At 37.3% G+C, this 72,089-nt stretch overlaps 3 protein-coding genes and 1 long non-coding RNA gene across 6 annotated transcripts; 1 reads left to right on the forward strand and 3 right to left on the reverse strand.

Moving 5' to 3' along the window:
* Positions 1 to 4,488: 4,488 nt before the first annotated feature.
* LOC130429395 (uncharacterized) lies at positions 4,489 to 12,351 on the reverse strand. Of its 2 annotated transcripts, none has more exons than XM_056757932.1 (5): positions 11,884 to 12,351; positions 11,038 to 11,064; positions 10,204 to 10,518; positions 8,673 to 8,999; positions 4,489 to 5,020 (listed from the first exon to the last, which is right to left on the reverse strand). In XM_056757932.1, exons 3-5 carry the CDS (start codon positions 10,427 to 10,429, stop codon positions 4,686 to 4,688), a joined length of 888 nt encoding a protein of 295 aa, XP_056613910.1. In that variant the 5' UTR covers positions 10,430 to 10,518; positions 11,038 to 11,064; positions 11,884 to 12,351; the 3' UTR covers positions 4,489 to 4,685. The 2 variants fall into 2 exon arrangements, with proteins under 2 accessions (XP_056613910.1, XP_056613909.1); XM_056757931.1 differs by having other exon boundaries at positions 10,204 to 10,521; positions 11,884 to 12,350.
* Positions 12,352 to 13,882: 1,531 nt separating this feature from the next.
* LOC130430461 (uncharacterized) lies at positions 13,883 to 26,165 on the reverse strand. 2 transcript variants are annotated; one of them, XR_008907805.1, is made up of 6 exons: positions 25,960 to 26,165; positions 25,315 to 25,341; positions 23,263 to 23,589; positions 21,747 to 22,073; positions 21,013 to 21,340; positions 13,883 to 14,303 (listed from the first exon to the last, which is right to left on the reverse strand). XR_008907805.1 is itself a non-coding variant. In XM_056759576.1 (5 exons), the coding sequence occupies exons 1-5, from the start codon at positions 25,994 to 25,996 to the stop codon at positions 21,231 to 21,233; spliced, it is 828 nt and encodes a 275-aa protein (XP_056615554.1). In that variant the 5' UTR covers positions 25,997 to 26,165; the 3' UTR covers positions 20,824 to 21,230. The 2 variants fall into 2 exon arrangements, 1 of the variants encoding a protein (XP_056615554.1); XM_056759576.1 differs by lacking the exon at positions 13,883 to 14,303 and having other exon boundaries at positions 20,824 to 21,340.
* Positions 26,166 to 28,664: 2,499 nt separating this feature from the next.
* On the reverse strand, positions 28,665 to 33,432 carry LOC130429394 (uncharacterized). Its single transcript, XR_008907593.1, has 5 exons — positions 33,192 to 33,432; positions 32,543 to 32,569; positions 31,156 to 31,473; positions 29,981 to 30,851; positions 28,665 to 29,081 (listed from the first exon to the last, which is right to left on the reverse strand). It is a non-coding gene; the product is annotated as an uncharacterized LOC130429394 (long non-coding RNA).
* Positions 33,433 to 62,040: 28,608 nt separating this feature from the next.
* LOC130430807 (uncharacterized) lies at positions 62,041 to 70,653 on the forward strand. The gene is made up of 8 exons (XM_056759978.1): positions 62,041 to 62,404; positions 63,025 to 63,051; positions 64,086 to 64,112; positions 64,628 to 64,954; positions 67,722 to 68,039; positions 68,342 to 68,668; positions 69,064 to 69,393; positions 70,230 to 70,653. Exons 1-8 carry the CDS (start codon positions 62,368 to 62,370, stop codon positions 70,304 to 70,306), a joined length of 1,470 nt encoding a protein of 489 aa, XP_056615956.1. The 5' UTR covers positions 62,041 to 62,367; the 3' UTR covers positions 70,307 to 70,653.
* The last annotated feature ends 1,436 nt before the right edge of the window (positions 70,654 to 72,089 follow it).

Here is a 72,089-nt window from a genome sequence, read left to right on the forward strand (position 1 = left end):
TGCTGTGTGTGATGATGAGATCTCCCGTCTTATCGTTCAGCTTCAGTCTGTCTCTGAATCTCTCATAAGCATTTCCAGGTATTGACGTCTCATTTGTTTCTCTGTTGATCTTTGCTACGATTGTAATTTTTTTTATTAAACATCCACAGTATCTCCTGATCTGTCTGTAGTTCATTGAGACCAGTATTTAGAGTAACAGATCGTCCCTCCTTCACCACGAGAAACTCCTCTGGAACATCAATCTCTGTTAAACAATACAAACAGAAAACTATTGTATACAGTAAAAAGACTTTTCCAGTCTTTTCCACATAATTACACAAAACAAACATAAACTGTGTTAAAGTTGAGGCCACAATAAAAATTTAAACATGATCATCAGATCATCCTGCAGGTGAAGGGTTTTAAAGTCATGTTTTTTATTACAATGTTCATTTGAGTATAATCTATGTTTTTATACATTTTATTTCTTTTTATGGCTTATATATAATCAATAGTAGAATGTGTATTAGTATAAACAATTATGAATAAAGTGTGTGCTTAAAGGTTTGAAAGATTAAGGGTGAATATTAGAGTGCAGATGGAATTTTCGACAGGATATGGGGGTTGGGATTCAGCAGCTTGAGGGTTTGCACGAGAACTCAGCAGTTTGACCTGAGGTCATCCTGCACATGCAACACGCATACCCATAGAGCACGGGTTTTAAGAAACAAGGTTATGTGGAGACCAGGGGGGAGGAAATATGCTGTTTTGCAGATAGTAAAAGAAGAAGAGTGCGGCCGGAATGAGCACGAGGGGGGTCATCACTCCATGGGACACAAAGAAAGCAGCAAATGTGGAGGCGCTCGGGGGAGGCACAGCTTGAAGAAAGAAGTTACACCCTCTCACATACACACTTTAACTATGTTGTACACTGTTTGAGCGAGGCTGATGCTCTGTGAAGACTCTTTTTTGTCTGAGACAGTCCAGCGCTGAGTTCAACTTAATAAACTTCAACTTTTGTTCATCCGAAGTCCATAAGTCCAATTTTTGAACGCGCAGGACAGCAGATGTCCATCACAGGTCAAGTGCTATATGAAAATAAAACAGTCAGTGAGATTTTTAGATGTTCACTTGAGTGGACTAGTGTGTATTGTTTGTTTTGATCTGAAGAGACAGATAATCATAAGTCTCTGTCATGTCTCTCTGGGCTTACAGCTGAACTCACTGAAGCGTCATGTGTGTCTCTATTGTTTCCTTCTAAATGAAATACATCACCCTCGGTGTGAAAGCAATCATGGTCGCCGTATGGTCGATCCCACCTGAAGTGCTCAAAACTGGTCACTTTAAAGGGCCCTTCAGAATGAAGGATGTGGAAGCGTACAACTGATGAACACTTGGCACCTCATGATTCCTTGCGTGGCGACGGCGCCTCCTTATGGGCACGGGATGATGACGCAGAAGGGCACTTCAAGTTGTTTGATCCCCTACACCCTTTAACCTTAGGGCTTAGGGTTTAGGGATGAGCCCTTCAGAATGGAACGAAGGGTATATGTCCCGTATGAGAAAGGTGTACGGTCCCAGTCACTGGGTTTGGGTTCGTATACCCTGAGGGTTCTTGAGCTCAGCCCTTACACAAAAGCCAGATGAACATCACACATGCATAAAAACATGTGAGCGCAGCTGATCAAAATGAAATTCATGTGTTTTTTTTTCAGTAAGGCTGGAGACTTCAATACAACCAGTGATGATGGTAGTGACCTCTAGGCATGAAAGGGTTAAAGAGTTCAACTCTCACTTCATCTCCTTTACTGTGATCACTGAAGAATTTACACAACAGTGTGACAGAACTTTTAAAAGACTATAAGTGACTGAACACAAAGAGGTTTTGTTTCTCCAGTGTGTTTAATAGTTTTTAATAACTGGATGTAATGTCATTGTTGTACAGCAGGTGATGTTGTGAGCAAAAGAATCAAATTAACATTGAAAACAATTGTTCATGACAAGAAATCTTGTGATGATATCAGAATACATAATTGTTTACGGACATTAAATTCAGATAATGATGACATTAAAAGACTTGAGTTACTCACCTTTAACATGAACTCTGAATCTCTTGTGTCTTGTCTCTGTGTTGTCTCTGATCTTCATCTTATAATCTCCAGAGTCTGAGGTCTTGATGTGTGTGATGATGAGATCTCCCGTCTTATCGTTCAGCTTCAGTCTGTCTCTGAATCTCTCATCAGCATTTCCAGGTATTGACGTCTCATTTGTTTCTCTGTTGATCTTTGCTAAGATTTTACTTTCACCATTAAACATCCACAGTATCACATGATCTGTCTGTAGTTCATTGAGACCAGTTTTTAGAGTAACAGATCCATCCATCGGCACCAGCAAAAGCACCTCTATTAAATAAGTCTCTGTTGAACAACACAAACATAAAAACTATTGTAAACAGTTTAAAAACAAAGTCTTTTCCACATAATTACACAAAATAAACATAAACTGTGTTAAAGTTGAGGCCACAGTAAAAATGTTTAATAGTTTTTAACAACTGGATGAAATGTCATTGTTGTGCAGCAGGTGATGTTGTGAGCAAAACAACAAATAAACATTGAAAACAATTTTTCATAACAATAAATCTTGTGATTATATCAGAACATATAATTGTTTACAGACATTAAATTCAGATAATGATGACATTAAAAGACTTGAGTTACTCACTGTTAACATGAACTCTGAATGTCTTGTATCTTGTCTCTGTCTTGTCTCTGATCTCCATCTTATATTCTCCAGAGTCTGAGGTCTTGCTGTGTGTGATGATGAGATCTCCCGTCTTATCGTTCAGCTTCAGTCTGTCTCTGAAACTCTCATCAGCATTTCCAGGTATTGACGTCTCATTTGTTTCTCTGTTGATCTTTGCTAAGATTGTTCTTTCATCATCAAACATCCACAGTATAGCATGATCTGTCTGTAGTTCATTGAGACCAGTTTTTAGAGTAACAGATCGTCCCTCTAACTGATTTAGATTCTCTACATCTTCTACCCAACAGACAAGAACACAAACAGTGTTTTAAGAACAGATAAACTTATATAACACAGTATTGTTAAATGTGTGCTGTCTATGAATGACTGTAGTTTCTTCAGGATAGAGACATTTGTTATTCATCATTATGTTGATAAATGAGTGTTTGATAAGTAAATATATTCAGTTAGTCTCTCTGTATTTATGAATGACAGTTAATGGCCACAATGTTGTCGGCAACTGTGACAACTATCGATTCGAGTTAGTGTGTCCCAGCACATGCATATTATTTTGCTAAACACTAAAATGTAAATGCATGTCTATAACAAAATCACTACATACTTTAAGTGTGTAGTATACAGTAAGTAATAAAATTGGGACGCAGCAACTGTATAAACCTGGAGGCAGATGTGTTGAGACAAGATGGGACTAATCTCTGCAGGACAGTGGCCCTCCAGGACCAAGTCTGGGTAACCCTGGTTTAAAGTTTCAAACTACACTGAAGATGACGTCACACACAGAAATATCCTTTGAAATAAAGTCAGATGTCTATAAACTTATAACTCATGATGTAAACATGATCAGATATCAAACAGTAATAATACTTTGATTTCATAATCAGGCATTTATTATACAAATATTCCTGGTTGAGCTTGAAGCTGTTTTGTGTAGAATATTGGTCCTCATGAACTCTTGATCACAGATGCTTTGACACTAATCACACAAACACTTACTTTGTAGGACAGTTTAGGGCTTAAAGCAGATATTTGTAATGTTAGTGTGATGTGGTGATGTGTGAATGTTAATGAAGGGGATTATAAGTGTCTGTAACCTTTAAAGAGCCACGAAACACTAAACAACATTTATTTAGATGTAGACAAAGTTGGTTGTGTTGCACACGAGCGGCTGCCTTCTGGTCTCTCTCGTGAAGCCAACACTGACGTGACTTTAATTCCAATTTATCGACTTGCCGCTAGAGACTGACTCCAAAAGAGAGCACAATCTCATTGAGCTTAATGTTAAAATGGGAACTTTACAGCAGGAAAAAACACGTTCTTGTACAAAAAAAGATTTTGGTCTAGATAGCTCACTTTAACCTTCATGAGAACTGTTAGGATGGTGATAATTTTTACAACTCATCCATTTAACTTATATTAAGCTTTAAAATTCTGCAAATTAGATGCGTGGCCACTAGAGTCACAAACCAGGCCCCTCGGCTCTAACCATGTTCCGCCTTTTTGCCCATTCTCCATCATCCAGAAGTGACGCGCTATGGCGACGAGCACCTTCGCCTACTTTAGGCTTCATTTTTACTCTTCACAAACCAACGGTTTAAATACAGCCAGTGATGATGGTAGTGACCTCTAGGCATGAAAGGGTCAAAGAGTTCAACTCTCACTTCATCTCCTTTACTGTGATCACTGAAGAATTTACACAACAGTGTGACAGAACTTTTAAAAGACTATTAGTGACTGAACACAAAGAGGTTTTGTTTCTCCAGTGTGTTTAATAGTTTTTAATAACTGGATGTATTGTCGTTGTTGTACAGCAGGTGATGTTGTGAGCAAAACAACAAATAAGCATGAAAACAATTGTTCATAACAATAAATCTTGTGATTATATCAGAACATATAATTCTCAACAGACATTAAATTCAGATAATGATGACATTAAAAGACTTGAGTTACTCAATATAAACAAGAACACTGAATCTCCTGTGTCTTGTATCTGTGCTGTCTCTGATCTCCATCTTATATACTCCAGCGTCTGAGATCTTGCTGTGTGTGATGATGAGATCTCCTGTCTTATCGTTCAGCTTCAGTCTGTCTCTGAATCTCTCATCAGCATTTCCAGGTATTGACGTCTCATTTGTTTCTCTGTTGATCTTTGCAAAGATTTTACTTTCATCATTAAACATCCAAAGTATCACATGATCTGTCTGTAGTTCATAGAGACCAGTTTGAAAAGTAACAGATCGTCCCTCCTTCACCACCAGAAACTCCTCTGGAACATCAATCTCTGTTGAACAACACAAACACAAAACTATTGTAATGAGCTAAAAAACAAAGACTTTTCCAGTCTTTTCCACATAATTACACAAAACAAACATAAACTGTGTTAAAGTTGAGGACACAATAAAAATATAAATCTTCATACAAAATACAAGATTGTAAAATATGAAAAACAAATGTAACATGATCATCAGATCATCCTGCAGGTCAAGTGCTGTGTGAAAATAAAACAGTCAGTGAGATTTTTAGATGTTCACATGAGTGGACTAGTATGTATTGTTTGTTTTGATCTGAAGAGACAGATAATCATAAGTCCCTGTCATGTCTCTCTGGCCTTACAGCTGAACTCACTGAAGCGTCATGTGTGTCTCTATTGTTTCCTTCTAAATGAAATATATCACCCTCGGTGTGATAACAATCATGGCCGCCATATGGTCGATCCAACCTGAAGTGCTCAAAACTGGTCACTTTAAAGGGCCCTTCAGAATGAAGGATTTGGAAGCGTACAACTGATGAACACTTGGCACCTCATGATTCCTTGCGTGGCGACGGCGCCTCCTTATGGGCACGGGATGATGATGCAGAAGGGCACTTCAAGTTGTTTGGTCCCCTACACCCATACACCCTACCGGCAATGCGAACCAAGCTCCTACTCCGGTCGTACAGGGACCGGATAGCACTTAGCAAAGGGTACCGAATCCCATACCCTCAGAGCACCCGCCACAAGATCACGCGAGGGACACAGTCGAATGCCTTCTCCAAATCAACAAAACACATGTGGATTGGTTGGGCAAACTCCCATGTACCCCCCAGCACCCTGGAGAGGGTATAGAGCTGGTCCAGTGTTCCACGACCGGGACGAAAACCACACTGTTCCTCCTGAATCCGATGTTCTTGTCATGATTCCATCTCTTCTTGTTAGGTAATTCTTGGTCTTGAGGTGGAATCATACAAAATCCTTTGTTTCTCTAGTCTGCGTCATCGTTCCAACCCTCCTGTTTCCTAGTTTGCGTTAATTAGTTTATCCCTTGCACCTGTTCCCTCTTAATTTGCTCCCCTTTGAAACATCCTCGTGTTTTTTGTCCCTTGCTGGTTCATTGTACGTGGTTCGTTGTATGTAGCTCTGCGTATCATACCTTGCTCTGTGTTTACCTTACGTTTTTCGTGTATCCTGTGGCTACGTGTTGTGTACCTTGTCTCCCAAGTTTCTGTGTCAACGTGTCTCGTAAGTCTAGTGTAGTGTTTGCATAAAGTGTTTTATTTCTTAGTCTAGTCAGTCCATGTTCTTGTTTTTGTCATTTAGTTTTCCAGTCTTGTTTTCCCCCTTGTGGGTTTTGTTTTGCCTTTTTTGTTCCTTTTTGTTATATATAATAAATACATTTGTTTACCCCAACGTTTGTGCCCGCCTGCATTTGGGTTCTCCCGCCTTCTCTTTCGTGCCATTACTGTGGCTCAGTGGTGGAGTCGGGAATTCGCCACACCCGAGTTCGATTCCCACTCCAGACTGTACCTGACAGTTCTACCATTTGAGCCTGAGAAGTGTGAACCCGGAGAGTTGGAGCACACCCTCCGGTCCCCCTTCTTAAAAAGAGGGACCACCATCCCCGGTCTGCCAGTCCAAAAGCACTGTCCCTGACCGCCACGCGGTGCTGCAGAGGCGTGTCAGCCAAGACAGCCCCACAACATCCAGAGACTTGAGGTACTCAGGACGGATCTCATCCACCTCCGGTGCCCTGCCACCGAGGAGTTTTTTGACTACCTCAGTGACTTCAGCCCGGGTGATGGACGAGTCCGCCTCCGAGCCCTCAGCCTCTGCTTCCTCAATGGAAGACGTGACAACGGGATTGAGGAGATCCTCAAAGTTTTCCTTCCACAGCCCCATGATATCCCCGGTCGAGGTCAACAGCTGCCCCCCTCCACTGTAAACAGCGTTGGTAGGGCACTGCTACCCCCTCCTGAGGCCCCCTCCTGAGGCGGACGGTTTGGCAGAATCTCTTCGAGGCTGACTGATAGTCCTTCTCCATGGCCTCGCCGAACTCCTCCCAGGCCCGAGTTTTTGCCTCCCCAACCACCCTGAATGCAGTCCGCTTGGCCTTTCGGTACCCGTCAGCTGCCTCGGGAGTCCCACATGCCAGCCAGGCCCAATAGGACTCCTTCTTCAGCTTGACGGCATCCCTTACTTCCGGTGTCCACCACCGGGTTCGGGAATTTCCGCCTCGTCAGGCACCGGAGACCTTACGGCCACAGCTCAGAGTGGCCGCGTTGACAATGGAGGTGGATAACATGGTCCAATCGGACTCAATATCTCCAGACTCCCTTGGGATCTGGTCGAAGCTCTGCCGGAGGTGGAAGTTGAAGATCTCTCTGACAGGGGACTCGGCCAAACGTTCCCAGCAGACCCTCACAGTATGTTTGGGTCTGCCGAGTCTGTCCAGCTTCCTCACCCGCCATCGGATCCAACTCCCCACCAGGTGTTGATCAGTTGACAGCTCTGCCCCTCTCTTCACCCGAGTGTCCAAGACATACGGCCGGAGGACAGATGAAACAACCACAAAGTCAATCATGGACCTCCGGCCAAGGGTGTCCTGGTGCCATGTGCACTGATGGACACCCTTATGCTTGAACATGGTGTTCGTTATGGAAAAGCTGTAACTAGCACAGAAGTCCAATAACAGAACACCACTCTGGTTCAGATCAGGGGGGCCGTTCTCCCAATCACGCCCCTCCAGGTGTTACTGTCGTTGCCCACGTGGGCGCTGAAGTCCACCAGCAGAATGACGGAGTCCCCAGTCGGAACGCTTTCCAGCACCCCTCCCAGAGTCTCCAAGAAGGCCGGGTACTCTACAATGCCGTTTGGCCCATAGGCGCACACGACAGTGAGAGACCTATCCCCGACACGAAGGCGCAGGGAAGCAACCCTCCCGTTCACCGGAGTAAACTCCAACACATGGTGGCTGAGCTGGGGGCTACAAGCAAACCCACACCAGCCGCCGCCTCTCACCATGGGCAACTCCAGAGTGGTGAAGAGTCCTCTCTCTAGAAGTGTGGTTCCAGAGCCTGAGCTGTGCGTAGAGGGGATTCCGACTTCCTCTAGTCGGAATCTCTGAACCTCACGCACAATCTCAGGCTCCTTCCCCGCCAGGGAGGTGACGTTCCATGTCCCTAGAGCTAGATTCCGCAGGGTTTTTGAACCGCTCTTAGTTTGACCCATCTCCAAGGACCTGTTTCCTTGGGAAACCCAACCAGGGGCATGTAGCCCCAGACAACATAGCTCCTAGGGTCTTTCGGGTACTCAAACCCCTCCACCACGGTAAGCTGGTAGTTCAAGGAGGGAACCCTTTCACCTCTAGGAATGAAATGGTTAAAGAGTTCAACTCTCACTTCATCTCCTTTACTGTGATCACTGAAGAATTTACACAACAGTGTGACAGAACTTTTAAGAGAACACAAAGAGGTTTCGTTTCTCCAGTGTGTTTAATAGTTTTCAATAACTGGATGTAATGTCATTGTTGTACAGTAGGTGATGTTGTGAGCAAAACAACAAATAAACATAAAATAATTGTTAATGAAAATAAATCTTATTATTATATCAGAACATATAATTCTTAACAGACATTTAATTGTGATTATGATGAAATAAAAAAACTTGAGTTACTCACCACTGACAATAACACTGAATCTCCTGTATCTTGTCTCTGTGTTGTCTCTGATCTCCATCTTAAAATCTCCAGAGTCTGAGGTCTTGCTGTGTGTGATGATGAGATCTCCCGTCGTATCGTTCAGCTTCAGTCTGTCTCTGAATCTCTCATCAGCATTTCCAGGTATTGACGTCTCATTTGTTTCTCTGTTGATCTTTGCTAAGATTTTACTTTCATTATTAAACATCCACAGTATCTCATGATCTGTCTGTAGTTCATTGAGACCAGTTTTTAGAGTAACAGATCGTCCCTCCGTCACCACCAGAAACTCCTCTGGAACATTAATCTCTGTTAAACAACACAAACAGAAAACTATTGTAATGAGCTAAAAAACAAAGACTTTTCCAGTCTTCTCACATAATTACACAAAACAAACATAAACTTTGTTAAATTTGAGGCCACAATAAAAATGTAAATCTTCATACAAAACACAAGATTGTAAAATATGAAAAACAAATTTAACATGATCATCAGATCATCCTGCAGGTCAAGTGCTATATGAAAATAAAACAGTCAGTGAGATTTTTAGATGTTCACTTGAGTGGACTAGTGTGTATTGTTTGTTTTGATCTGAAGAGACAGATAATCATAAGTCCCTGTCATGTCTCTCTGGGCTTACAGCTGAACTCACTGAAGCGTCTTGTGTGTCTCTATTGTTTCCTTCTAAATGAAATATATCACCCTCGGTGTGAAAACAATCATGGCCGCCATATGGTCGATCCAAACTGAAGTGCTCAAAACTGGTCACTTTAAAGGGCCCTTCAGAATGAAGGATTTGGAAGCGTACAACTGATGAACACTTGGCACCTCATGATTCCTTGCGTGACGACGGCGACTCCTTATGGGCACGGGATGATGACGCAGAAGGGCACTTCAAGTTGTTTGGTCCCCTACACCCTTTAACCTTAGGGCTTAGGGTTTAGGGATGAGCCTTCAGAATGGAACGAAGGGTATATGTCCCGTATGAGAAAGGTGTTCGGTCCCAGTCACTGGGTTTGGGTTCATATACCCTTAGGGTTCTTGAGCTCAGCCCTTACACAAAAACCAGATGAACATCACAGGTGCATAAAAACATGTGAGTGCAGGTGATCAAGATGAATTTCATGTGTTTTATTCAGTAAGGCTGGAGACTTAAATACAACCAGTGATGATGGTAGTGACCTCTAGGCACGAAAGGGTTAAAGAGTTCAACTCTCACTTCATCTCCTTTACTGTGATCACTGAAGAATTTACACAACAGTGTGACAGAACTTTTAAAAGACTATAAGTGACTGAACACAAAGAGGTTTTGTTTCTCCAGTGTGTTTAATAGTTTTCAATAACTGGATGTAATGTCATTGTTGTGCAGCAGGTGATGTTGTGAGCAAAACAACAAATAAACATTGAAAACAATTGTTCATGATAATAAATCTTGTGATTATATCAGAACATATAATAGTTTACAGCCATTAAATTCAGATAATGATGACATTAAAAGACTTGAGTTACTCACCGTAAACATGAACTCTGAATGTCTTGTGTCTTGTCTCTGTGTTGTCTCTGATCTTCATCTTATAATCTCCAGAGTCTGAGATCTTGCTGTGTGTGATGATGAGATCTCCCGTCGTATCGTTCAGCTTCAGTCTGTCTCTGAATCTCTCATCAGCATTTCCAGGTATTGACGTCTCATTTGTTTCTCTGTTGATCTTTGCTAAGATTGGACTTTCATCATTAAACATCCACAGTATCTCCTGATCTGTCTGTAGTTCATTGAGACCAGTTTTTAGAGTAACAGATCGTCACTCAAACCGTTTTAGATTCTCTATATCTTCTACCAAACACACAAGAACATAAACAGTGTTTTAAGAACAGATAGACTTATATAACACAGTATTGTTAAATGTGTGCTGTCTATGAATGACTGCAGTTTCTTCAGTATAGAGACATTTGTTCTTCATCATTATGTTGATAAATGAGTAGTCTCATATAGCCTAACACAGTATACAGAATCATTCATTCATACTTTTTTTTTGGTAGAGAAGAAAATAATAATACTTTGATTTCATAATCTGGCAGTTAAACAGAGTTAAACAAGTTATGACAGAACTTTAAAAGACTATTAGTGACTGAACACAAAGAGGTTTTGTTTCTTCAGTGTGTTTAATAGTTTTTAATAACTGGATGTAATGTCATTGTTGTGCAGCAGGTAATGTTGTGAGCAAAATAACAAATATACATCGAAAACAATTGTTCCTGACAAGACATCTTTTGATTATATCAGAACATATAATTGTTAACAGACATTAAATTCAGATAATGATGACATTAAAAGACTTGAGTTACTCACCACTGACTAAAAAACACGCTCTCCCACCTTAAGAACACAAACAGTGTTTTAATAACAGATAAACTTATATAACACAGTATTGTTAAATGTGTGCTGTCTATGAATGACTGCAGTTTCTTCAGTATAGAGACATTTGTTATTCATCATTATGTTGATAAATGAGTGTTTGATAGTAAATATATTCAGTTAGTCTCTCTGTATTTATGAAACATGGATGAGTGCTGGTGAGTCAAGATCCGAGATCAACTGGGTTATTAGGAGGAGATGCAACTTAAAAAAAAAAAATTAACTGCTGGCTTTTGCCATGTTATAGTTGTCCAGCTTTGAGCTTAATGTTTTTGAGCTGGACCGGTTGCATCCCGTGCTGTGTTCTGTGATTTATCGTCCACCCAAATACAGTAAGGACTTTATAAATGACTTTTCAGATTTTTTGGCTGGGGTTATGCCAAAGGGTTTTAACAGTTCGAGATTTTAATATCCACATTTGTTGTGCCTCAAAGCCATAAGATTTCTTTGGCCTTATTGACTGGATAGAGTTTGTGAATAGCCCTACACATGAGCATGGGCTTACATTAGATCTGATTTTGACCTGTCTCTATGTAAAATAATAATCAAGAGACAGATAACCTACATACACCAGTAAATAGCCTAATCCTGGATTCTATTGTGTTCACAAAATGTATTGTATGTATTTTTTAAATGATTACTTAACAATATTTACAATTGTAAAGAAAAATATGTTCAACATTTTTGGTACAATTTACAAAAGCGATTCACAATATAATAAAAGTGTCGTCATGAATTAAACGTAACAAATGTTAAAATTGCATATAACGGCACACTTACCAACCAGAAGACACATCAGAATGAACGTGCGAACCATTTTCAGTTAGACTACAAATCAATCCAATGCGAATAAAGAGTGCAGTCTGAGGAAAAGCGCTTTTAAACACTGTATTTGTTTATTTTTTGCTGTGACTGACAAAAGAAAGATGTTCAGAAATTAAATGAGCCAATGAGATGTGAGCAGGAATAGACTCCCTTCGCACACACTACACACAGACAGCCACAAACATTGATGACCTTGACTAAAGTTCACACATTGTCAGTAGCAAATTTTACGAAAATAGCAAAACGATATGAAAGAAACATGAAAAGAAGAAGATTGCACCTTTTACTTTCTTATTCTGTAGCTAAAAGACACCATTTCATCCCAAAACAAAGAAGGTTTATACAAACTGTAGAGAATATTGTGCTGTTATGCGGTTCACCGTAACATAAATCCAGTTTATATTTGTATACATCATATTAATTCCATGTTCTCAATACTGCTGTGCAATTCAAATAAAAATGTTAGGCAATGTGTGGTGGCCTCATGTCTCGACTTTGCTTAGGGCCCCCAGAATGGTAAACACGCCCCTGCACATTGTGTGTGTTTTTCATATATTAAACTTTTCCTAAAGCTGTTTGAGTGTGTTTACATCGATGAGATTCATTCGACAATGAACAGATGAGAATAACAGCAGCAAATTGTGATTTGAACATAACACAACGCAAGAACAGTGTTGTGGTGGATTTCAGATGTTAAATCTTGTCTTCATTTAGATCAGTTGCATGCATTCGTGAATCTCTTTGTGGTTTTCTGTATGTTAGATGTGATGTGAGGTCAGTGACTCACTCTTGTTCTGTATATATGAGGATAGATTGATTCTCAGCTGCTGTATGATAATAATGATTTTAGTGTTGAACAGAAACTTCACAGCTCTCTAGTGGACAAACACTGACATGAAAGACAGGAACTTTATAATTTTATTTTAAGTTAAATCCACATTATATATGATTGAGTCATGTTAAATTAAAAAAGCATTGTGTTGTAACTTGATATTGAGATTATTAACACCTCTGTCCTGCTTATCATCGCATCTACAGATATGAAGAAACTGTGTGAATCTCTTGAGATTTCTTATTATAATAGAGTTTAAAAACAGGAGCGTTTTCTCAGTTCAGCTTTAACATGAACACAAATATTTTAAATGTGCACAAAGAGTTTTGTTACACATCCTGGAAGACGCTGCTCTTGATTTTGTTTTTAAATCAGTCTGTGCGTCAGCGAGAGATCAGATGTGGTCTGATGTCTTGAGAACGAAGAAGAAATGTGGTTTTGTCTGAAAGATGGACAAACAGGTTGTGTATGTGTGTGTGTGGGTATGTGGGGGGTGATGGGTTCTTCCTGTCCTGTTTACATATGAACTACACACACTACTACACAACAAACCTAAAGATTAGATTATTTTACCAGTTATTAAAAAGTGAATTAAAAATCACAGCATGTGAACTTCACTTTAATTCAACACTTTATGAGCATTAATAAATCATTATGTATTATTAGTCACCTAGATCCTTCAGAACTCTCTTTCAATGAGTCTGTACTCATTTACACAATCTGCCTATACAGAAGAAGTGTTTCTGGAACAAAATAATCAGTAAACTTGGACCACTTGTCTTCATTTAACAGACACTTTCATCCAAAATGTTTGAACATTGAATGTTGAATGTCAAGAGAGTTTACAGTATGTGGTTTTACTCCTGGGTTTCTATAATTGTTACTCTTGTGTTTATTAGTGAATTATCTTCAAAAAATATTAAGAACATTTATAAAGGGTGAATATGTTGTTTATGTCATTGATAAAATCTTCAGTTATTCTAAAGCTGTATTCTTCAACAACCTGATAAATGTCAGAATGATTAATATGTGATGTTTGTTATAAAACTGTTATTTCTGCTCTCTCGTGAGGTTTTCCTTTAAAATCACAAAACATTTATGAGCAACACAAAGAACCACACATTGTGATTGACATTTTTTATTTATAATGACATGCATTGTGTGTTTAGTATAACATGTTAAAGCAGCTCGAACACAACACCAACATGTGTTTACTGTTAAAACAGCCATTACTAAATAATCAGTTTATCCATTAAAAGACATAAATGATCAGACACAAACACTTTTTTAATAATGTTTATATTTAGCTGATAGTTGTTTAAGTAGTTATTTAAAAAAATACTTTTATTTTTCAATTGAGCTCAACAGCATATGAAGATGATCTTTTAAAGAGGACGGATCATGAGATAGTTAAACTGTAGATGTTGGTGATGTAACAGATGTGATGATGAGCATCTATCAGCTGATCAAACTTCATCTTCTGCTTTAATCACTAAAGTCTTCACAACTGTTGTTAATTCACTTTCTTTAGTTTTCAGTGAATCTGTCAGAAAAGAGAAATGTCAACAATTTGCCACTGAAATAACATTTAGAAATGACATTTACAATATTATTTAAAGGAAATATCATCAATAGAGTTTTACTTCATTCTTACAAGAGTTGTTCTTTCACTCCACTGAAGTACACAAATGAACATTCATTCATTTATTTATTTATTTATTTTGTTAAAGATTTGTGCAGATTAAACAGATTCTGACTGCTAAATATAAATGTTTAAAAGTATACTAAAATAAATATACCATTTGTGACAAATGAAATGACACATTAACTTTTACGTCACAAAACTATACCATTAAATAACTAAATGATAAAAAACTCAGGACAGTGTTTGAACACAAAGTGTAATTAATAATGGTTTAATAATAACAGTTTTACACAAACTTCAGGACTGAAATCTCACTGTAAATGCTTCAACACTGTGTACTTTTGTCTTATCGCCTTTAACACTATTATTTATTTCTCAAGGACTCCTCTCACCCCGCTCATAGACTGTTTACTCTCCTGCCTTCAGGTAGGCGCTTCAGGTGCCTCCGGAAAAGAACCAGCAGACTAGGAAACAGCTTTTTTCCCAGAGCTGTTTCATTATTGAACTCTGCTCCCCACTGATTTCACTACCTCTCATAACTTTAACTTAGTGCTGCTATTACACTGTTTACATTGCACTACAGGGCTGCCATGCATGACTGAACTGTACACACCAGTACTTCATGTATCTGCTCTACCGGACTGTTTACACACACACAGCATCACTTGCACTCTATACTGCTCACTTGCACACAAGGAATATTATACTGAATGCTCATTTGCACTAATGGACTTCTCTCCTACTGGTTCGGCACCACCTTATCTTAAATCGCTAATGCAGACATATGTACCCGCCAGATCCCTACGCTCTGCTAATGAACGACGTCTTTTGGTGCCATCCCATGAAGGTAAAAAATCTCTCTTGCGCACCTTCTCCGGATCTGTTCCACCTATGTGGAATGATCTGCCCACTGCTACAAGATCTGCAGATTCTGTAGCCATCTTTAAGAAACGCCTGAAAACACATCTCTTCCGCCAACATCTGACTGATCTGTTCTGACTCTCTTTTCTTCTCTACTCTTGAAAAAACTCATCTACTGCACTGTAACCTTAATAACTGCATTAACTCATGCACTGCACTGTAACCTTAATAACTTCATTAACTCATCTACTGCACTGTAACCTTAATAACTGCATTAACTCATCTACTGCACTGTGGCCTTAATAACTGCATTAACTCATCTACTGCACTGTAACCTTAATAACTTCATTAACTCATCTACTCCACTGTAACCTTAATAACTTCATTAACTCATCTACTGCACTGTAACCTTAATAACTTCATTAACTCATCTACTGCCCTGTAACCTTAATAACTGCATTAACTCATCTACTGCCCTGTAACCTTAATAACTGCATTAACTCATCTACTGCACTGTGACCTTAATAACTGCATTAACTCATCTACTGCACTGTGACCTTAATAACTGCATTAACTCATCTACTGCCCTGTAACCTTAATAACTGCATTAACTCATCTACTGCACTGTAACCTTAATAACTTCATTAACTCATCTACTGCACTATAACCTTAATAACTTCATTAACTCATCTACTGCACTGTAACCTTAATAACTTCATTAACTCATCTACTGCACTGTAACCTTAATAACTGCATTACCTCATCTACTGCACTGTGACCTTAATAACTGCATTATATTTATATTTATATATTTAGTCATTTAGCAGACGCTTTTATCCAAAGCGACTTACAGTGAACTTATTACAGGGACAATTTCCCTGGAGCAACATGGAGTAAAGTGTCTTGCTCAAGGACACACTGGTGGTGGTTGCTGGGATCGAACCAGCAACCTTTTGATAACCAGTTCAGTGGTTTAACCCACTAGACCACCATTCTCTACTGCACTGTAACCTTAACTTCATTAACTCATCTACTGCACTGTAACCTTAATAACTGTATTAACTCGTCTACTGTCATGAATCTCCTGTGGAGACATGGCGTGGGAACCCAAGTGCAGGCAGACACAGACGGTATGATGTAACAGATATGTTTATTTAACAAATAAACACTAAACAAAACATGCAAAACAAAAACCCACGAGGGGGAAAACAGGACAGGGTAATATATATATATATATATATATATAAGTAAAGACAAAGACACTGACTAATACTAAACTAAGAAAACAAACACTTGAAACGAACACTAAACTACACTTACTTGACACGAGGGAACAGGAACAAGGTAACAGGTATATATGAACAGCTAAGAGCACAAGCATACAGAGACAGGAACATGAACATGTACAAGAACACGATCGTCAAACAATGCACGAGCAACGAGACAAAGACACATGAGGACTCTTTATAGGGAAGGTAATTAACACAAACTAGGAAACAGGAGGGTAGGGAAACAATGACGCAACTCGAGGAGAGTATGGAAGACCGCAAGGGTCAAAAATGTCTCTCCCCACATGAAACCATCAGGCAATGCCACGGCTCCACTTGAGACAGGAATAAAACATGACATGGTAGTGGAACCATGACATCTACTGCACTGTGACCCTAATAACTGCATTAACTCATCTACTGCACTGTAACCTTAATAACTGCATTAACTCATCTACTGCACTGTAACCTTAATAACTGCATTAACTCATCTACTGCCCTGTAACCTTAATAACTGCATTAACTCATCTACTGCACTGTAACCTTAATAACTGCATTAACTCATCTACTGCACTGTAACCTTAATAACTGCATTAACTCATCTACTGCACTGTAACCTTAATAACTGCATTAACTCATCTACTGCACTGTGACCTTAATAACTGCATTAACTCATCTACTGCACTGTGACCTTAATAACTGCATTAACTCATCTACTGCACTGTGACCTTAATAACTGCATTAACTCATCTACTGCACTGTAACCTTAATAACTGCATTAACTCATCTACTGCACTGTAACCTTAATAACTGCATTAACTAATCTACTGCACTGTAACCTTAATAACTGCATTAACTCATCTACTGCACTGTAACCTTAATAACTGCATTAACTCATCTACTGCACTGTGACCTTAATAACTTCATTAACTCATCTACTGTACTGTAACCTTAATAACTTCATTAACTCATCTACTGCACTGTAACCTTAATAACTTCATCAACTCATCTACTGCACTGTGACCTTAATAACTTCATTAACTCATCTACTGCACTGTAACCTTAATAACTTCATTAACTCATCTACTGCACTGTAACCTTAATAACTTCATTAACTCATCTACTGCACTGTGACCTTAATAACTGCATTAACTCATCTACTGCACTGTGACCTTAATAACGTCTAACTCATCTACTGCACTGTGACCTTAATAACTTCATTAACTCATCTATTGCACTGTAACCTTAATAACTTCATTAACTCATCTACTGCACTGTAAGCGTAATAACTTCATTAACTCATCTACTGCACTGTAACCTTAATAACTTCATTAACTCATCTACTGCACTGTAAGCTTAATAACTTCATCAACTCATCTACTGCACTGCAACATTAATAGCTAATGTCTGTAATTAATGCACACTTAAGTCACTTGCACTATTGTATAGTCTAAATTGTTATCTGTTCATAACCACAGTATATAGATATAATGTTCACAGTATATATCCTTCTGTATATATTGTCCCTAGTACATACCGACAGTCATATTGTCATAGAACATTTGTATAGTATTTTCCTAATATTGTATTCTGTATTTATTCACACTGTACATCCTGCACTTGCTAATGGCACTTCTGGTTAGACCTAAACTACATTTCGTTACACTGTACTTGTATATGTGTAATGACAATAAAGTTGAATCTAATCTAATCTAATATTATTCTCAGGTTAGGTAAAGTAAGTCAAGTCCGGCCTTAATTATAAGAATTTTAAACCTCTGCATTTGGTCTGAAGACTTCTTTATGGTATGTTCGTGCTCAAAGTCTAAAAACACTCAAACCTTATGGGCACGGGATGATGACGCAGAAGGGGACTTCAAGTTGTTTGGTCCCCTACACCATTTAACCTTAGGGCTTAGGGCTTTGTCATGGTTTTCCATGGTAGAACCCAATTGCAGGCACAAGACAGACGTGGTAGGGGTAAACAGGGGTATTTAATACAAGACTATCAAAAAAGGCAAAACAAAAACCCACAATGGGGAAAACAAGACAAGATAATATATAAATGAGAACAAGGACACGGACTAACTAAACTAGAAAAATAAAACACTTGACAACACTTGAGTACACTTACTAAGACACAGGGGAAACAAGAACTAGGCAAGACAATGCATCCACATTCAATGACAAAGAACAAGGTATCATGTACAGCTACAAGCACAAGTACAACGTACATACAATGAACAAGCACAGGACAATGAACACGAGGGTGTTTTAAAGGGAGACAAACACAGGATAATTAACAAGGAACAGGTGCTGGGGATTAAGCATTAAGGAAAGGTTAACAAGGAAATGAGAATGGGGGGAAGAATGACGCAGACAGGTGAGAGAGAATATAGAAAACCGGTAGGATCACTATCTCTCCCTCCCCACACAACTTAAGGCTATGCCATGACTGCACTGCAAGACAAGAATAAACATGACATGATAGTGGAACCATGACAGGTTTAGGGATGAGCCCTTCAGAATAGAACGAAGGGTATATGTCCCGTATGAGAAAGGTGTACGGTTCCAGTCACTGGGTTTGGGTTCGTATACCCTGAGGGTTCTTGAGCTCACCCTGGTGTGTTCAGACCAAACGCGAATGGCGCGTCAAGCGCGAGTGATTTACATGTTAAGTCAATGCAAAGACGCGATAGACCTACTTGCGGCGCGAATCGCGCGAATGAGGCGGCGCGAATGACGCGAATTGCGCGAATGAGGCGGCGCGAATGAAGCGAATTGCGCGAATGACGCGAATTGCGCGGATGACGCGAATCGCGCGAATTGAGCGTTCGCGTGATTCGCTCGAGTTGAAAAATCTGAACTTTGGCGAAAATTCGCGCCGCGTTAACCAATCAGTAGCTTGCTCTAGCAGTCAGGTGATTATGATGTTGCGAGGGGACGCAGAAATCTCAACAACAATGGAGGACAAAATCACCGTTGCTTTATGTGGATACCTGGAGCTGTACGATACATCTTACTTTTATCGAAACTGAAATAAAAAGGATTTTGCTTGGAAGAAAGTGAGTGAGGAGGTCGGACAATCTGGCAAGTTGTCAAAAACGATCTTTACACAATTTAAGCAATTTATCTATAATGGAATGGAGCCGGCTGGCAGAGGCCCCTCCCATGACGCGAATTCGCGTCTGCATTTAAGTGAGTTTGACGCGCGAATGAGGCGAATTTGACGCGCGAATGAAGCGAGTAAACTAAAATGTTCAAGCGTCAAAGTACACGCGAATAACGCGATTTATTCGCGCAATTCGCGTTCGGTCTGAACACAACAAAAGCCAGATGAACATCACACGTGCATAAAAACATGTGAGCGCAGGTGATCAAGATGAAATTAATGTGTTTTTTTCAGTAAGGCTGGAGACTTATGTTGTGTTCAGACCGAACGCGAATTGCGCGAATAAATCGCGCTATTCGCGTGTACTTGGACGCTTGAACATTTTAGTTTACTCGCATCATTCGCGCGTCAAATTCGCTTCATTCGCGCGTCAAACTCACTTCAATGCAGACGCGAATTCGCGTCATGGGAGGGGCCTCTGCCAGCCGGCTCCATTCCCTTATAGATAAATTGCTTAAATTGTGTAAAGATCGTTTTTGACAACTTGCCAGATTGTCCGACCTCCTCACTCACTTTCTTCCAAGCAAAATCCTTTTTATTTCAGTTTCGATAAAAGTAAGATGTATCGTACAGCTCCAGGTATCCACATAAAGCAACGGTGATTTTGTCCTCCATTGTTGTTGAGATTTCTGCGTCCCCTCGCAACATCATAATCACCTGACTGCTAGAGCAAGCTACTGATTGGTTAACGCGGCGCGAATTTTCGCCAAAGTTCAGATTTTTCAACTCGAGCGAATCGCGCGAAACGCGCGTATCGCGCGAATCACGCGAACGCGTCATTCGCGCAATTCGCTTCATTCGCGCCGCCTCATTCGCGCAATTCGCGTCATTCGCGCCGCCTCATTCGCGCGATTCGCGCCGCAAGTAGGTCTATCGCGTCTTTGCATTGACTTAACATGTAAATCACTCGCGCTTGACGCGCCATTCGCGTTTGGTCTGAACACACCATTAAATACAACCAGTGATGATGGTAGTGACCTCTAGGCAAGAAAGGGTTAAAGAGTTCAACTCTCACTTCATCTCCTTTACTGTGATCACTGAAGAATTTACACAACAGTGTGACAGAACTTTTAAAAGACTATAAGTGACTGAACACAAAGAGGTTTTGTTTCTCCAGTGTGTTTAATAGTTTTTAATAACTGGATGTAATGTCATTGTTGTACATCAGGTGATGTTGTGAGCAAAATAACAATTAATCACAAAATAATTGTTCATAACATTAGATCTTTGATTATTTCAGAACACATAATTGTTTACAGACATTAAATTCAGATAATGATGACATTAAAAGACTTGAGTTACTCACTCCTGACAGTAACTCTGAATATCTTTTGTATTGCCTCTGTGCTGTCTCTGATCTCCATCTTATAATCTCCAGAGTCTGAGATCTTGCTGTGTGTGATGGTGAGATCTCCCGTCTTATCGTTCAGCTTCAGTCTGTCTCTGAATCTCTCATCAGCATTTCCAGGTATTGACGACTCATTTGTTTCTCTGTTGATCTTTGCTAAGATTGGACTTTCATTATTAAACTTCCACAGTAATCTCCTGATTTGTGTGTAGTTCATTGAGAAAAGTATATAGAGTAACAGATAGTCCCTCCTTCAACAGCACAAACTCCTCTGGAAGATCAATCTCTGTTGAACGACACAAACACAAAACTATTGTAAACAGTTAAGAAACAAAGACTTTTCCACATAATTACACAAAATGAAAAAACAATGTGTATTGAGTTGAGGCAATAATAAAAATGTAAATCTTCATACAAAATACAAAGTTGTAAAATATAAAAAACAAATTCAACATGATCATGTTCAGAGGTTAAATTACTCTTTTGTAAATCAGACTGTCCGAGTTTAATAGTTTTTAATAATTAGATGTAATGTCATTGTTGTACAGCAGGTGATGTTGTGAGCAAAACAACAAATAAACATTAAAAACAATTGTTCATGATAATAAATCTTGTGATATTATCAGAACACATAATTGTTTACGGACATTAAATTCAGATAATGATGACATTAAAAGACTTGAGTTACTCACCCCTGACTTCAACTCTGAATCTCATGTGTCTTGTATCTGTGCTGTCTTTGATCTCCATCTTATAATCTCCAGCGTCTGAGATCTTGCTGTGTGTGATGATGAGATCTCCCGTCGTATCGTTCAGCTTCAGTCTGTCTCTGAATCTCTCATCAGCATTTCCAGGTATTGACGTCTCATTTGTTTCTCTGTTGATCTTTGCTAAGATTTTATTTTCATCATTTAACATCCACAGTATCTCCTGATCTGTCTGTAGTTCATTGAGACCAGTTTGTAAAGTAACAGATCGTCCCTCCGTCACCAGCACAAACTCCTCTGGAACATTAATCTCTGTTGAACGACACAAACACAAAACTATTGTAAACAGCTAAAAAACAAAGACTTTTCCACATAATTACACAAAACAAACATAAACTGTGTTAAAGTTGAGGCCACAATAAAAATGTAAATCTTCATACAAAATACAAGATTGTAAAATATGAAAAACAAATGTAACATGATCATCAGATCATCCTGCAGGTCAAGTGCTATATGAAAATAAAACAGTCAGTGAGATTTTCAGATGTTCACTTGAGTGGACTAGTATGTATTGTTTGTTTTGATCTGAAGAGACAGATAATCATAAGTCTCTGTCATGTCTCTCTGGGCTTACAGCTGAACTCACTGAAGCGTCATGTGTGTCTCTATTGTTTCCTTCTAAATGAAATATATCACCCTCGGTGTTAAAACAATCATGGCCGCCATATGGTCGATCCAACCTGAAGTGCTCAAAACTGGTCACTTTAAAGGGCCCTTCAGAATGAAGGATTTGGAAGCGTACAACTGATGAACACTTGGCACCTCATGATTCCTTGCGTGGCGACGGCGCCTCCTTATGGGCACGGGATGATGACGCAGAAGGGCACTTCAAGTTGTTTGGTCCCCTACACCCTTTAACCTTAGGGCTTAGGGATGAGCCCTTCAGAATGGAACGAAGGGTATATGTCCCGTATGAGAAAGGTGTACGGTCCCAGTCACTGGGTTTGGGTTCATATACCCTGAGGGTTCTTGAGCTCAGCCCTTACACAAAAACCAGATGAACATCACATGTTCATAAAAACATGTGAGCGCAGGTGATCAAGATGAAATTCATGTGTTTTATTCAGTAAGGCTGGAGACTTAAATACAACCAGTGATGATGGTAGTGACCTCTAGGCATGAAAGGGTCAAAGAGTTCAACTCTCACTTCATCTCCTTTACTGTGATCACTGAAGAACTTACACAACAGTGTGACAGAACTTTTAAAAGACTATAAGTGACTGAACACAAAGAGGTTTTGTTTCTCCAGTGTGTTTAATAGTTTTTAATAACTGGATGTAATGTCATTGTTGTACAGCAGGTGATGTTGTGAGCAAAACAACGAATACACATCAAAAACAATTGTTCATAACAATAAATCTTGTGATTATATCAGAACATATAATTTTTTACAGACATTAAATTCAGATAATGATGACATTAAAAGACTTGAGTTACTCACTGTTAACATGAACTCTGAATATCGTGCTTCTTGTATCTGTGCTGTCTTTGATCTCCATCTTATAATCTCCAGAGTCTGAGGTCTTGCAGTGTGTGATGATGAGATCTCCTGTCGTATCGTTCAGCTTCAGTCTGTCTCTGAATCTCTCATCAGCATTTCCAGGTATTGACGTCTCATTTGTTTCTCTGTCGATCTTTGCTAAGATTGTACTTTCATTATTAAACTTCCACAGTATCACATGATCTGTCTGTAGTTCAGTAAGATCAGTCTTTAGAGTAAGAGCACGTCCCACCGTCCATGCATGTTTTTCTAAACGTATAGGTTGACCTTAACACACAAGAACACAAACAGTGTTTTAAGAACAGATAAACTTATATAAGACAGTATTGTTAAATGTGTGCTGTCTATGAATTACTGCAGTTTCTTCAGTATAGAGACATTTGTTCTTCATCATTATGTTGATAAATGAGTGTTTGATAGTAAATATATTCAGTTAGTCACTCTGTATTTATGACTGTAGTTCAGTGTTTCAGTGTCTTATTGTCATTTCAGTGCAGAGACTGGATTACAGTCTGCGTCTACTTTAAACTCAGTCCTGGAGAGCCGGTGTCCTCCTGAGTTTAGTTCCAACCCGTATCAAACACACCTGAAACACTTAATCGAGATCTTACTAGAAATTTGTGGCGTCCCAATCTGCATTCTGTCCGTCCTTTATAGGTTTCGAGAGTAGAATTAGTATGTACCAAATCATAGTATGTTGAAGAGAGTATTCCAAAGATGCCCAGATGATCTAATGCTTCAGCTAGAAATTCAAAGTGCAGAATGATGCTCACACTTACGGATGATATTACCCACAAGTCACGGCGAGTAGGCGGAGTTTAGTGATGCTGCACTGCATTAATAAATTACGTAACTGATGTGTCAATAAATGAATAAATATGACTGGATGTGCAGCAGTGTTTCACGCATTCTGACTTCTTTATATTGTTAAACGTGCAGGCTTCTTGTGCTTAACAAGGTCAACTTGTCAAAAAACGAGTCCCAGCTCTAAAAGGTGCCGGACATGAACCGCACACCAAACTGAGTCATACTGTATGTTTGTGTTTTGTTGACAATGGATGAGCACGTGCTTTAGTTCCAACACCATCCACTCCCACCCCCCGCACGCATCGTGTGTTTATAGGGAATAATTGTAAAGATGTATCTGTCTTTTATAAATGTGATCAAACTAAATACTACAGATATTTGAAGAGCGTGATACTATTCAAGATGAACATGAGATATGCAGAAACTGTCTGATATATGATCAATATGAAATATTGAAAGAATAAATAAATGGAAAGAAGAGCTGTATTTTGTTGTGTGTGACAGTTAATGGCCACAATGTTATCGGCAACTGTGACAACTTCCGATTCGAGTTAGTGTGTCCCAGCACATGCATATTATTTTGCTAAACACTAAAATGTAAATGCATGTCTATAACAAAATCACTACATACTTTAAGTGTGTAGTATACAGTAAGTAATAAAATTGGGACGCAGCAACTGTATAAACCTGGAGGCAGGTGTGTTGAGACAAGATGGGACTAATCTCTGCAGGACAGTGGCCCTCCAGGACCAAGTCTGGGTAACCCTGGTTTATAGTTTCAAACTACACTGAAGATGACGTCACACACAGAAATATCATTTGAAATAAAGTCAGATGTCTATAAACTTATAACTCATGATATAAACATGATCAGATATGAAACAGTAATAATACTTTGATTTGGTAATCAGGCAGTTAAACAGAGTTAAACAAGTTATGACAGAACTTTTAAAAGACTATAAGTGACTGAACACAAAGAGGTTTTGTTTCTCCAGTGTGTTTAATAGTTTTTAATAACTGGATGTAATGTCATTGTTGTACAGCAGGTGATGTTGTGAGCAAAACAACAAATAATCACAAAAGAATTGTTCATAACAATAAATCTTGTGATTATATCAGAACATATAATTGTTTACATACATTAAATTCAGATAATGATGACATTAAAAGACTTGAGTTACTCACCCCTGACTAAAGAACACTCTATCCCACCTGAAGAACACAAACAGTGTTTTAAGAACAGATAAACTTATATAACACAGTATTTTAAAATGTGTGCCGTCCATATCAGTATAGAGACATTTGTGTAGACATTTAATGTTTTTGAGCTGGACCGGTTGCATCCCGTGCTGTGTGCTGTGATTTATCGTCCACCCAAATACAGTAAGGACTTTATTAATGACTTTTCAGATTTTTGGGCTGGGGTTATGGCAAAGGGTTTTAATAGTTGGAGATTTTAATATCCACATTTGTCGTCCCTCAAAGCCATAAGATTTCTTTGGCCTTATTGACTGGATAGAGTTTGTGAATAGCCCTACACATGAGCATGGGCTTACATTAGATCTGATTTTGGTCTGTCTCTATGTAAAATAAAAATTAAAAGACAGATAACCTACGTACACCAGTAAATAGCCTACTCTTGGATTGTATTGTGTTCAAAAGAAATATGGTAATTTTTTAATGATTACTAAACAATATATACAATTGTAAAAAAAATATGTTCGACATTTTTTGTACAATTTACAAAAGCGATTCACAATATAATAAAAGTTTCGTCATGAATTAAACGTAACAAATGTTAAAATTGCATTTACACAACGGCACACTTACCAACCAGAAGACACATCAGAATGAACGTACGAACCATTTTCAGTTAGACTACAAATAAATCCAGTGCGAATAAAGAGTGGAGTCTGAGGAAAAGCGCTTTTAAACACTATATGTAGACGACCAATCAAAAGCGCCAATAGTGAGCACGAGCGCGTGGGAGCACGTATCTAAAACAAATTTGCGGAGTTGGCGGTAATTTCTCATGACTGTGTGAGCTCGACAACCCACACGAAAGTCGATGACTTCGGGTCATTCGCGTGTTTAAACAAGCCTGTGTATTTATTTATTTTTTGCTGTGACTGACAAAAGAAAAATGTTTAGAAATGAATTGAGCCAATGAGATGTGAGCAGGAATAGACTCCCTTCGCACACATTACACACAGACAGCCACAAACATTGATGTCCTTGACTAAAGTTCACATTGTCAATAGAGCTGTTAACCACCACCACGCAAACCACGCAAATGTGTAGGGCCCCGCAACCCTGGGGCCCCCCTAGTGGCTTCAATCGGTCAAATCATTCTGAGAAACTCAGATACACACAATGAAGCGCGCGTATCGAAGCGGTGCTCAAAATCGAAAGAGAGAAAAATAAAATAAATCTAATACAAATTTTACGAAAATAGCAAAACAACATTAAAGAAACATGAAAAGAAGAAGATTGCACCTTTTACTTTCTTATTCTGTAGCTACAAGACACCATTTCATCCCAAAACAAAGAAGGTTTATTCTTAAAACAAACTGTAGAGAATATTGTGCTGTTATGCGGTTCACCGTAACATAAATCCAGTTTATATTTGTATGCATCATATTAATCCATGTTCTCAATACTGTGCAATTCAAAGAAAAATTTTAGGCAATGTGTGGTGGACTCATGTCTCGACTTTGCTTAGGGCCCCAAGAATGGTAAACACGCCCCTGCACATTGTGTGTGTTTTTCATATGTTAAACTTTTCCTAAATCTGTTTGTGTGTGTTTAAAAAAGATGAGATTCATTCGGCGATGAACAGATGAGAATAACACGAGCAAATTGTGATTTGAACATAACACAACGCAAGAACAGTGTTGTGGTGGATTTCAGATGTTAAATCTTGTCTTCATTTAGATCAGTTGCATTCGTGAATCTCTTTGTGGTTTTTCTGTGTGTTAGATGTGATGTGAGGTCAGTGACTCACTCTTGTTCTGTATATATGAGGATATATTGATGTTCAGCTGCTGTATGATAATAAAGATTTTACTGTTGAAAAGAAACTTCACAGCTCTTTAGTGGACAAACACTGACATGAAAGACATGAACTTAACAATTTAATTTAAATTTAAATCCACATTATATATGATTGAGTCATGTTAAATAAAAAAAGCATTGTGTTGTAACTTGATATTGAGATTATTAACACCTCTGTCCTGCTTTATCATCGTATCTACAGATATGAAGAAACTGTGTGAATGTCTTGAGATTTCTTATGATAATAGAGTTTAAAAATAGGGGCTTTTTCTGAGTTCAGCTTAATAAAAAACTAAAATAAACACAAGTAAAACGAATAAACATTAATAAATGAAACACCCCAGTAACCAGTAGAAAGACATTAGCAACATACATAATGTAATGCATATTTAAATGCATTTGATGGAAGGTGCAGAACTATAAAAAGTTTGTCCAGTCATTGGATCGGTCAATAGGACGTCCTGCTTGCCAGTCAAACTACTTCATGTGTGTCCTGATTCGTGTCCTTTATTTACTGTAGGCCAAAGTGTTTCTTATTAAACAGAATATGATGATATGTATCGTTTCCACAACAAAAACAGATTAAAATTCATTCAAATTACAACAAATTCAATTATTCAGTGATGCATCAATTATTTCATATTATTAATGCAGTGCATCATTACTAAACTCCGCCCTCTGGCGGTGAGTTGGGGTAACATCACAAATTTGATTGTTCGTGATCTCAAACCGAGTAGTTTAGGTGAATATACGCATTTCAATATATTATTGTTTGGGACATAATCACTCTAATGTCGAACACTATAAGGGCAGATAGTATGCGAAGTAGTTTGTAGGGTAAGTTATGTATTTGAATTATCCTCGCACCGTGCTCGCAAAGAAGATCTTCCTGTGAGGAGGAGAAGGAGGCGTGGCTTTGAGGAGCCGCGCCCCCTTTGGGAGGATGGGCCTATTTTTCTTCTATTGGTATCTTGACTGTAAAAGTACTAAAACAATATCCAATAAGACAATCAAAAATATTTATTATAAAAGTATCTTTATATAAAACATTTAAAATGTTAAAAAAGTGTATGTAGAAAAGTGTATTATTTGTTCATATATATAATGTGATATTTGTTCTACTCGGGTCATAGGTGAGCTTTGTGGTGCTCTGTGGGAAGAAGTTCTTTGTAGACAGTGAGGACTGTTAATGATTAAGTTGACGAAAACACTTTCTAGAATGTCTTGCCCTGGGTTTGACTGATGAGTTTGGTACTCTCAAGTTCTTTTAGGTGTGTTTCTTGAACAAAATACAAAAATAAAGCGCTCTAGTGCCATTTCAGCAAATGAAGAATCAGTCATTCTATGCATTCAGTCCTGCTTCCTGATCACGGAGAGGAGTGTGATCAACAAGTTGAACTGTTGACATATATATTTCGTTTAGTTAGCGTGTATTATATGAAAAACCTATAAATAACATAAAGTCCACGCCACACACAGAATACAAAGAACCACTTTATTCATTTATTAATAATGTCATGCATTGTGTATTTAGTATAACATGTTGAGGAGCTCGATCACAACACTAGCATGTGTTTACTGTTAAAACAGCCATTACTAGTTTATCCATTAAAAGACATAAATGATCAGACACAAACACTTTTTTAATAATGTTTATATTTAGCTGATAGTTGTTTAAGTAATTATTAAAAAAATATATATATTTTTCAATTGAGCTCAACAGCATATGAAGATGATCTTTTAAAGAGGACAGATCATGAGATAGTAAAACTGTAGATGTTGATGATGTAACAGATGTGATGATGAGCATCTATCAGCTGATCAAACTTCATCTTCTGCTTTAATCAGTAAAGTCTTCACAACTGTTGTTAATTCATTTTCTTTAGTTTTTACTGAATCTGTCAGAAAAGAGAAATGTCAACAATTTGCCACTGAAATAACATTTAGAAATGACATTTACAATATTATTTAAAGGAAATATCATCAATAGAGTTTTACTTCATTCTTACAAGAATTGTTCTTTCACTCCACTGAAGTACACAAATGAACATTCATTCATTCATTCATTCATTTATTTTGTGAAAGATGTGTCCAGATTAAACAGATTCTGACTGCTAAATATAAATGTTTAAAAGTATACTAAAATAATTACAGCATATGTTACAAATGAAACGACACATTAACTTTTACGTCACAAAACTATACCATTAAATAACTAAATGATTAAAAACTCAGGACAGTGTTTGAACACAAAGTGTAATTAATAATGGTTTAATAATAACAGTTTTACACAAACTTCAGGACTGAAATCTCACTGTAAATGTTTCAACACTGTGTACTTTTGTCTTATTGTCTTTAACACTCTTATTTATTATTCTCAGGTTAGGTAAAGTAAGTCAAGTCCGGCCTAAATTATAAGGATTTCAAATCCTCACCATTTGGTCTGAAGACTCCTTTGTGTTTTATGTTCGTGCTCAAAGTCTAAAAACACTCAATTAAAACCTAGGCAGGCAGTTTTTTAAATCAATTATATTTTTGTTCATTGGTTACTTTTCTGTCAATAACAAACTTTTAAAGGCAAGTAATATGAGTTGACACTAGTTTCTCTAGTATTTTACAAAGGTCAGAGAGATTTTTAGTTGTTCACTTGAGTGGAAAACTAAATCTACATGATCATGTTCAGAGGTTTAATTTCTCTTTTGTAAATCAGACTGTTTGAGTTTAATAGTTTTTAATAATTAGATGTAATGTCACTGTTGTACAGCAGGTTGTGTTGTCAAAGACTTGAGTTACTCACCTTTAACATAAACACTGAATCTCTTGTGTATTGTCTCTGTCTTGTCTTGGATCTTCATCTTATAATCTCCAGAGTCTGAGGTCTTGCTGTGTGTGATGATGAGATCTCCAGTCTTATCGTTCAGCTTCAGTCTGTCTCTGAATCTCTCATCAGCATTTCCAGGTATTGACGTCTCATTTGTTTCTCTGTTGATCTTTGCCAAGATTTTATTTTCCTCATCAAACTTCCACAGTATCTCCTGATCTGTCTGTAGTTCATTGAAACCAGTTTTTAGAGTAACAGATCGTCCCTCCGTTACCAGCAGAGACTCCTCTGGAACATTAATCTCTGTTGAACAACACAAACACAAAACTATTGTAAACAGTTTAAAAACAAAGACTTTTTCACATAATTACAAAAAATAAATATAAACTGTGTCAAAGTTGAGGACACAATAAAAATGTAAATCATACCGAAATTAAAAGTTGTAAAATATTGAAAAAAACATTCAACATGAACTTGTTCAGATATTTAATTTCTCTTTTGTAAATCAGACTGTTTGAGTTTAACAGATTTTTATAATTAGATAAAATGTCATTGTTGTACAGCAAGTGGTGTTGTGAGCAAAACAACAAATAAACATTGAAAACAATTGTTCATGACAATAAATCTCCCGTCTTATCGTTCAGCTTCAGTCTGTCTCTGAATCTCTCATCAGCATTTCCAGGTATTGACGTCTCATTTGTTTCTCTGTTGATCTTTGCTAAGATTTTACTTTCACCATTAAACATCCACAGTATCACATGATCTGTCTGTAGTTCATTGAGACCAGTTTTTAGAGTAACAGATCCATCCATCGGCACCAGCAAAAGCACCTCTATTAAATAAGTCTCTGTTGAACAACACAAACATAAAAACTATTGTAAACAGTTTAAAAACAAAGTCTTTTCCACATAATTACACAAAATAAACATAAACTGTGTTAAAGTTGAGGCCACAGTAAAAATGTTTAATAGTTTTTAACAACTGGATGAAATGTCATTGTTGTACATAAGGTGATGTTGTGAGCAAAACAACAAATAAACATTGAAAACAATTTTTCATAACAATAAATCTTGTGATTATATCAGAACATATAATTGTTTACAGACATTAAATTCAGATTATGATGACACTAAAAGACTTGAGTTACTCACTGTAAACATGAACTCTGAATGTCTTGTGTATTGTATCTGTGTTGTCTCTGATCTCCATCTTATAATCTCCAGAGTCTTAGGTCTTGATGTGTGTGATGATGAGATCTCCCGTCGTATCGTTCAGCTTCAGTCTGTCTCTGAATCTCTCATCAGCATTTCCAGGTATTGACGTCTCATTTGTTTCTCTGTTGATCTTTGCTAAGATTGTTCTTTCATCATCAAACATCCACAGTATCTCCTGATCTGTCTGTAGTTCATTGAGACCATTTTTTAGAGTAACAGATCGTCCCTCTAACTGTTTTAGATTCTCTACATCTTCTACCAAACACACAAGAACACAAACAGTGTTTTAAGAACAGATAGACTTATATAACACAGTATTGTTAAATGTGTGCTGTCTATGAATGACTGCAGTTTCTTCAGTATAGAGACATTTGTTCTTCATCATTATGTTGATAAATGAGTGTTTGATAGTAAATATATTCAGTTAGTCACTCTGTATTTATGATTGACAGTTAATGGTCACAATGTTGTCGGCAACTGTGACAACTTCCGGTTCGAGTTAGTGTGTCCCAGCACATGCATTTGATAAACACTCAAATGTAAATGCATGTCTATAACAAAATCACTACATACTTTAAGTGTGTAGTAAACAGTAAGTAATCAAATTAGGACGCAGCAACTGTATAAACCTGGAGGCAGGTGTGTTGAGACAAGATGGGACTAATCTCTGCAGGACAGTGGCCCACCAGGACCAAGTCTGGGTAACCCTGGTTAAAAGTTTCAAACTACACTGAAGATGACGTCACACACAGAAATATCATTTGAAATAAAGTCAGATGTCTATAAACTTATAACTCATGATATAAACATGATCAGATATGAAACAGTAATACATTTACATTTAGTCATTTAGCAGACGCTTTTATCCAAAGCGACTTACAAGTGGGGTAGGTAATGGAAGCAATTGGGACAGCACAAGTACAACAAAAGCATAAGTGCAATCAAAAAGAAGACTGGTCTCATATAGCCTAACACAGTATACAGAATCATTCATTCATAATTTTTTTTGGTAGAGAAGAAAATAATAATACTTTGATTTCATAATCAGGGAGTTAAACAGAGTTAAACAAGTTATGACAGAACTTTTAAAAGACTATTAGTGACTGAATATAAAGAGGTTTTGTTTCTTCAGTGTGTTTAATAATTTTTAATAACTGGATGTAATGACATTGTTGTACAGCAGGTGATGTTGTGAGCAAAACAACAAATATACATTGAAAACAATTGTTCGTGACAAGACATCTTTTGATTATATCAGAACATATAATTGTTAACAGACATTAAATTCAGATAATAATGACATTAAAAGACTTGAGTTACTCACCCCTGACTAAAGAACACTCTATCCCACCTGAAGAACACAAACAGTGTTTTAAGAACAGATAAACTTATATAACACAGTATTGTAAAATGTGTGCCGTCCATATCAGTATAGAGACATTTGTGTAGACATTTAATGTTTTTGAGCTGGACCGGTTGCATCCCGTGCTGTGTGCTGTGATTTATCGTCCACCCAAATACAGTAAGGACTTTATTAATGACTTTTCAGATTTTTTGGCTGGGGTTATGCCAAAGGGTTTTAATAGTTGGAGATTTTAATATCCACATTTGTTGTCCCTCAAAGCCATAAGATTTCTTTGGCCTTATTGACTGGATAGAGTTTGTGAATAGCCCTACACATGAGCATGGGCTTACATTAGATCTGATTTTGACCTGTCTCTATGTAAAATAATAATCAAGAGACAGATAACTTATACTTACACCAGTAAATAGCCTAATCCTGGATTCTATTGTGTTCACAAAATGTATTGTATGTATTTTTTTAAATGATTACTTAACAATATTTACAATTGTAAAGAAAAATATGTTCAACATTTTTGGTACAATTTACAAAAGCGATTCACAATATAATAAAAGTGTCGTCATGAATTAAACGTAACAAATGTTAAAATTGCATATAACGGCACACTTACCAACCAGAAGACACATCAGAATGACCGTGCGAACCATTTTCAGTTAGACTACAAATCAATCCAGTGCGAATAAAGAGTGCAGTCTGAGGAAAAGCGCTTTTAAACACTATATGTAGACGACCAATCAAAAGCGCCAATAGCGAGCACGAGCGCGTGGGAGCGCGTATCTAAAACAAATTTGCGGAGTTGGCGGTAATTTCTCATGACTGTGTGAGCTCGACAACCCACACGAAAGTCGATGACTTCGGGTCAGTCGCGTGTTTAAACAAGCCTGTGTATTTATTTATTTTTTGCTGTGACTGACAAAAGAAAAATGTTCAGAAATTAAATGAGCCAATGAGATGTGAGCAGGAAAAGACTCCCTTCGCACACACTACACACAGACAGCCACAAACATTGATGACCTTGACTAAAGTTCACACATTGTCAGTAGCAAATTTTACGAAAATAGCAAAACGATATGAAAGAAACATGAAAAGAAGAAGATTGCACCTTTTACTTTCTTATTCTGTAGCTAAAAGACACGTTTTCATCCCAAAACAAAGAAGGTTTATTGTTATAACAAACTGTAGAGAATATTGTGCTGTTATGCGGTTCACCGTAACATAAATCCAGTTTATATTTGTATACATCATATTAATCCTTGTTCTCAATACTGTGCAATTCGAACAAAAATTTTAGGCAATGTGTGGTGGACTCATGTCTCGACTTTGCTTAGGGCCCCCAGAATGGTAAACACGCCCCTGCACATTGTGTGTGTTTTTCATATGTTAAACTTTTCCTAAATCTGTTTGTGTGTGTTTACAAAAGATGAGATTCATTCGGCGATGAACAGATGAGAACAACACGAGTAAATTGTGAATTGAACATAACACAACGCAAGAACAGTGTTGTGGTGGATTTCAGATGTTAAATCTTGTCTTCATTTAGATCAGTTGCATTCGTGGATTTCTTTGTGGTTTTTCTGTGTGTTAGATGTGATGTGAGGTCAGTGACTCACTCTTGTTCTGTATATATGACGATATATTGATGTTCAGCTGCTGTATGATAATAAAGATTTAACTGTTGAACAGAAACTTCACAGCTCTTTAGTGGACAAACACTGACATGAAAGACAGGAACTTTATAATTTAATTTAAAGTTAAATCCACCTTTTATAGGATTGAATCATGTTAATTTAAAAAAGCATTGTGTTGTAACTTGATATTGAGTTTATTAACACCTCTGTCCTGCTTTTATCATCGTATCTACAGATATGAAGAAACTGTGTGAATCTCTTGATTTTCTTCTTGAGTTTAAAAATAGGAGCTTTTTCTCAACATGAACACAAATATTTTAAATGTGCACAAAGTTTTGTTTCACATTCTGGAAGACGCTGCTCTTGGTTTTGTTTTTTAATCAGCCTGTGCATCAGCGAGAGATCAGATGTGGTCTGATGTCTTGAGGACGAAGAAGAAATGTGGTTTTGTCTGATAGATGGACAAACAGGTTGTGTATCTGTGTGTGTGTGTGTGTGGTCATGTGGGGGGTGATGGGTTCTTCCTGTCCGTTCACATGCACCACACACACTTTTGAACAACAAACCTAAAGTGTTTTAATAACAAATAAAAGCCAAAATGTATATTAGTCATGTTGGTCTTTAGATTATTTTACCAGTTATTAAAAAGTGTATAAAAATTAAATGTATCCTCATTTATATAACATGGTAATGAAAAACCTTCGTATAACTTCAATTAAACAATACATAATGAAAGTTAGCAACTATATTTAAAACATTTGTGTTAGGCTTTACAACTACTAACGATCTTTGGAAGTGAGCACTGACGGAAATGTTCGAAGAGGTACGGAAATCAACGAGAAGAAATCCTTCCTTTGACTTTATACGGCGCTGCGCAAATCGATCTTCGTATGACGTCAAAGTATCGCGGGTGCCATTCGAGGCCATACGAAGCGGTCTGATCTCGCGGTACTTGTCAGACGCCGGTCGATCTGCTCAGTCTGAGGTATCTCATCTCTTGCATTTCCGTGACTGCTCGAGCCCTGATCAGTACCCGTGGGTCATTTCATTAAACAACACTGCATGCTTGTCTTGTCTATCTGTAATATTTTATTGAAATAAGGATGTAAGTAAATGTAGCCCAAATGCTAAATCAAAGGTTTAAGGATTACAAACATTTATGTTGTTTCTTAATCCTTAAGTATAATAATCTTCATTTGGGAAGGAGTTTAACTCATCTACTCTACATTTAAATCTGCATATGATTTATTTTGCATTTGATATTTTTACGATGATTAAAATAATCACAAATGCAACGAATAAAAATTAATAAATGAAACACCCCAGTAAACAGTAGAAATACATTAGCAACACACATATTGTAATGCATATTTAAATGCATTTGATGGAAGGTGCAGAACTATAAAAAGTTTGTCCAGTCATTGCATCGGTCAATAGGACGTCCTGCTTGCCAGTCAAACTACTGCATGTGTGTCCTGATTCGTCTCCTTTATTTACTGTAGGCCAAAGTGTTTCTTATGAACAAGTATACGCTGATATGTATCTTTTCCGCAACAAAAACAGATTCAATTTACAATCAATTGTAATTAAATAACAACAAATTCAATTATTCAGTGATGCATCATTTATTTCATATAATTAATTCAGTGGATCATTACTAAACTCCGCCCCCTCGCGGTGAGTTGGGGTATTATCCCAAATTTGAGTGTCCGCGATCTCAAACCGAGTAGTTTAGGTTAATATACGCATTTCAATATATTATTGTTTGGGACACAGGCACTCTAATGTCGAACACTATAAGGGCAAAAGTGGTTTGCAGGGTAAGTTATGTATTTAAACGGATCCTCGCACCGTGCTCGCGCAGACGATCTTCCTGTGAGGAGGAGGAGGCGTGGCTTCGAGGAGCCGCGCGCCCTGTGGGAGGTCATGTTAATATCCTGCTGTCTGTGCTGTGTGATTTTGACCTCTAGTGGTGAAATGATGAAACTGCAGTAGATGTCAGACAGGACATTACACTAATAAAGAATATGAACACTTGTGTAGAACCAGCTCTATATATATATATATGTGATCTAAATTAAAGCATTGTCCTCACATCCTTACATCAATAATGTCACGCCCTGGTGCTGGCACCTCTGTTCGCCACCTGAGGGCGCCATTCCCATGTGTTCTGTCTATGTTTTGTAAGAACTCCAGTTCCCCTCATGCTTTGTCTCGATAGCATGTATTGTTTTCACCTGTGTCTCTTTACCTGGGGCCCGTTTCAGAAAGCAGGGTAAGTGCAAACTCAGAGTAAGTCAACCCCAGAAAACGGAATACTCAGGGTTTTTGGTTTCAGAACGCGAGGTATGTCAAACCCGCGACCACGGAGTAAGTCAAGCCCATTTCAGAAATCGAGGTATTTTATACTCCGAGTGAGTAACCAGAGTAACCTACTCCGTGAACCTAACCTGGTCGGGAGCAGGTTTTATTCCGCAAACCCAGGGTTTGTTACAATCTCCTCCCCCTTTTCGAAGTGAAAGCGAGCGGTGTTGAAATTACATACGTCATTTGTTGATTCGTGTTCCTAATCGCGCTCAATTTAGTCACACAGAACTTAAAATGGCATGTCCGTTTATTTAGGAACCCATAGAAGAGGAAGCTGCATTAATTCGCAGAGAATTATATTTATGTCGGGAGAGAATTGTGAGGCCCCGTTTGGACGTTTTATCTTAACTTTTAAGGCCAGTTTAAGAAGTATATTTAACATTTCCCAATCAGGCATCTTACTAGCAAGACCATTTTATTTCTTTAAAGTTTCCTGAATAAATGATGTTATTGTATTTCTACGACGGCGTTTTAGTGGCACGTTAAAAATAAAATAAATTCAAAATTACGAGATTAAAGTCGAAATGTTACGAGATTAAAGTCGAAATGTTACGAGAATAAACTCGTCGTAATACGTATTTTATTTTCGTGAAGGTTGTAGTTTAAGAGTTGAAGTTATGTTTGAGCACGTCATCTGAATCAGTGAGTTAATTCGTAGTTCATGTCAGATTTTTTCTTCTGAATAAATTCAGTTTCCTACATAACGGCTGCAGTGTCCTTTTACTAATTATAACTCCGTGATGATGCGCCAAAATACAAAGAATTTCCTTATTGCTAAATCATAATCTAAAGTAGGATTTAACCAAATCCTCCACATCCATTGTTTCTAGAAATTCTGTTATTTTTCTAAAAATATTACGACTTTATTCTCGTAACATTTTGACTTTATTCTCGTAACATTTCGACTTTATTCTCGTAACATTTCGACCTTATATTTCGACTTTATTCTCGTAACATTTTGACTTTATATTTCGACTTTATTCTCGTAACATTTCGACTTTATTCTCGAAATGTTTTTTTTTTTACGACGCCGTCGTATATTTCATATTCAGCTGCTGCCAAGATCTTTTTATTGCAAAAGGATAGCACCTACATGAGAGCGAGAGAGTTAAATATAATTCGCATTTTCACAGTTTCAACAAAATAAATATAAAAGTGATTGACATATAAACTGGCGCATTAACAAGTGAAGCACTTTTCTCCCATACCAACTCTCTTTCTTTTGCTGCTGCGGCTGTGTTGCTCTTTTTTTCTTAATATTCACCTTACGCTTGTAACAGTACCTTCAATTCGATTGGCGAGAAATGAACAGAGCGCTTTTTGTCACGTGCCGTTGCCATGGTGAATCGTGCTATCTTCACTCAATTGATAATGGCTTTTCATCGCCATGCTGAACGCGCGTAACCTAGAGTGAACTTACTCAGGGTTGATTGAACTAACTCAAATCAGCTGTTCTGAAACTGAAAACTCAGAGTAGCGATTCTCTGAGTAAATCAACTCAGAGTTCAGATTTTAACTCGGTGTTGGTTGAACTTCCTTATTGAAACGGGCCCCTGTTTGTCCATTCATCTGTGTATATTGATATATATACTTTCATCCCTTGTGTTCAGTTGTCTGGTGTGTATTTTTGTATGCATGTATGTGTCCCTTGGTGTTCCGCTGCCTGGATTTACCTCTTTGTGTGCTTTTGATCTAGTTGTGAAATGATGAAACTGCAGTAGATGTCAGACATGAGACTTTATTAATAAATACAGCATGTGAACTTATTCAACACTTTATGAGCATTAATAAATCATTTTGTAATATTAGTCACCATAGATCCTTCAGAACACTCTTTCAATGAGTTTACTCAAGTATGTACTCTTTTACACAATATGCCTATACAGTAGGAGTATTTCTGGAACAAAATAATCAGTAAACATGGACCACTTGTCTTCATTGACACTTTCATCCAAAATGTTTGAACATTGAATAACGAATGTCAAGAGAGTTTTCAGTATGTGGTTTTACTCCTGGGTTTCTATAATTGTTACTCTTGTGTTTATTAGTGGATTATCTTCAAAAAATATAAAGAACATTCATAAAGGGTGAATATGTTGTTTATGTCATTGATAAAATCTTCCGTTATTCTAAAGCTGTATTCTCCATCCACCTGATAAATGTCAGAATGATTAATATGTGATGTCTGTTATAAAACTGTTATTTCTGCTCTCTCGTGAGGTTTTCCTTTGAAATCACAAAACATTTATGAGCAACACAAAGAACCACACATTTGAATTGATTTTTTTTTCATTTATTAATAATGAGATGAGGGGGGCACGATGGCTTAGTGGTTAGCACGTTCGCCTCACACCTCCAGAGTTGGGGGTTCGATTCCCGCTTCCGACTTGTGTGTGTGGAGTTTGCAGGTTCTCCCCGTGGCTCGGGGGTTTTTTCCTCCGGGTACTCCGGTTTCCTCCCCTGGTCCAAAGACATGCATGGTAGGTTGATTGGCATCTCTGGAAAAAATTGTCCGTAGGGTGTGAGTGCGTGAGTGAATGAGTGAGTGAGTGTGTGTGCCCTGCGATGGGTTGGCACTCCATCCAGGGTGTATCCTGCCTTGATGCCCGATGACTCCTGAGATAGGCACAGGCTCCCCGTGACCCGAGGTAGTTCAGATAAGCGGTAGGAAATGGAATGGAATAATGAGATGCATTGTGTATTTAGTATAACATGTTAAAGCAGCTCGAACACAACACTAGCATGTGTTTACTGTTAAAACAGCCATTACTAAATAATCAGTTTATCCATTAAAGCACTCGAATGATCATACACAAACACATATTTAATAATGTTTATATTTAGGTGATTGGGTATATTTGGGTGAGTTGTTTAACTAATTATAAAAAAAAAAAATCAATTGAGCTCAACAGCATATGAAGATGATCTTTTAAAGAGGACGGATCATGAGATAGTAAAACGTGATAGTAAAACGTGATAGATAGATGTGATGGTGAGCATCTATCATCTGATCAAACTTCATCTTCTGCTTTATTCACTAAAGGCATCAAAACGGTTGTTGATTAATTTTCTTTAGTTTTCACTGAATCTGTCAGAAAAGAGAAATGTCAACAATTTGCCACTGAAATAACATTTAGAAATGACATTTACAATATTATTTAAAGAAAATATCATCAATAGAGTTTTACTTCATTCTTACAAGAGTTGTTCTTTCACTCCAATGAAGTACACAAATGAACATTCATTCATTCATTCATTCATTCATTCATTCATTCATTTATTTATTTATTTATTTATTTATTCATTTATAGTGTGAAAGATGTGTGCAGATTAAACAGATTCTGACTGCTAAATATACATGTTTGAAAGTATACTAAAATAAATATAACATATGTTACAAATGAAATGACACATTAACTTTTACGTCACAAAACTATCACTTTAAATAACTAAATGATAAAAAACTCAGGACAGTGTTTGAACACAAAGTGTAATTAATAATGGTTTAATAATAACAGTTTTACACAAACTTCAGGACTGAAATCTCACTGTAAATGTTTCAACACTGTGTACTTTTGTCTTATTGTCTTTAACACTATTATTTATTAATCTCAGGCTAGGTAAAGTAAGTCAAGTCCGGCCTAAATTAAGAATTAAATGAATTCCTTTGTGTTATATGTTCGTGCTCAAAGTCTAAAAACACTCAATTAAAACCTAGGTAGGCAGTTTTTGAAATCAATTATATTTTTGTTCATTGGTTACTTTTCTGTTAATAACAAACTTTTAAAGGCAAGTAATGTGAGTGGACAATAGTTTCTCTAGTATTTTACAAACGTCAGAGAGATTTAAGAAACGGTCTATAGTTTAGTTCATTGTTGTCTAATGTTTGGTGTTCTGATAAGAGGCTTAATAACGGCGTGTCATGATTCCACCTCTCCTTGTCAGGTATTTCTTGGTTTTGAGGCGGAATCACTCTGGATCCTTTGTTTTATGTTGGAGAGAGACTATTTTGGCACCTATAGGTTTCCATTCTCTCTCTCTCCGGTCTTGTCATTGTTCCTGCCCTCCTGTTTCCTAGTCTGGGTTTATTAGTTCACCCCCTGTACCTGTCCCCTCTTGATTTGGTTCCCTATATATTGACCTCGTGTCTCTTGTTGTAGCTGTCACAGATAGTGTAGTTTCTTGCTGAATACTTGTGTCCCTTTTTGAAAGTTTTTTGTTATTGGTTTGTTCTATATATTATGCAATACTTGAATACTTATTTGGGAGTATATTTGATTTGCATGATAGTTTGGCAATAGTGACACCTACTGGAGAAAATGACTACCATGAGACGTACTTGTCATATGATTTGATTTTTGCGTGAACACCATAAAAGTAACAGAGAAACACGAGGTGTAGCACACGAATTGAGAGGTGTAAAATTGAGAAGATTGTTTAACAAAATATGTCTCCTAATGTCTCCTGAATCCTGATTTGGAAAGCACACGGTATGTTGATATATCTTGGTTACGGTTTATTTGTATATTTGTTCAGTTTAATAAGCTATATTGAACGACGTCATGGCAAAATCATTTCATCACGAATTTGATTGTTAATTTGGTTTATTTTCAGTTTTTCACGGTGTACATTTGATGTTTGTGATGTTGATTGTCCCGATTCAAGAGAGGAAGACACTTCAATAAAGAAAAAAGACATCGAAGGCATCAGTTGAAGCGTGGTTTTTCTGCTCAAGGAGAAAACATTCAGGAGCCGTTATAGTGAAAAACGTGTGTTTACACCCCCCTGGAAGAGTGCAGGAGTTTGTTGTGGAAACGGAAAGATCGCCAGAACCTCGATGTGAAGAGCATACTCCAGAAGACCCCGGTGGAAAACTGCAGCCATTGGTGAAAGTTAAGACGTCGCCATTCAAGTGAGCAACGCGATTTCATCGCATTGAAACTCTATTGTGTTTCGCGTGCAGCGCAAGACGATATTGCTGCAGTGACGACGAACAGCCACCAGGTGGCAACGTTGCGATCTTTTTGTACAATTCAGCTGTCATTAAGAGTTTCTACCTTTGGATTCACATTGTCACTTGTTAATCAGTGTTTAAAGCTGAATAATAGTGTGGTTTATATTAAGTTAACGACATGGATCAAAGTAGATCAGAGAGCTCTGTCTTAGACCAAGTGATTCAAGCTCTTGAAGAAGAAAAGGCACAATTAGAGGGGAATTTAGAAACGGAAATTGATGCCTCTGCCGGACAAAAAAATGAACAACGCTTAGCTGAAATTAATGCAGATATGGAAGTTAATAAAACAAGATTTCAGGAATTATCATCACAAGTTGAGCAAGAAGTTAGGCGATCAGAAAGAGAACGGAAAAAATGCTTGAGTTGAGACATGACGAATTAGCAAAAAGAGCGGAAGTTTATGTTCACATACTTAAATTTCAAAGCTGAAGCTCAGTTCATCAGATCTAAGCTGAAAAAAGAGTGCTCTAAAGACGAGTTAGATGATATGATGGTGACGGCTGAGACACGTGAAGCAGAGTTAAAACAAATATATGAGAGTATTCGCGCACTGAATGTTCCATCTCAAGATATAAGAAGGAGAATGGATAGCTGCACTTCAGTTACTAGTGAAATAACTGCACTACAGAAAAGATGTTGCTCTGAAGTTGGCATTAAGGAATTTGATACTGAGGCTGTGAAGGAAACACTCTTTCAGCTACTGCAAAGAGATGACGCCAGGTCAATTTATGGATCAACTGTGTCGAGAGCTGAAAGAGATAGTCAGCAGGGAAGTCATATGTCCACAAAAAGGGCGGAAGCAGCGGCACGCATAGCTGCGAAACGTGCTGAACTAAAGAGAGAAAAGGAAATCTCAGCTCAGAGAAAAGAGATACTAGCCCAACAAGAGAGGTTAAAGATGCTGGAGGAGCAAAGGGATCTTGAAGTAATGGAAGCTGAATACATTGTTTATGCAGAAGACAAATCAAGATTGAATGCTGAAATAGGAGATGTTAAAGAAAGAAGCACTATGCCTCCAAGTCAGTTTCCACTGCACCACAATAATCCTTCATGCGTCAAGGTTTCCCAGGAAACTTTAGCTCAACCTTGCTCTGAAAATGAGCTAGAGACAAAAGTAGATGAGGTCTTGTTAGTGAAAGCACTAAAAGAATCCTTGGCAATGACCAAACTTCCAGCTCCAGAGCCATTCATGTTTACAGGTGACCCACTCATGTTCACTGAATGGTGCACCTGCTTTAAAGCTTTGATCGAAACGAACTGTACTGGCCCAGCACATCGGTTGTTCTATCTGAAAAGGTACATAAGTGGAGATGCGCTTAGTGTACTAGAGGGAACATTTTATAGGAGTGATGAGGATGCATACACACAAGCTTGGGATGCCCTGAACAAACGTTATGGACACCCCTTTGTAGTTCAAAGAGCATTTAGAGCAAAGCTAAATAACTGGCCAAAACTTGGACCCAAAGAATCACTGAAATTAAGGGAGTTCAGTGATTTCCTCATCTCTTGCAAAAATGCAATGCCTCATGTACATGGTTTGAGAGTTTTGGACGATTGTGAAGAAAACCAGAAATTGCTGCAGAAACTTCCTGACTGGATAACCACTCAATGGAATAGGTATGTCACTAAAGCACTTGATGAAGAAAGGCCATACCCATGCAGATACATGAAGTACTGGTGTGTACAGTTCAGTCATGCATGGCAGCCCTGTAGTGCAATGTAAACATTGTAATAGCAGCATTAAGTTAAAGTTATGAGAGATAGTGAAATCAGTGGGGGGGCAGAGTTCAATAATGAAACAGTTCTGGGAAAAAAGCTGTTTCCTAGTCTGCTGGTTCTTGTCCGGAGGCACCTGAAGCGCCTGCCGGAAGGCAGGAGAGTAAACAGTCTATGAGCGGGGTGAGAGGAGTCCTTGAGAATGCTGCGAGCTCGACGCAGACAGCGTTTCTTTTGGATGTCCTCAATGGAAGAGAGTGTAGTCCCTGTGATGCGCCGGGCTGTTTTCACCACCCGCTGCAGTGCCTTGCGCTCAGCAACAGAACAGAATAAATGAATCTGTAGTTTAAGTCAGTAACATTTTTCATGTTCTAAAGTTATTTTAGTGAGGAATTCCTCAACATAGTATTAATCCGCCAATAATTTTGCTAAACGCTCTTGAAAACCTCCTCTTTGACACAGTGGAAGAGCATTATGTTAACAGCACCAAAGGTTGTGGGTGTTTATGTTATATTATCAGTTATTCCAAAATAAAATACATTTTACATACACAATTCACATACAGATCAGTTGGAATTGTCCTATCTGAGTTTTGTGTTGTTATTGTTTTGAACTCAAGTTCAAAGATTTCATAGAATTTGAAAGTAGTCAATGAATGTACGTTGTGCCAACGCACTGATATATGATCCACAGTTTAATTCATACAGACTTCTGTTGTGTCACCAAAGTATTGAGAAATGTGTCCTATAGACTGTAAAAAAATTTTTATTATGTTATTGTGTTTGTACTGTTTAACATTTGTTCTATTTTTGTATATTGCCTAACGTTTTGTACTAGATGGATGTTTTGTGGTATGCATGACTCCTGAAAGAACAGATCTTTATGTTAAATGTAAGGTGAGGTCTTATATATATATATATATATATATATATATTCTTTGATTCTTCATATATCCATTATACATATAGATGATAGGAAGAGATGTAATTCATAAACAGTGTGAAGAAGTTCTGATGTTCTTCTGTCCGTATGATCTTACTTATCTCAATCACTGTTGGAACTCACTTTGTGTATCTCGCCCTCTTCTGGTGATGTTTGGGAAGTACAACTACACTGATGGGGTAATTGATGTCAACTGAGACAATTAATCCAGACAGGTGATACAGATTATAAGAGACTGTTGATATGCTTTAGTTTGTGGCTTTCTGTAAAGAATAGGGGAGAAATGTTGAAAGAGAGAACACACTTAAGTAGAAATGAGTAAATGTTTTTGTTTGAGTTTGAGTTTTGCAAAGAAAATTATCTTAGTGTGGAGAGGTTTTAACATAAAATGGTTGAGAAAGTTGTGTGTAAAAGTGTTGAAGGAACAGGTGGTGCGGTTAAAAAAATTCTTGTCTTGAAAGTCTTAATATTTGCATTACTTGCCTAAAGCGCCATAAGGATGAAGAGGGAGGAATGGGATTTGAAAAGGTCTAGAGTTGATAGCACACTACATCAGGCATACGTCTTTTTTTGACGTCTGCATTTACATCTGCAATACGTCTTGTGTGCTGTCAGATGTCATAAAGACCTCTAGGAGACCTCTGTAAAATGTTTTCTAATTTAAAATGGACATAAAACGTCTCTTTCTAAGATGTTTAGCAGACACATTAAAGACGAACGTTTGCTACCTGGGATGCTACACCTCCACCTGGTTACTCTGTAGCATCACGTGACTAGAATGTTATAATTCAGATCATTCAAGACTGCAAGAATAGTATTCATGTATAATATAAAGAAATACTTATTATTTCAGTAAATTATCGGGCGTTTTGGTTTCAATCAATGATTCCCCGATGTATACATTCCTTGGGGGTTTGTAATCACGGTGGCAGAATGAAATCAATAAGTGTGTTATTCGTTTCTAATAAAAAATCCATAATATTTCTCCTCAATATAATCACATCGGCTGCAGTTTCCTCATCTCACCACTAGAGGTCACAATCACACCGCGCTCAGATTCATCTGCGCTTCTGTTATGGATGACAAACATTACAGCCGTCAAGACGAACTCTACCGTAAACACTTTACTAATCCTTAAATGTTTTGAACCACATGATTAGCTCTTTCTCTGTCTGGGTTTGAAGTTTGACCCTCACAATAAATATGAAAAAAACTAACTTAGATCCAAATATAAATGAAAAAGAATTAACATGAATATTGCTATGATATTTAAAAATGTTACTGAATGTTACTGAACCATGTTTCATCCTCCACTGAGACCATTTGAAAGAAAGAGAAGCACAAAAAACACAGAGAAACGCAGCAAAACAAGAAAAAATGTAGACAGAACAGAGTAACAGTGCAGCACATGTCTTCTTCCAAATCCAAAGCCCTTTTGGGCATTAGTCATGAATATTATGTGTCTCTCTCTATCTGAATGACATATTTACACCACATGTTCACAGACTGTGTTTCTGAATACATTTACATCCAATCTACCCTGTTAATAAGCTTCTGTGCTCATGTATTTAGTAGAGAGCTGCAGTGAGGACATTGTTCATTTTCAAAAGACGTGGTGCGGAGCATCCTTTGCAGAGATCACGTGACATGGTCTGACTGGTACAGTGCGTCTGTATCACTGATCTCAGACCGTCTGAGAGCACATCAGAGAAGCATCACCATGAAGAATCTCTCACTACTCTTGTGTTCTTTGCTTCTGAATGGTGAGAGACATTTATTTGATTGATTTAATAGATACGATTTCACTTTAAGCCAGAAAAGAAAATATGCATTTGTTGTTGGTTAATCCTAAAGTTTTCTCATTTATTTGAATATAAACTAATAATAATTTTTGTATGCTGTAGAAACACATCTTGTGTAAAATATGTAACATGCTTGTGTTCATAAAAACACTTCATACTAATGTTTAGTCTTTTGGTGTATAAGTCCAGGATGTGGATTTTGGCAGTCAACCAATAGGGGCATCAGGAAGATGTTGCACATCTCATTTCTGTCTTTTGTGAACACAAATGTATTGATTGCAGTTGTAACAGCATAACAATAATGATGAAAAATTATGAATGTAATCCAATTGTGTTTATGAGTGTATGTGACGCAGGTTTTGGGTGCGGTGCCTCAAACACAGGGAAGGGAAAGGGAAAATAATATTAGACATTTTTTTCAGTTTTCTATATTACTGCATACTTAATTAAAACACCGCTTTTGACCTTCAAAATCAACTGAGAATTTGAGAAGTAATAAAATTACAGTAACTAATTACTTATAAGGAATAACATAAGAAATGAAAAAAATCTAATTTCCAACAAAGTGCAAAAAAGGTGAGAACATTATTTTGTGAACATTTTTAAAACAATTGATTTAGCATAAGATTGGAATGGACGTATAACACACAGACTATATTAGTCACTTCTAGTGGAATTATGGCACAGATTTGGTTGAGTTGTGACTTAAAAGAAGTGAAACAGATTAAGACGGACATTCACTTTCTTAAGCGTCACTGCTCTCTGTTAAAGGAAATCTGCTGACTGTGTGTTTAAGATCTGTGTTACATTTACATTTAACTGTTTAATGCCCATTTATATAAACTACTTATGAATTAAAATGAAGCTATAATACTGCTGGTTACACATGAGATGAAATATAAATGAGTCATACTTCATTTGAACTGACCAATCTGAAGACACCAGTGTATGTGACAATTACACAACCTCCGTCATGTACTTTTTGAGTTTCATCTTTGCCAGTTTGAGTTTAAATTGAGAGAATAATGACTAACTAATGTTTTTTAAATATTTCTACAGTCAGTCTGCAAATATACAAATAATAACACAGTTCATTATTCTATAGTATAACACTGTACTATGGACACAAAACTACACATTTGTTTAAAATGTTAAAACACCGTTCATGAACATCACTGTGATCCAGTGTCCAGTGAAATGACACATGAGAGACTGAACTACACACAGAACTCAAGCGGCCGTTGTTGCCAGACCTTCAGTATGAAAACATAACTACAGTCACATGAGCTGCTTGTATAAACACAGCATTACTGTAGACAGCTGAATAAATAACTGTATTTATTATCTGATAAAAGAACACTGTAATCTATCAACACAATGATAAAGCTGAACACATCTGACACATTCATCACTAGTCTGTGTAATGAATCACACATTTAATAATACAGTGTTATACAAGATTATATTTGATTAAATAACAGTTTGTGTTTGTGTTCTTCAGGTGTGTTTGGTGATGTAGATGAAGTGTCAGTGAAAAATTGAGATTCTGTCACACTAAAGATTAAACCTGAGGATATACACGGAGCTACTGACCTGGTGTGGAAGTTCAATGTCACAAATATAGCAAAGATTGATTTACAGGGGAAAAATACACCACCGGTATATCCTAATGAGAGATTCAGAAACAGACTGAATCTGGAGCGTCAGACTGGATCTCTCACCATCACAAACATCAGATCTGAACACTCTGGAGAATATCAACTGGAGATCATAGGCAGCGGAGGAATCAAATACAAGAGATGCAGAGTTTCTGTCATTGGTGGGTAAATCAAGTCTTTTAATGTCGTTATTATCTGCATTCAGTGTAAACAGTTTATATGTTTTGGAATGATGAAGTTTCATTGTAACGAACAATTTTTTAGATGTTTTATGTGTTGAAAGATGTAAAAATCACCTATTATAAGACACAGTGTATTTGTCAACATCAGAACATATAAACAAACTAACACCAGCATTGTAAGAATTTTACAGTAAAATATCCAAAAAACACTAGGCTAAGTGTTATATATTTTGTACTTACAATACCTCAATTGTTTAAGTTACACGACTTGTAAATCGTGAGAAAATCGCCATTCTAAACCGTGACACGTGGCTCTGTGGTCGCCTGTCAATGGCATCACATCCCCGTTACCTTTTGTGACCTCCTTTCATGACGTCGAAACGACATGACAACAGTGTCGTGGACCAATGCGGAAGTAGAGTCTAGCAAGCCACTAGCTTTTTTCGAGCAGTCCCTTATTTATGGACCACAATTATACGCAACATTTATAAAACTTTACCTCATCCGCTTACATGATTTAAGTCTATATGTCTATTTGCAATCTTGTTTGCAATCGAAAATTTTACATGAGCAAAGTTAACTTAAGTTTAACTTAAAAGTTAAATTTTCCCCAAAACGTTTAGCTTTTTATGGACAGAATTTCTATGCGCAGCCAGGGGCCGGAGGGCATTGCGTTTGGGGACCACACGATTTCATATCTGTTCTTTGTGGATGATGTTGTCGTGCTGGCCCCATCAGACCAGGATGCACTGGGATGGTTTGCAGCCGAGTATGAAGCGGCTGGGATGAGAATCAGCACCTCCAAATCTGAGGCCATGGTTCTCAGTCGGAAAAGGGTGGCTTGCTCACTTCAGGTAAGTGGAGAGTTCCTGCCTCAAGTGGAGGAGTTCAAGTATCTGGGGGTCTTGTTCACGAGTGAGGGAAGGATGGAAGGGGAGATTGACAGACAGATCGGTGCAGATTCTGCAGTAATGCGGTCGCTGTACCGGTCTGTCGTGGTGAAGGAGCTGAGCCGCAAGGCGAAGCTCTTGATTTACCGGTCAATCTACGTTCCTACTCTCACCTATGGTCATGAGCTGTGGGTCATGACCGAAAGGACATGATCCCGGATACAGGCGGCCGAAATGAGCTTTCTCCGCAGGGTGGCCGGGCGATCCCTTAGAGATAGGGTGAGAAGCTCAGTCACTCGGGAGGAGCTCAGAGTAGATCCGCTGCTCCTCCACATCGAGAGGGGACAGCTGAGTTGGCTCGGGCATCTTTTCCGGATGCGCCCTGGACGCCTTCCCGTGAAGGTGTTCCGGGCATGTCCCACCGGGAGAAGACCCCGGGCAAGACCTAGGACAAGCTAGAGGGACTATGTCTCCCGGCTGGCCTTTGAACGCCTCGGTGTACCCCCTGAAGAGCTGGAGGAAGTGTCTAGGGAGAGGGAAGTCTGGGCATCCCTGCTTAGACTGCTGCCCCCGCGACCCAGCCCCGGATAAGTGGAAGAAAATGGATGGATGGATGGATGGATGGATGGAAGGACGTTTAGCTTTATGGATGAGAATTCGGTCGCACTTTATTTTAAGCTACAATTCTCGCTATTAACAAACCATTAACTACGTCTTTTGCCTCACCAAACTCCTAATTTGTTGCTTATTAATAGTTAGTAAGGTAGTTGTAGGTTTAGTTATTGGGTAGGATTTTGGATGTAGAATATGGTCATCCAGAATATGTGCTTTATAAGTACTATTAAACAGCCAATATGCCAATAACAGGCATCTAATAAGTAACTAGGTAATTGTGAGAATTGGAGAAGTGTTACCGAAAATTCCACTTCATTCATTTATTTTTATTTTTTTAACATGAAAATTCCGCAGACGTTTGCACGATCAGGGTGATTTCTGCGTCATCGAGTTATGATGTGAGATGTATAATGACCTTGCGATATTTGTATATCAAAGTGTTATGACTTTTCACAAAGGAGACGAAAACTCAAAGTGCCGGAAAATTGATAATTTATTGAATAGTCCAACAAGTATTAAACAGTCCTCCAGACACCACCAAACCAGTCCACAGAAACCACGGTGTCCGCGGGGAGAACACTCGACCCAACGAGACTCACAGAAGCGAGCACAGGACCACTCTGGGAGATCTTACCCCGTGGAGTGAAAGCATGAAGCAGGGAGAAACCTGGACCCGAAGATTCTAGAGAGATGACCACAGGTGGTGAGATGCCTGGTAGAGGAGAACCAGAAGAGAAGGCCACTTGGTGGAGAGATGCCTGGGTGAAAGCCAACGAGAACTATGGGGGATAAAACTAACTAGAAAGCAAAGGGACTATGCACTTGTCATGGTTCCACCTCTCCTTGTCAGGTATTTCTTGGTTTAGAGGTGGAATCATACAGAATCCTCTGTTTCATGTGGGAGAGAGACGATTTCATCTCTCTCTTGTCTCGTCATCGTTCCTACCCTCCTGTTCCCTAGTTTGTGTTGATTAGCCTTCCTTGATTGTAATCCCTTGCACCTGTTCCCTCTTGTTATCTTCCCTATAAGAATCCTCATGTTTCATTGTCCTGTGCGCGTTCATTGTGTATGATGTCCCTCGTCTGAGTAAGTCTTACCTTGTCTGTTTGCTGTTTGAAATTATCCTGGTTAAATCTGAGTCCTTGTTCCTTGTTCCTGATCCCTGATTCCCTTTCTTGTAAGTGTTAGTTTAGTGTTCTAATCCAGTGTTTGTTTTGTTAGTTTAGTCAGTCTGTTTCCTCATCAACGTTTATTATTTATCCTGTCTTGTTTTCCCCCTCGTGGGTTTTGTTTTACCTGTTTTGTATTAGTCTTGTTATTTGTAAAATAAATATCTGTTAACGTGGAGAAGTCAAGCAAGAATAACTAAGGAGGAATAATCCGTACCAGGGGAAAAGAAAAAACTATAATTCTATGACTAGGTTAGTAACAAGACTAAGGTTTACAATAAACACAGGGTATTACACAGACATGTAACGCACAACGATCTGACACAGGACAGTAGAACAGAAGGGAATATAAAGTATATAGAGTCTATAGAATCCATTATAATAAGACATTTTGTACATTTGTTTTGTTTCTTTTGTAATTGCTTTTATATCTTTTAGAGTGATGAGTGAAGAGTAAAGGCTAAGGGTGTGTTCACATTTGTAGTTCAGTTATCTTACATTTTTGCAGCAAACCTAAAGATATCAAACCTAACAGCTAAGTAAAGTCACAACGTGAAAGGATAGCTTTTATGGTTTATATTTTAATACGTAACTTATAAATGTATTCCGTTTTGTATATATTTTATAATATGCATTCCATATTTATCAATCATGTATTAAACATTTACAATTGTATTTAAATCATGAAATGTAAATTCATAATTCATATATAGAGTGTCACGTACCACCGGGGTCTCTTAAAGTACCACTCATTGTATGCGTTCCACATTTTGAGAACCACTGCCCTAGAATATCATTATATGCTGTAACTTTAAGATTTGTGCTCATTCTAAAATATAGCCAAACCTGTTCATTAGAATGGGCTGTCCTAATACTTTTGTAAGAATAGAGTACATTCTCAATGTATGTGTGCATATGATGGTATTTTTGGACCGTCATAGTGGTCTTGACTTATATGGCTCGGCCCCGCACCGCGAATCTCTGCTCATCCCGCGGGAGTGCTTCTGAGCCAGGACGAATTACCATCAAAGATGGAAGAATGAACTCTGAATTATACCAGTGAATTGTGAAAATGTCAGGACAACTGTCTGCTGAAGTGGGTCCTGCAGCAAGACAACAACCCCAAGCACACACTTCGTTCTATCAAAAAATGGCCACAGAAGATCAAAATTCATGTTTTGGAATGACCAAGTCAAAGTCCAGACCTTAATCCATTTGAAATGTGGAAGGACTTGAAGTGACGAAAGTCACAAACATGTCAGAGTTGAAGCTGTTCTGTACTGATGAACGGGATTATGATTGTCATTGTCACACCAGATACTGAAAGCAAGAGGTCACATTCTTTTGGCACCCACAGTTGTAATGTTGGATAAATTTCCGGCTAGGTGTGGTATTTTGTCTGATTTTTAATTGTGTTCTCTTCAATTACTTTTAGGACTACTTTTGGTGAACGCCTGATGATGTTTTGGGTCACATTTATGCAGAAATATTGAAAATTATAAAGGGTTAAAAATTTATAAGCAGCAATGTGTTATAAAGACACCAGAAGCTGTTTGTGATGTGCTGTTTCTATGGACATGCACGAATGATCAGATTAACATCACAGACTGTTATGTGTTAATTCTGGATACGTGTCTATGGACCTGAACAGATCAGCAGTACTGCAGCAGAAATCAAGCGTAGTGTTAGTTCTGGCAGGTCATGTGAGTTCAGCTTGCATCAGCCGGTCACATCAGGTGCAGCTAATCAATGTTAACAACGTTGTCATACAACATACAACACACACTAAACTGCGTCCTATTTAAGTTGCTTTACTTTGCTCCTTATCATCTGCTAATTGTTTTGCACTTAAAACCCACCTCCATACCCATCTCCTCCTTATCTGCCTGTATCTTCGGATATTTTAAACTGTTTCCCAGGTGGGGGGACATGTTTTGCTGTGCTCCTGCTATGTCCATGCAAGGCTACATGGACGGGCAGAAGTAGCCAACAGTTTCATTCCACTAAATATATGCTATCGTTAAATAAATGATGACAGAAACTAGAAATAACAGTTCAAATTTATAAAACTACATGTTATGAAATGACAGATTATGAAGTGTATAAAGTGTAATCTTTGGGAATCTCTGTGTGTATTTGTTGTTGATACAGGTGAAGATTCTGGAGTTTATGATTAAGCATCGCTGGCAGCAAAAAAATTGAAAAGAAATTAGATGTCACTAGTGAGTATCTTGATTTTATACATCATTGTCTTTACATTTGAGCTTTAAACTATTGAGCTGACATCATATCAACACAGAATTATATTTTCTTTAATGTAAATGTCATGTTCAACAGAGGTTCTGTGAAAATCACAGTAATTCATCTATATAGTAATGGATGAAATCTGTTGATGAACATCTCTCAGCAGTAAAACATAATATGGACCAGTAATCTGGTTCTTAATCTGAATAACTACAGTAGAAACTGTCAGAGACATGATATTTAAACTGCAGAACATCACATGAGGTTTATTATTCTCTTCATCACAGCTGAGATCATATCATATCATCTCTGCTTTACAAACTGAAAATGAACACTTAAAACTGACTACAAACACCAAAGAAATACTGTCAAACATGCTTATGTTCAACTTCGAGCTATTTGTAAAATATATATTCGTATTATTTGGATAGCTGTAAGGCTGACTCTAGATGAGATGATGTTTCCTGCATGTTTAAATGCCTCTATAGATACTGCATACTATCTAAACAGCAGTGCTCTTTTATATTGCCATGAAGAAACTGTGTTCATTTAACAGATACTTTCAGCTGTTTGCATTTGTTGTCAGTTTGTAGATGTAAAGATGAATAATGATGGACTGTCAGTTTTAGAAACATATGAAGTAAATTAGGATCTGTGTTACAGTGATATTTAGACACAATAACAATCCTTTCATTTGTTGGTTTAGATGTGATTGACAGGAGCAGTTACACTAATAACTCATGTCTCTCTTTAACCAGAATCCAGTCAGAGGTCAAACGGGGAGAAAACTGGTCCAGGATTATTAGTAGTACTGATCCTGATGGGGATATGCGTGATACATTGATCATCTAAAAGAACAAGAAACCCTGAAGGAATAGTAAGTGACTTTCAATGACATGAGTTTTGAGATCTGTGTTTAGTTTCAGCACTGCTGTTTGTGAAGATTCCTCTGAGACATTTTTGCAATTTTGCATGCAGGCCAGTATCACGATTTTCAGGAGAATAACCCAGATGCAGGCTGTGTTGAAGGGGTAACACAGGGATTTATTACAAAACAAAACGCCCACAATGGGGAAAAACTTAACCAAGGCAGTATAACAAAAATACTTTCCACGTGGGGGCAAAAACAAAGGAGACTGGCCTTACATTAAAATGACAGGAACAGGATTTGCTAAATAATAAGACAAAAAACACAACAATGTAATCCAGAGTCACGGATAAGAATCACTATGTGGACAAGCAAACCAACGATCAAACAAGCACAATGAACGAGCACAGGACAATAGACACGAGGATATTATGTAGGGAGACTAACAAAGGATAGTTAACAAGGGACCAGGTGTAGGGGATGAAACACTGATGGAGAGCTAAACGAGGAACGACAGGGCGCGAACCGAGACGAGACCGGAGAGAGCATATGGAAAGCCAAAAGGTTCAAGATGTTTCTCTCCACATAAAACCAAAGGCTTTGCCGTGACTCTGCCACAAGATCAAGAAAGACAAGACATGAAGTGAGTCATGACAGGCCAGCAGTAATGTAAGAATTTTTTTCTTTATTTGAGATTGTAGCTGATGTGTACGGGTTGATTTCTACGTTCTGTCACATGCAGTTATTTTATCGCATGTCTGGTTTGCCCACGGTTTTTTATAGGTTGATGTTTAGGTGCAGCTTCTAGTTTCATATTTTGCTTTGGCTATACAGGCATACATTTTCCGCAAGGAAAAGCCGCGTACACTTTCGGCTATAAAGCCGATTAACAGCGGCCACTAGCGTTGTATTATGTATTTGCCAAGAATCGCTCACACCACAGTACAAAAAGATGTCGTTCTCATGTTGACGCAGGGAAGAGATCATGCAGGCATAAGAAAGACTGTAGAAAAAGCAATGTCTTATGTACCACATCAAATAAAAGGTCTGTGGATTTTCAGTTTAAAAAAAGGATAAAAGTCAGGCAGGAGCTAGGACCTGTGTGTGAATGTTATAAAGACTTTCCAGCAGCGGTACTAAGGCTTCTAGCAGATATACTCACAGATGTCTATGGAGATACTTTCCAGCAGAGAGACTTTGGAGAGAAAGATTGTCTAAAAATCACCCCCGAGGAGGTTGCTTTGATTCGGATCAGTATGTGAGTAACACATTATACATTATCCCCCGATCCGTTTCACGACTATACCGCAGCGGAGACGAAGAGGAAACGCATGTTGTAGAGTAGGGTTGCACAGTGAACCGGTGCTACAGTAGCATCGCGATGCTAAAGCTTCAAAATACCTGCGATCCCTCTATATTTTTGTAACGGTAGCAACGTAGTACCGTAGTTAATGTTGCACATGCGCATTAATATTCATTTGAACACTTACATCTGCCTTTTTGCTGTGTTCATCTCCTAAATGAATGTGCGTTTTGAATGACTCGGACGAGATAATGATTCAAATTAGCGTTTTGAACGATTTGGTTAAATGATTCACTAACTCCGTGGAAAATTGACGCAACCTTTTGGCCGTCTTATTTCTGCATTTAAGTAAGCCTAGTTTTTCAATTTATAAAGACTGCTGTATCAATGACATTTTTCCCACATTCGAATTAGTTCCCACATGAAAATGATCTAGTGTACTCTAGTATTTACTACAGTTAACTAATAAAACTCATAGACACTAGTGTTTTTGAGTCTTACCATACTAAATATTTAAGTATACTACAGTATTTGCTACAATTTATCCAAATTACTACAGTTAATACAACAACATATTCTAGTGCAAAGTATAATACAGTTTACTATAGTAAATACAAAATGTTTAATCTAAATCTGTGTTTTTTGTATAGATTTGAATTAATAACATGGCACAGCATCGTGATACTACTTGGTATCGAGATACTTCAGCTAGTATAGTATCATAATACATGTTTATGGTACCGTGACAACCCTATTGTAGAGTTGTTTGTCCTTTTAGGGCTGCTGTACAAAACATGACGGCGAATTCAATGTATGTAGGCCTGCTCTGTATGTAGATATAAACAGCTTATTCTAAGGTATTACAATCATAACGGTTCATTACGTAAGGTCTTAATACACCTCTGATGACATAGTTTTGTGTATTATATTGCATTTCTGTCAAAAGATCCTTCTAAAAACGCTATTGATCCTTCAAGGTAAGAAGCGTCATTCAGATGTCACTAACAGGCAATTTGGTTTAATCGTTCGTAAATGTAATGTCATGTCATTAAAAGACATATATTATATATTACATTCATAAAAAAACTGTCAAAATGATTTGCTGCATCTGGGTTAGCGTGTGCAATTAGTTTTGAGCGTTTTTTTCAGGGAACAACGAACCTGCAAATGTCACAACTGGCCAATCAGAATCAAGCATTCCAACGAGCCGTGTAATAAGCGTTTATGTGTATGTTTTTATGCTGTTTATTATAATCACACTGGCATTCTTCTTTATTCTCGGCAACAACAAAAAAACAGCATACCCTGCTCAAAATACGTTCCCGCAGCTATGAATTCACGCAATACTCTGACATTGAAGTTGTATGTGTTAACATTAGTTAATGCATTAGCTAACATGAACAACATGTTCATGAATGCACATCACAATTAGGAATATAGATTTTAAATATGTTAATTTCAGCGTTTACTAATACATTGCAACTGTTAGGCTAACATTAGTTACAGTTTTTCTCAGTCGCTTTGGTGCATTTTCCAAAACAATTCATACCAACAGCACACCATCATGGAATAGCTGCAAAAGATTGTCAATTGTTCAAAATAATTAGTTCATTTCACAAAAGGAAATTTTTACATCAATAAACATGTCAGTGCCATCAAAATGAGAGGGCCTTGTCTCATTGTTCACAAACAGGACAGTCAAAATGTTTAGCCATGATGTCATTTATTTTTGTATTTTCAGATGTAAACTATGGCTTCAGTTTGTAAAGTCACTGATTGATAATGCACAAGACTGACTTATTTCACTTTCAATAGTACAAAGTTATACGTAACTGTATGTGCGACACAGATAGCAAAAGATTGAACAGGATTCACTTTACACTTCACACTTTAATAGTGGGATCCAGTACAGAAAGTGAAATACAGTCTTAAAAAATAATATTATAAACGTTAATACAACTCTTAACTAATTCTACACACTCGGGAATACGTAGAAGAACAAAAAAACCAACAATTGTTCTTCATATACCCAAAAATATTATTATCGCACGGTTAACCACTAACGTTATAAGAGCCAGCGGCGTTTTTTCAACACTAAGAAAATAACCCAACAAAATGACCCAACAGGCTCAACCCATGAATTTATGAAGCTACAACACTGCATGTAAATGCAAGAGCACGTGATCTATTAACACCTTTGATTCTGTCTGTGTTTTCTTAGAGAAAAAGAAGAGAAAGATGAACGTTTATAGAATGACGAAGAATGAAGAGACTTTAAACCTCAATAGAGCAATTCAAAAGCATCTACTACATATACTGTTGTATAACATGTATCTACGAGACTTGTGAAAGTTGTTAACTTTGTTTGATTTTTACATGCATACACAAAGGAATTATTCATGTTTAGAGACATGATACTTGTTAAACATATACTGGATTAGGTGTTTTGGCTACCTTTGGTAAGGGTTTCATTTTTTCTTGCTTTATGCTGGAATCAAAGTTAACAAATCAAATCAAATCAAATCTCTTTGTTGTGACACATAATGCACACAAGTGTACTGATGGTGAAATTCTAAGGTACAAGTCTTGGCCATGGCAGTACAAGTAACAAGATATAAAAATGTACAATAAACATCCATAACAATATACATACATTTACACAATATACAATAAATAATAGACAATTTTACACAATATACAGTATACACATTTCCATTATAATATGATGACTATGAAACATTTTGTACCTACATTTTGTATTTTTATATTGTATGTTTGGTATTTGTTTTTTTTTTCAGTCAGATCAGATGTTTTGCCTTATGTTTGCCACCAGAAAGACTCTAGTTGTGTAACATTTTTGTTATACAACAGTTGCTCAACATAAAATGTTTGATGGTTGGTTGGATCCGGCACGTCACTTGAAAAAATATTTTAATACAAATTCCTAATCAACCTTTCTTATGTAACTTCATATTTACAGGCTTACATCAGACATATTTTGCCTGTTAAGAGAAGAAAAAGTGTCATTGTGAACATTTCTTTTGTTATGGTTTCAAAATAATAATACAAAGTACAATTACATAAGAAAATAGTAATATAGCTGCCATTAATGGGAAAAAAATATTCTCCTTGGGGGACCATGCCCATAGATTTGGGCTAAGCCCCCAATGTCCACAACGTCTGGCTCCATCCCTGCTTTGAGCTCTGTGATGGCCTTTCACCCATCTTGTGTCAGTGAACCCGACTCACAGCCGATGTGATCAGAGGCTTGATAGCGGAACCTTTGACACTGAGTGAGAATAAGAGAACTGAGAGCAGTCTTCTTTATAAATTAAGCTTTTAAGGTCAACATCCTGTCCAGTGCTTCTCATTTAGTGTTTTCTTCAGTCCTTGATTCTGATTGGTCTGCTTGTTTCATCCATGATAAAACATATATATGACTGAATCCATCAGACTTCTCTAACAACTGATAACTGGTTTCAGTTAGTAAGGCTGGATGATTAATAAAATATAAGAAAACTGAATTGCAACACATTTTCAATATTGACATCTTGCAACATAGTGACCTCATGCCGTAAACACGAACACATCTGAATCAACTTGCGAAGGGAAACTCCTAAAAGGACTGAAGGGACTGGTGCCGTGTCTTCTTCTTACATCAAATATAAATACTTTTATGTGGTTTTGCCAAATATGAATAAATTATTATTCAGCATTTTCTTTTTTTAAATTGATTATTTAAGCACGGTTAACACCAACCTTTTCTGATACAGAAAGTAGAGAATAATTCACGGTTTAAGTCTCTAATGAATGCTTAGGCTTTCTTGTCCTGCTAGGTCAGTGTGACTGCGAAAATGGACTTCTTATCATCATGTTTGAAAAACATCTTCTGTTAAAACACACTCCACCTTTGAGCAGTTTTTGTAGGGTGAATTCGGGTAATCTGGAATTTATTTTGCAATTTTGACTTCTGCAATATATTTCAATTTCTATCTAACACATTAGATCAACATATTAGACTTTTCTGAAATCCCCAGAATGTTTTCTAACCACACCAGTAGAAAGAATGTAGATATTATACCCAGAGGAGACAAGCCACACCTATGAGTGTTTGTGCCAAAAAAAAAGAATTCTGCGTAAATTTGATAATCTGGGACAGGTCACTTTGTAATCTGGTACATATGTATTATAGCCCTTAAAAAACCTATTCATTTATGCATGCCAATCACAATATCACCAATTTTTTAAAAGCAAATTTCTATCTTTACACAAACAGGATTAATAATCTACTGTGTAAATTCATTTAAAACTCTATTAAAATTGTTGTAAACACATTTGTTTTACAGTGTTTAACATTAAAAAAATCTATTAAAATGTAAGCAACACGAAGCAACAATTGCATTAACAGATTATTTAGTCTGTAATCAAATTCTCCATTAAAACAAACACTCATTGCAGGTGAGAGAGACCCATCATCATCTATCTAATTTTGTAACCTCCAGTAATCAACCATTTCTCATTCGGGCATATATTAGCCCTTGTCATTGGATTTATAAAGTCCCTAAATGCACACTTCCCCCAATTGAAGACTTTCTCAGACTTCCCAAAGCCTCCTGTCCCACATTCTCAATCACATTTGACAATGTGGGACAACACAAAATGTTTGAAAGAAAGAAAAACTAAACGACATCTTCAACACTGTAATACATATTTTGTTGCTAGAATAGATTACAAACATAAAATCTCAGCAATTAGGAACATTGTCCTATTTTTGACAGATTTAGGTCCTTAACATTGCCATATGACACAATCAGACTTCTCTAACAACTGGAAACTGGTTTCAGTTAGTCATAATAAAATATAAGAAAAACTGAATTTAAACATATTTTCAATATTGAAATCTTGCAAAATAGTGACCTCATGCCGTAAACACGAACACATCTCCATCAACTTGTAATGGGAAACTCCAGGGCCGGCCCGAGGTATAAGCGAACTAAGCGGCTGCTTGAGGCCCCCTGGCCACAAGGGGGCCCCCCAATCGTTTTTTTACAATTAAATAACTTAAAACAAGTTATATAAATGAATGAATTAATACATTAATTAATGAATATGAATGAATAAATGAAATGAATAATTCAAGATAAGAAAATTCTGATTTGCCGACAACTGCTCCTGTGACTGCCAGCGGTTGAGCGCTGGCGCGAATTGTCAATGCACGCGAAATGTGTCTAAGCGTAATTAATAAATGACAAGCTATGCCACAAAAAAGTATGTATCCTCTGGTGCCGAAAAGAGAAAGAAGAAAAGTACAGAGGAGGAGAAAAAAGAGCAAGATAAAGGTATGTTTGCATGATTAGTGACAAATTGTGCTCACGTCCATGGGCGCCGTAAAGGGGTGGAAGGTTAGGACGATTCTAAGGGCCAGGCTGATTTAGGGCCCAGAAGAGCAGACCCGCTTGTTATTTTCCTATTTCTATTTTCTTTTTTATATACACATTAAATGTGCTAACTAAATGTGTATTTTGTCAATTTTGACCATAGATTTAATATTTAAAAAACAAATAATCTATTTACTGTTTCAGTCACACCCATCCCTCTCACAATGGTTCATTCCACCTGCGCTAGTGTAGCATCTCTTGCTTATTAGACTTGTTGTGATGCAGCGCAGACAGTGACACACGCAGACATGTTACATCAAAAGTCAGGGCATCAAAAACGGAAATAAAAGAAGGAAAGAGAAGACAGAGAACGCCAAAGTCGACATTATGTCACACAGTTTTGTCAAAAAGAAAGGTAGCTTGCCCTATTCCTGTATTCCAAAAACGTATCTTTGTGCTACATGACCTGCTTTTATCTAGCTAGCCTAGCTTGGTAAAATAATTACTGAATTATGATTGACATCCAACAATAATAACATCTCTGCTGTCTCCGGGGCGTTATCATGTCTCGTAGACACAGATTCAGCGGCTGCTGCACCCACGTCCTCCTTCCCCCCCCGTCCCCCGTCTCCAGCCGAACAATGTGAGCCTGAGCGCGAAACTTCGCGAAGATTGAAGCCTCTAAACACGTCTTATCTACTGTGTTCGCCACATGATGATAACTTTGCAAAACAAAAAGTAATCTACACGCTTCAAAAAATTGCAAAATCAGTTTGATCGATGCTGTCAAACTTGACGTTCTTAATATGAATAAAATGCCCCAGAAAAAAATAATATGAAATTGAATAAAACGTGTCTGTAGTAAGTAACAAACAGCTGATGTCTGGTTCAGTACTTGTTTAGTCCTGGACTGGTTTAGGCCTGGCATTACTCCTGGTGGGTCTTGATTTTGAGCCCTTTTGGCCTCGCTAGTTTTATTCCTGGACTGATTTAGTTACGGGTTAGTTCTACTATAGCTGATGTTTCCTGATTGAGCAGTTTGACGCAGCTAAAGCTTGTTCATGTAAAGTATATGTCAATATGTGTACATAATGTTCTGTTGTGCTTGCAATTGCAATTGAGATAATAAACGTTCTCCCTTTTATGTAAACAAGTACATATTTCTATATTTTTTCTTATTTTTGTAGGCTTTGTACTCATCTTTAGACATTTTAACTATGTAATGTGCTAAGTATCTGAACAATGTGCTAAGTATACAGGGCATGTTTATTGGGTTAAATTTTATCTTTAAAAAATGTAGTGGGCCCAGAAATTTTGGTTTCCATAGGGCCCAGAATTTCTGGCAGCAACCCTGAGCTGAACATCAATATATCCTCATATATACAGAACAAGAGTGAGTCACTGACCTCACATCACATCTAACACACAATAAGATTCCGTAAAATTTGTATTAGATTTATTTCCTTTTTCTTTCTTTCGATTTTGAGCACCGCTTCGATACGTGCACTTCATTGCGTGTATCTGAGTTTCTCAGAATAACTTGACCGATTGAAGCCACTAGGGGGCCCCGGGGCCCTACCCATTTGTGTGGTTTGCGTGGTGGTGGTTAATAGCGCTATTGACAATGTGAACTTTAGTCAAGGTCATCAATGTTTGTGGCTGTCTGTGTGTAGTGTGTGCGAAGGGAGTCTTTTCCTGCTCAAATCTCATTGGCTCATTTAATTTCTGAAAATTTTTCTTTTGTCAGTCACAGCAAAAAATAAATAAATACACAGGCTTGTTTAAACACGCGACTGACCCGAAGTCATCGACTTTCGTGTGGGTTGTCGAGCGCACACAGTCATGAGAAATTACCGCCAACTCCGCAAATTTGTTTTAGATACGCGCTCCCACGCGCGCGTGCTCGCTATTGGCGCTTTTGATTGGTCGTCTACATATAGTGTTTAAAAGCGCTTTTCCTCAGACTGCACTCTTTATTCGCACTGGATTGATTTGTAGTCTAACTGAAAATGGTTCGCACGTTCATTCTGATGTGTCTTCTGGTTGGTAAGTGTGCTGTTATATGCTATTTTAACATTTGTTACATTTAATTCATGACGAAACTTTTATTATATTGTGAATCGCTTTTGTAAATTGTACAAACAATGTTGCACATATTTTTTTTACAATTGTATATATTGTTTAGTAATCATTAAACAAATACCATATTTCATTTGAACGCAATACAATCTAAGAGTAGGCTATTTACTGGTGTACGTAGGTGATCTGTCTTTTGAATATTATTTTACATAGAGACAGACCAAAATCAGATCTAATGTAAGCCCATGCTCATGTGTAGGGCTATTCACAAACTCTACCGTAACAATAAGGCCAAAGAAATCTTTAACTAATGGCTTTGAGGGACAACAAATGTGAATATTAAAATCTCCAACTATTAAAACCCTCTGGCATAACCCCAGCCAAAAAATCTGAAAAGTCATTAATAAAGTCCTTACTGTATTTGGGTGGATGATAGATCACAGCACACAGCACGGGATGCAACCGATCCAGCTCAAAAACATTAAATGTCTACACAAATGTCTCTATACTGATATGGACGGCACACATTTTACAATACTGTGTTATATAAGTTTATCTGTTCTTAACACACTGTTTGTGTTCTTCAGGTGGGATAGAGTGTTTAAGTATCGAGAGTAAGTAACTCAAGTCTTTTAATGTCATCATTATCTGAATTTAATGTCCGTAAACTATTATATGTTCTGATATAATCACAAGGTTTATTGTCATGAACAATTGTTTTCAATGTTTATTTGTTATTTTGCTCACAACATCACCTGCTGTATAACAATGACATTACATCCAGTTATTGAAAACTATTAAACACACTGGAGAACGAAACCTCTTTGTGTTCAGTCACTTATAGTCTTTTAAAAGTTCTGTCACACTGTTGTGTAAATTCTTCAGTGATCACAGTAAAGGAGATGAAGTGAGAGTTGAACTCTTTAACCCTTTCATGCCCAGAGGTCACTACCATCATCACTGGCTGTATTCAAACCGTTGGTTTGTGAAGAGTGAAAATGAAGCCTAAAGTAGGCGTAGGTTTGTGTTAAACAGTAAAATCATTATTATAATACAGCAGCTGAACATCAATATATCGTCATATATACAGAACAAGAGTGAGTCACTGACCTCACATCACATCTAACACACAGAAAACCACAAAGAGATCCACGAATGCAACTGATCTAAATGAAGACAAGATTTGACATCTGAAATCCACCACAACACTGTTCCTGCGTTGTGTTATGTTGAATAAACTGGATTTATGTTACGGTGAACCGCAAAACAGCACAATATAAAGACCGCAAAAGCCGGCTGTTAAAATGTTTTTTTTAAGTTTTAACTCCTCATCGCCCAGTTGATCTCGGAGAACAAAAATAAGTACAATTCAGTAGTAAAACCTGATGATGAAGATAATTCAATTCAAGTTTATTTATATAGCGCGTTTCACAATGTGTATTCAAAGCAGCTTTACAGGGGCAAACAGGAAAAACAGAAAAGGTAAAACATAGCACATTGCATGGTATTTATGATAGATAAAGACATTTGTTAAGATAACAAATGTGTCTATACTGAAGAAACTACAGTCATTCATAGACAGCACACATTTAACAATACTGTGTTATATAAGTTTATCTGTTCTTAAAACACTGTTTGTGTTCTTCAGGTGGGAGAGCGTGTTTTTACGTCAAGGGTGAGTAACTAAAGTCTTTTAATGTCATCATTATCTGAATTTAATGTCTGTTACCAATTATGTGTTCTGACATAATCACAAGATTTATTGCTATGAACAATTGTTTTCAATGTTTATTTGTTATTTTGCTCACACCGAGGGTGATATATTTCATTTAGAAGGAAACAATAGAGACACACATGACGCTTCAGTGAGTTCAGCTGTAAGCCCAGAGAGACATGACAGGGACTTATGATTATCTGTCTCTTCAGATCAAAACAAACAATACACACTAGTCCACTCATGTGAACATCTAAAAATCTCACTGACTGTTTTATTTTCATATAGCACTTGACCTGCAGGATGATCTGATGATCATGTTACATTTGTTTTTCATATTTTACAATCTTGTGTTTTGTATGAAGATTTATATTTTTGGGGCTTTAACACAGTTTATGTTTGTTTTGTGTTATTATGTGGAAAAGTCTTTGTTTTTTAGCTGTTTACAATAGTTTTGTGTTTGTATTGTTTAACAGATCAGGAGATTCCATCACATTTTGAGTTTGTGATGGAGGGAGGATCTGTTACTTTTAAAACTGGTCTCAATGAACTACAGACAGATCAGGAGATACTGTGGAAGTTTAATGATGAAAGTAAAATCTTAGCAAAGATCAACAGAGAAACAAATGAGACGTCAATACCTGGAAATGCTGATGAGAGATTCAGAGACAGACTGAAGCTGAACGATACGACGGGAGATCTCATCATCACAAACATCAAGAACTCAGACTATGGAGAATATAAGATGGAGATCAGAGACAACACAGAGACAAGACACAAAATATTCAGAGTTATTGTCAGGAGTAAGTAACTCAAGTTTTTTTATTTCATCATTATCACAATTTAATGTCTGTTAACAATTATGTGTTCTGATATAATCACAAGATGTCTTGTCATGAACAATTGTTTTCATGTTTATTTGTTATTTTGCTCACAACATCACCTGCTGCACAACAATGACATTACATCCAGTTATTAAAAACTATTAAACACACTGGAGAAACAAAACCTCTTTGTGTTCAGTCACTTATAGTCTTTTAAAAGTTCTGTCACACTGTTGTGTAAGTTCTTCAGTGATCACAGTAAAGGAGATGAAGTGAGAGTTGAACTCTTTAACTCTTTCATGCCTAGAGGTCACTACCATCATCACTGGTTGTATTCAAACCGTTGGTTTGTGAAGAGTAAAAATGAAGCCTAAAGTAGGCGTAGGTGCTCGTCGCCAAAGCGCGTCACTTCTGGATGATGGAGAATGTCCAAAAAGGCAGAACGTGGTTAGAGCCGAGGGGCCTGGTTTGTGACTCTAGTGGCCACGCATCTAATTTGCAGAATTTTAAGGCTTAATACAAGTTAAAAGGATGAGTTATAAAAAATATTCACCATTCTAAAAGTTGTCATGAAGGGTAAAGTGAGCTATCTAAACAAAAAATATTTTTTGTACCAGAACTTGTTTTTTCTTGCTGTAAAGTTCCCATTTTAACTTGGAGCTCAATGAAATTGTGCTCTCTTTTGGAGTCAGTCTCTAGCCGCAAGTCGATAAATTGGAATTAAAGTCACTTCAGTGTTGGCTTCATGAGAGAGACCAGAAGGCTGCCGCTCGTGTGCAACACAACCAACTTTGTATACATCAAAATAAATGTTGTTTAGTGTTTCGTGGTTCTTTAAAGGTTACAGACACATATAATCCCCTTCCAGGGGCGTCGCAACCGTGGGGGAAAACACCCACACTTTTCCCGGTGAGAGGGTTAAACACCCGCACTTTTTTGCAGTTTTTCCGCAGTTTTGTACAAACGCCTCCGTTTCTCTGTCCGCTCTGTGTCTGCGCTCGATGCGGCGGTTTCCACTCAAACAGAACACCGGCTTTGAGTGTGACCGGATGATGATTGGCTGTTCTGCCTTAAGTCCCGCCTCTATTGGTGTGTTATCGGTCAGCTCGTGCTGAGGAGGCGGGATCTTATGGTAATAGTTATTTACGTCTCCCTTTTCCAGTTACTTTGAAGGAGTGTTTATGCTTTCGAGGTTTTTAAATAACCTTGATAGGTGTTTGGGGAGATGTTCTGTTTATGTTTTGTTGATATGTCGAGTGTTTTCTGAATTATATTTAGTTTTTAGACTAATGCTAATTGCAAATTGGGATATTGTTCAGAAATAGCTAAATTCGGTTATTTATGTGGCATGAAATGTATAAAGTAACTGTGATGATGAAGGCAGGGAATTGACGAGGAGGAGGGACAAATTTTCCTTATCAAGCAGTGTATTTATGAGTTTATTGATTTTGATATTTTGAACATTCCTTTTTTTGTTTATCTGAATACTTTTGTGGGTACTTACCTATTATGTTTGATTGTACCTGTTGAAGAACTATGAACGAAAAGTGTATATTATTATAATGTTTAAAAACAGAAAATCGTTACATTATTTATACCACCAGAGAAAAAGCTTTGTGTGGGCGTTTTTTATACTTGCCCCGTTCAAGGTGCAAGTAAGCAAACTTTAGCAGTCTCAGTCATAGTCCTGTCAGACCCATGTCACTATCAAGCTTTCCACTGTCTTTTCCCCCTGGAATTATTAAAGTATTTCTGATTCATTAGCAAGTCTACTGTTGTGTATTTTCACAACAGAGTTTTGACTTATTTTCTCTGTGTTCCGAATGTGTTTTTATGTTAAAAGGAATGTTATAAGTTTGTACCGTTCTGGCATTACATCCAACGTTTTCATTGTTAACAAACAAAACACCTCCATCCCCGCACTTTTGAAAAGCTTGCTACGCCCCTGTCCCCTTCATTAACATTCACACATCACCACATCACACTAACATTACAAATATCTGCTTTAAGCCCTAAACTGTCCTACAAAGTAAGTGTTTGTGTGATTAGTGTCAAAGGATCTGTGATCAAGAGTTCATGAGGACCAATATTCTACACAAAACAGCTTCAAGCTCAACCAGGAATATTTGTATAATAAATGCCTGATTATGAAATCACAGTATTATTACTGTTTGATATCTGATCATGTTTATATCATGAGTTATAAGTTTATACACATCTGACTTTATTTCAAAATGATATTTCTGTGTGTGACGTCATCTTCAGTGTAGATTGAAACTTTAAACCAGGGTTACCCAGACTTGGTCCTGGTGGGCCACTGTCCTGCAGAGATTAGTCCCATCTTGTCTCAACACACCTGCCTCCAGGTTTATACAGTTGCTGCGTCCCAATTCTATTACTTACTGTATACTACACACTTAAAGTATGTAGTGATTTTGTTATAGACATGCATTTACATTTGAGTGTTTAGCAAAATAATATGCATGTGCTGGGACACACTAACTCGAATCGGAAGTTGTCACAGTTGCCGACAACATTGTGGCCATTAACTGTCATTCATAAATACAGAGAGACTAACTGAATATATTTACTATCAAACACTCATTTATCAACATAATGATGAATAACAAATGTCTCTATACTGAAGAAACTGCAGTCATTCATAGACAGCACACATTTAACAATACTGTGTTATATAAGTCTATCTGTTCTTAAAACACTGTTTGTGTTCTTGTGTGTTTGGTAGAAGATGTAGAGAATCTAAAACAGTTAGAGGGACGATCTGTTACTCTAAAAACTGGTCTCAATGAACTACAGACAGATCAGGAGATTCTGTGGATGTTAAATGATGAAAGAACAATCTTAGCAAAGATCAACAGAGAAACAAATGAGACGTCAATACCTGGAAATGCTGATGTGAGATTCAGAGACAGACTGAAGCTGAACGATAAGACGGGAGATCTCACCATCACACACAGCAAGACCTCAGACTCTGGTGATTATAAGATGAAGATCAGAGACAAGACAGAGACAAGACACAAGAGATTCAGAGTTCATGTTTATGGTGAGTAACTCAAGTCTTTTAATGTTATTATTATCTGAATTTAATGTCTGTAAACAATTATGTGTTCTTATATAATCACAAGATTTATTGTTATGAAAAATTGTTTTCATGTTTATTTGTTGTTTGGCTCATAACATCACCTGCTGTACAACAATGACATTACATCCAGTTATTAAAAACTATTAAACATTTTTACTGTGGCCTCAACTTTAACACAGTTTAAGTTTATTTTGTGTAATTATGTGGAAAAGACTTTGTTTTTATACTGTTTACAATAGTTTGGTGTTTGTGTTGTTCAACAGAGACTGAACTTATAGAGGTGTCTGTGCTGGTGGCGATGGATGGATCTGTTACTCTATATACTTTTCTCAATAAACTACAGACAGATCAGGAGATACTGTGGAAGTTTAATGATGAAAGTAAAATCTTAGCAAAGATCAACAGAGAAACAAATGAGACGTCAATACCTGGAAATGCTGATGAGAGATTCAGAGACAGACTGAAGCTGAACGATAAGACGGGAGATCTCACCATCACAAACATCAAGAACTCAGACTCTGGAGAATATAAGATGAAGATCACAAACAGCACAGAGACAAGACACATGATATTCACTGTTTATGTTAATGGTGAGTAACTCAAGTCTTTTAATGTCATCATTATCTGAATTTAATGTCTGTAAACAATTATGTGTACTGATATAATAACAAGATTTCTTGTCATGAACAATTGTTTTCAATGTTTATTTGTTGATTTTCTCACAACATCCCCTGCTGTACAACAATTAAATTTTATCTAATTATAAAAAACTGTTTAACTCAAACAGTCTGATTTACAAACGAGAAATTAAACCTCTGAATAAGATCATGTTGAATGTTTTTTTCAATATTTTACAACTTTTAATATCGGTATGATTTACATTTTTATTGTGGCCTCAACTTTGACACAGTTTATTTTGTCTAATTATGTGGAAAAGTCATTGTTTTTTAACTGTTTACAATATTTTTGTGTTTGTGTTGTTCAGGAGAGATTTTTGTTTCAGAGGAGTCTCTGCTGGTAACGGAGGGAGAATCTGTTACTTTAAAAACTGGTCTCAATGAACTACAGACACATCATGGAATACTGTGGAAGTTTGATGAGGAAAATAAAATATTAGCAAAGATCAACAGAGAAACAAATGAGACGTCAATACCTGGAAATGCTGATGGGAGATTCAGAGACAGACTGAAGCTGAACGATAAGACGGGAGATCTCACCATCACAAACATCAAGATCTGCGACTCTGGAGATTATAAGAGGAAGATCAGAGACAACACAGAGACAAGACACACGAGATTCAGAGTTTATGTTAAAGGTGAGTAACTCAAGTCTTTTACAACACAACCTGCTGTACAACAGTGACATTAGATCTAATTATTAAAAACTATTAAACTCAAACAGTCTGATTTACAAAAGAGAAATTAAACCTCTGAACATGATCATGTAGATTTTGTTTTCCACTCAAGTGAACAGCTAAAAATCTCCCTGACCTTTGTAAAATACTAGAGAAACTAGTGTCCACTCACATTACTCACATAACTGCCTACCTAGGTTTTAATTGAGTGTTTTCAGACTTTGAGCACGAACATATAACACAAAAGAGTCTTCAGACCAAATGCAGAGGTTTTAAAATTCTTAATTTAGGCCGGACTTACTTTACCTAACTTGAGAATAATAAATAATAGTGTTAAAGACAATAAGACAAAAGTACACAGTGTTGAAGCATTTACAGTGAGATTTCAGTCCTGAAGTTTGTGTAAACTGTTATTATTAAACCATTATTAATTACACTTTGTGTTCAAACACTGTACTGAGTTTTTTATCATTTAGTTATTTAAAGTGATAGTTTTGTGACGTAAAAGTTAATGTGTCATTTAATTTGTAACATATGTTATATTTATTTTAGTATACTTTCAAACATGTATATTTAGCAGTCAGAATCTGTTTAATCTGCACACATCTTTCACAAAATAAATGAATGAATGAATGAATGAATGAATGTTCATTTGTACACTTCAGTGGAGTGAAAGAACAATTCTTGTAAGAATGAAGTAAAACTCTATTGATGATACTTCCTTTAAATAATATTGTAAATGTAATTTCTAAATGTTATTTCAGTGGCAAATTATTGACATTTCTCTTTTCTGACAGATTCAGTCAAAACTAAAGAAAGTAAAGTAACAACAGTTGTGAAGACTTTACTGATTAAAGCAGAAGATGAAGTTTGATCAGCTGATAGATGCTCATCATCACATCTGTTACATCATCAACATCTACAGTTTAACTATCTCATTATCCGTCCTCTTTAAAAGATCATCTTCATATGCTGTTGATCTCAATTGAAAAATTAAAGTTATTCTTTTTAATAATTACTTAAACAACTATCAGCTAAATATAAACATTATTAAAAAAGCGTTTGTGTCTGATCATTTATGTGCTTTAATAGATAAACTGATTATTTAGTAATGGCTGTTGTAACAGTAAACACATGCTAGTGTTGTGTTCGAGCTGCTCAACATGTTAGACTTAATACACAATGCATGTCATTATTAATAAATGAAAAAATGGTTCTTTATGTTCTGTGTGTGGCTTTATATATATATGAACAAATGATCTACATACACGTTTTTTATCATTTTAAATGTTTTATATAAAGATACTTTTATAATATATATTTTTGATTGTCTCATTGGATATTGTATGAAGGCATTACAATGCCAAAAAGAAACGAGCGCACTGCTGATGATGGCTGCGCACGGCGAACAACTTCCGCGGGAGGACAACCGATCTACACGCGAGGAAACGGGATCCCGCGAGCTCGATTGAAACCTTCGCGCGCGCATTGCATCCAATGTGCGCGCAATTACAAGCACTCGCGCGCGAAGGACGGGAATATACAGACTTGCGTTCTCGCCTGCTGCTTTTGCTCGCGCGAACATTTTTATTTTTGGCAGTCGCGGGGCGGGACTTGCGGTTTGGTGTAACCTCAAACGTCATTGGTTCCAAACCAACTTAAAAGCTGCATCCGAGCCACTTACTGGAAATGAGTATGAAGCGCCCAATGACTAGGAAGTTTAGAAACAAAAGCTACTTATTTTTTATAAAAAAATATATACGTATATAAAAAATAAACAATAACCGTATCCTACATCCTATTAATCAACCCTGTTACTTTTAAATCAACACCTAATTCTCAATATGTTCATGATTGTTTTTGTCCGTCACCTAACAAAACCTGGATTGACAAATCATTTATTTCCTATTTCTTAAATTTTGATTTAGTTGGAAATGTTTTCTTTCACAAGCCACACATTTTACCAATACATGTTCTACATTTTCTGTTAACCCACATTTGTCACAATGTCCATTCTCATGTTTTCCTATTCTATGCAAGCATTGATTTAATAAACAATGTCCAATACGAATTCTTGTTATTAATACATCCTCTTTACTGTTTCCTAATCTTCATCTCTCTGAACCAACTTTCTCTTGTATGCCATATAAATGTCTACCTTTTTTCCTTCTTCTCATTCTTTTTGACATATTTCTTGTACTTCTTTTGCTATAATAACTTTTATTTCTGTTTTACATAATGTCACTTCAGTCTATTTGAGAATGATTTAAAGCCTGTTCAGCCACATGATCAGCCTCCTCATTTCCTTTCACACCCATATGTGATGGTACTCACACAAAATTTACTAGAAGTCCATACATTCTTATTCTAAAAAGACTTTGCATTACTTAATTTATCATATCTTGTCTTGCTAATGATTTTCCACTTGACAAATTGTTTATTGCTGAAAGAGAATCTGTGCATATTACTGTCTTTGTTGGTTGTATTTCTTCTATCCACTGAAGTGCCAACACAATAGCTATTCGTTCTGCAGTAAATACAGAAATATGATCTGAAGTTCATGAACTTTCTAATACACTTGTTTCATTGTTATGTTTTTCTTTATGCAATTGGATATCACTTAAGTGCATTGGGAAGAGCCAAGGAATGGTTGACCT

This window comes from Triplophysa dalaica, chromosome 10 (assembly GCF_015846415.1).
Source record: "Triplophysa dalaica isolate WHDGS20190420 chromosome 10, ASM1584641v1, whole genome shotgun sequence".
Lineage (NCBI taxonomy): Eukaryota > Metazoa > Chordata > Actinopteri > Cypriniformes > Nemacheilidae > Triplophysa > Triplophysa dalaica.

Excerpts from the sequence above, each read along its gene's own strand:
- LOC130429395 (XM_056757932.1), bottom strand. The coding sequence starts at position 10,429 with ATGTTTAATGATGAAAGTCCAATCTTAGCAAAGATCAACAGAGAAACA. Across the intron at positions 9,000-10,203 it reads ATTCAGAGTTCATGTTTACG|AGATTAATGTTCCAGAGGAG; the intron begins GTGAGTAACTCA and ends GTTGTTTAACAG. Across the intron at positions 5,021-8,672 it reads ATTCAGTGTTATTGTCAGTG|AGATTGATGTTCCAGAGGAG; the intron begins GTGAGTAACTCA and ends GTTGTTCAACAG.
- LOC130430461 (XM_056759576.1), bottom strand. The coding sequence starts at position 25,996 with ATGGTTCGTACGTTCATTCTGATGTGTCTTCTGGTTG. Across the intron at positions 25,342-25,959 it reads TCTGATGTGTCTTCTGGTTG|GTGGGATAGAGTGTTCTTTA; the intron begins GTAAGTGTGCCG and ends TGTGTTCTTCAG. Across the intron at positions 23,590-25,314 it reads AGAGTGTTCTTTAGTCAGGG|GTCAACCTATACGTTTAGAA; the intron begins GTGAGTAACTCA and ends TTGTGTGTTAAG.
- LOC130430807 (XM_056759978.1), top strand. The coding sequence starts at position 62,368 with ATGGTTCGCACGTTCATTCTGATGTGTCTTCTGGTTG. Across the intron at positions 62,405-63,024 it reads TCTGATGTGTCTTCTGGTTG|GTGGGATAGAGTGTTTAAGT; the intron begins GTAAGTGTGCTG and ends TGTGTTCTTCAG. Across the intron at positions 64,113-64,627 it reads AGCGTGTTTTTACGTCAAGG|ATCAGGAGATTCCATCACAT; the intron begins GTGAGTAACTAA and ends ATTGTTTAACAG.